Source organism: Capricornis sumatraensis, chromosome 15 (genome assembly GCF_032405125.1).
Source record: "Capricornis sumatraensis isolate serow.1 chromosome 15, serow.2, whole genome shotgun sequence".
Lineage (NCBI taxonomy): Eukaryota > Metazoa > Chordata > Mammalia > Artiodactyla > Bovidae > Capricornis > Capricornis sumatraensis.
Window position 1 is genome coordinate 75,327,472 of NC_091083.1, and position 62,073 is coordinate 75,389,544.

Here is a 62,073-nt window from a genome sequence, read left to right on the forward strand (position 1 = left end):
CAGGACCATGCAAAATGCCTTTGAAGAGACTTATTTCCCCTCCCTCTACTAGGAGGTGGGTTTCATGCCCTGGGCACACCCCTGGATGCTTTCCAACAGGTTCCAGTCAGCTTTTCTCCCCTACATCATTAGAAGGCCATCATGTGACGCAGCTTTTGCTGCCAGGATAAGAGCTGTAGTGACAAGCATGAGCACTGACAAGGCATTCAGGAATAAACTTCAGTTTAAATTTGTCCAAATAACAGCAACAGTGGAACTAATGATGGGGAAAATGTCTGCAAACTGAGCTCAGTGCCAGGCGGAAGAACAGAAACCTTCACGCAGCAGCCTCAGGGAACCTCTGCGAGGGGACCCACCTTTGCCTCTCATGGGACTCTGACAAGCTTGGAGCCCACGGCACTGGCTGAAGTCTGCTGGCTTCTGTAGTGATTCTTCTCAGATTTCCTCCCCAGCCTTGTGCTCTTCACCTGACACATGGCCAACTCGGATCTTCCTCATCAGCACTTCTGTCTCCCGGTTGTCCCAGGAATTGGAGCGCTGATTCTGTGTCCACCTGCCGAGAAGCCCTGGATTTCCATCCTGCCACCTTGGCTGCTTCCATTCGCAAGCACCGATTGCCCCAGTGGGCTGTTCCAGGAGCTTCTCGATGCCAGTTTGGTTCCATGCAGAAGGAGAGGCAGTGCTGAGTGAGGAATCAGACAGCAGCCACCATCTGTGCCAATAGGGGCCACAGCTCTTAACTGGCCCAGAGAACACTGTGGCTGCAGCAGCAATAGGAAGGTCCGGACAAACCCGGAGGGTGAGCTTGAATCTGAGGGCAATGCCTGAAGAGGGTCACAAATGACTCTCAACACACGAACATTCAGCAGCCAAGGTGACAAACGGACTTGAAAGTAGCCCCAGGAAAGTTTTGGGGGAAACTGTAGACAGCCAAAAGAGAGGATGTGAACAGGAAGAGGGTCTGCGTGCTGCCCCCAAATATCTGAAAGACCTACGCATGGGAAACAGATGTGTTTACTGAACAGCCTCAGGGGCACACTCAGGACCAGAAGGTAGACAATTCAAGAGAGCTTTTTTTTTCACTATCTGTAAAGATTTAATCACAGTGTGAGATGCCCTAGAATGGACTTAGCTGCCTGGTTAGGCAGTGAACTCTCCATCAGGAGAGGTGTTCAAGTCAGGGCCAGAAAACCTCTGGGTAAGTAAGGGCTTGACAATTAGAAGGTTTGGATTCAGAGACTTTTAAAGATCTATCACTGAGCTTCATGAGGCACGGATGAAGCAGCAGGTGGAATTTATCTAATACTGTAATAGCAAATAGCCACTAGGTGGCGACAGAGCCACATTGTCCCAGCCAAGGAGCACTTCAGTAACTTACAGAAACAATTGGAGAAGGAAACGGCAACCCACTCCAGTATTCTTGCCTAGAGAATCCCATGGACGGAAAGGCTTGGTGGGCTACAGTCCACAGGTCGCAAACAGTTGGATACGACTGAGCGACTTCACTTTCACTTTCACTTTCAAGGAGCGCTTCAGTAACTTATAGAAACTTAATTGGAAGCAAACAGACTGATTCAAATTGACATTTATGGGCAAAATCTATGAATCAAATCCACAGTAGATCTGTGGTCCCCAGTAGGACCTGGGGGCTCTAGGTCAAGGAAGTTAGTTATAATCTTTTTTGAAAGAGGTAATCTTTCTTTTTTTAAATTTTCCACTGTAGTACGACACACAGACAGCAAGGTACACAAATCATAAGCATACAGAGCAATGAATTTTCACCAATAGAGCACACCCTTATGACTAGCACCTAAATCAAGGAAAAAATATGGCCAGAGCCCCAGAAGCCTGTCTAGTCACTCCTACAGACCCCATACCTGATTTCTAACACCATAAGCTAGTTTTGTTTCTCGGTCTCACATACATTAAATCATATAGTGTGGATTCCAGTGGAATCTTAGAGGGTTACATCATTGTGAGAGCCACTGATTTTGCTGTGTGTGGTTGTGATTCCTTTCTCATTGCTGTGTGGTATGAATATAGTAGTATGCTCTGTAGCGCGAATAAACCACAATTGATTTGTTCATTCTCCAGTTGATGGTATCTGAGTGATTTATTTGCGGGCTACTACATGTTATGCTGCTAAGAATTTCTAGCACATTCCCTAAGGAGAGCATATAAGGTTCTGTTGAGTATATAATTGTTAAGGTCATGGGGTAAACACTAGCAGCTTTCACCTTTAGTAGACACTATCAACCAGTTTTTCCAAAGCAACAGTATTAATTTGCATTCCTACCAACAATATATGAGAATTTTGGTAGCTCCATAGCCACCCCAGCCTTCTTTCTCTGTCTAGATAAGTTTGGGTGGAGGAAGTGTAGGATACTTATAGCTATAAAAAACCGAGACAACATATTAAAAAGCACAGACATTACTTGGCTATAGTTTTTCTAGTAGTCATGTGAGAGTTGGACCATAAGGCTGAGCACCGAAGAATTGATGCTTTCAAATTGTGGTGCTGCAGAAGACTCTTGTGAGTCCCTTGGAAAGCAAGGGGATCAAATCAGTCAATCCTAAAGGAAGTCAACCCTAAATAATCACTGTAAGGACTGTTGCTGAAGCTCCAATAATTTGGCCACCTGAGGCAAACAGCCGACTTATTGCCCCTTCATTGCCAGCTCAAAGCCCCTGATGCTGGGAAAGACTGAAGGCAAAAGAAGTGGGTGGCAGAGGATGAGATGGTTAGATAGCATTATCGACTCAATGGGCATGAATTTCAGCAAACTCTGAGAGACAGTAGAGGACAGAGGAGCCTGGTGTGCTGTAGTCCATGGGGCTGCAGAGTTCAGACATGATTTAGTGACCAAACAAGAAGGACAACACACCTCTTACCCTCAGATGCTAGTGAGTGTCTGGGCAGCATGAATGGGTGAGCATGAGCCAGGAGGAGGAAGATTCCATCCCACCAGCATGTCCTGATGAGCCCTTCGGAGCATAGGTGTCTGCTGAATGAAGAGCCTCCCTTCACAGGCTCTGAACAATTACCAGACTAAGCACTTACTGTGGGCCTGGCACCTTCCTTGATGCTGGGGATACAGCAGTGAAGAGACAGACAACATCCCCACTCTAATGACACATATGCTCTCGTGGGGGTGGGGAGAGTATAAATAAACACATATCACATGGTGAAAGTTTAATATTGTTGTTGAGTCGCTAAGTCATGTCCAGTTCTTTTCGACTCCATAGACTGTAGCCCACCAGGCTCCTCTGTCCATGGGATTTCCCAGGCAAGAAAACTAGAGGGGGTTGCCATTTCCCTCTCCAGGGGATCTTCCCAAACCAGGGATCGAACTCGAGTCTCCTTCACTGCAGGCAGATTCTTTACCACTGAGTTTAATAAAGAAAAATAAAAGAAGGTAAGAAAATAGAGTGTACAGGAAGGGATGCTGTTTTGTATATATATTTATTTATTTATCCATCTATTTGGCTCTGTTGGATCTTAGTTGTGGCACCGGGATCTTCACTGTGTCATGCAGGATCTTTTGTTTAGCAGTTCATGGACTCTCTGAACTTCTCCGGTGCCTCAGATGGTAAAACGTCTGCCTACAATCTGGGAGACCAGGGTTCAGTCCCTGGGTTGGGAAGATCTCCTGGAGAAGGAAATGGCAACCCACTCCAGTGTTCTTGTCTGGAAAATCCCATGGACGGAGGAACCTGGTAGGCTACAATCCATGGGGTAGCAAAGAGTCAGTCATGACTGAGCGACTTCACTTTCTTTTTCTTACATGGACTCTCTAGTTGTGGCCCTCGGGCTTAGTTGCTTGGTGGCATGTGGAATCAGTTGCTTCCCAGCAGAGCGGATATCAGTTCCCCTCACCAGGACTCCAATCCATGTCCCCTGCATTGCGGGGGTGATTCTTAACCACTGAACAAGCAGGGAAGTCCCAGGATGCTGTTTTAAAGTGGGTGATCACAGCATCACCTCACATCTGTTAAAACTTGTTCGGTCACTAAGCCGTGTCTCACTTTGTGACCCCATGGACTGCAGCACACCACACCTGTTAAAATGGCTATGATCAAAATGTGAAGATGTGGGGAGAAGGGAACCCTCGGGCACTGTTGGCAGGAGTGTAAATTGGTGCAGCCACTATGGAAAACAATGTAGAGGTTCTCCAAAATATTAAAAATATTGCTATTGTATAATAGAGCAATTCCACTTCAAGGTACACAGTGTATCCGAAAGAAAAGAGGAAGCTATCTCAAAGGATATCTGTACTCACGTGTTCATTGCAGCATTATTCACAGTAGCTGACACTTGGAAACAACTTAAATGTATGTCAACAAAGGAATGGATAAAAAACATGTGGGGGATATGATATATATACACACACAGTGGAATGTTATTCAGCCATAAAAAAGAAAACCCTGCCTTTGCTACACCAGTGGACCTTGAGGGCACTATACTAAGTGAAATGTGAGATAGAGAAAGACAAATGTTCTTACTTACACACAGAATCCAAGAAAGTTGAACTCATGAAAACAGAACGGAAGAGCGGTTGCCTGGGGCTGGGGAGTAGGAGAAATTGGAAGATGTAGGTCAAAAAGTACAAACTCCCAGCTGTAAGATGAATAAGCTCCGGGGAATCTCATATACAACATGGTGACTATATTAATAATACTGTATTAACAACTTGAAAGTTGTCAGGGGAGTAGATCTTAAAAATCATCACCACACACACATTCCAAAAATGGTTATTATGTGAGGGGAATGGAGGTGAGGGGTGTTAACTAACCTTATTGTGGTAATTATTTTGCAATATATACATGTATCAAATCATCACACTGTACATTTTAAATTTACATGTTACGTGTCAATACTGTCTCAATAAAACCGGGAAAAAATAAAATGAGTGGTTAGAGAAGTGACACAGTGATTTTGAGCAGACACAGAAAGTGAGGGAACCGTCAGAAAAGAGAGCCCCCACAACTGGGAGATGGTCAATGCAAAGGCCCACGTGGTGGGTGGGTACTTGGCACATTCAAGGCACAGGAAGAAGCAAGTGGGAGGAAGAGTAAGGAATGGTAGGAAAGCATTAGGAGGGAAATGATTGGGTAGGACCCACCTCCGAGAATGACCAAAGACAACTACAAACCCAACCCTTACAGACATGTATGTTCATATATAGGATCGACGCATCTTTACAAATACCTAATTGGGGTCAGAGGTAGGCAGACTTTCCATGAAGAACCAGCAAGTAGGCTTTCTGGGAAGTCTCGGCTATTCAATACTGCTGTTGTGACTTCAGTTCAGTTCAGTCACTCAGTTGTGTCCCACTCTTTGCGACCCCATGAATCGCAGCACACCAGGCCTCCCTGTCCATCACCAACTCCCAGAGTTCACTTAGACTCACGTCCATCGAGTCAGTGATGCCATCCAGCCATCCCATCCTCTGTCGTCCCCTTCTTCTCCTGCCCCCAATCCCTCCCAGCATCAGAGTCTTTTCCAGTGAGTCAACTCTTTGCATGAGGTGGCCAAAGTACTGGAGTTTCAGCTTCAGCATCATTCCCTCTGAAGAAATCCCAGGGCTGATCTTCTAAGAGCAGACAATAGGTAAGTGGGTGTTGCTGTGCTTCAAAAGAACTTTATTTACAAAACTCAAAGGCAGGCCTGCTTGGGCCTGGGGCCATAGTTTTCCACAGACACTCATTCCATCTCACCCTCTTGAGTTGTCAAAATCCATTCGAAAGTACAGCCTCCGGTATATAAAATTTTCAAACAAAAGATAGCAAAACCTGTCAGAAACCAGCTTATATCACTTTGAATCACATGGATGCTTGGGAAATACTTTTGGTTTCCAGCTAAGTATGTTAAGAATTCCCACTGGATTTAAAAGAACGACAACTATGCCGTACTCCAGATTGTACTTTACAATTTCCATAATCACTGTGGATGGTGACTGCAGCCATGAAATTAGAAGACCGTTGGTTGTTGGCAGGAAAGCTATGACAAACCTAGACAGTGTGTTAAAAAGCAAAGATATCACTTTGCCAGCAAAGGTCCATATAGTCAATTCTATGGTATTTCCATCCAACTTCCCTTGTAGCTCAGTCGGTAAAGAGTCTGCCTGCAATGCAGGAGATCTGGGTTCAATTCCTGGGTCAGGAGTAGGAAATGGCAACCCACGCCAGTATGCTTGCCAGGACAATTCAATGGACAGAGGAGCCTGGCAGCCTACAGTCCACGGGGTGGCAAGAGTCAGACACAACTTAGCGACTAAAGCGCCATGGTCTTTCCAGTAGTCATGTACAGATGAGAGAGTTGGACCGTAAAGAAGGCAGAGCACCAAAGAATTGATGCTTTCAAACCGTGGTGCTGGAGAGGACTCTTGAGAGTCCCTTGGACAGCAAGGAGATCAAAGCAGTCAATCCTAAATGAAATCAACCCTGAATACACTTTGGAAGGACTGATGCTGAAGTTGAAGCTCCAATACTTTGGCCACCTGATGTGAACAGCTGACTCATTGGAAAGACCCTGATCCTAGGAAAGATTGAAGGCAGGAGAAGAGAGTGACAGAGGATGAGATGATTGGATGGCATTACCAATTCAAATGGACATGAACTTGGGCAAATTCCTGGAGCCGGTGATGGACAGGGAAGCCTGGCGTGCTGCAGTCCACGGGGTCACGAAGAGTGGGATACGACTTGGTGACTGAAAACAACAATCATGGATTTGAAGTTATTAACTCTCTTCCGGATCAGACTGTGGCTCCTCCCTCCCTCTCTTGCTGACAGATTCCCTCTCTTGCTGAGAGGCACTCCACAACTTTTAAATGAGCAGTGATCTTTATCTGCCACCCTGATTACAGACACTTCAGACATTGTCAAATGCTGTACATCCATCATTTCTCCTTTGAGCTGTTCTTTCCAAACATCAACTGAAGGCAGTCAGATTATCAGCAAGACTCCACAGAATGCTGCTGGCCCAACACTCCCTTCAGTGATATTTGGGACCATTTCCTCTTAGGCAATTTAAATTTTTCGTTAAGAGTAACCACTGGGGAGGAATTCCCTGGTAGTCCAGTGGTTAGGACTCTGTGCTTCCATTGCAAGGGGCAATCAATCCCTGTTATGTAGGAGACAGATGGGCTCCATATTATAGGCCTTTACAGCTGGCCTCCTATTTACTTTTCATAGGGCAGGAAGACATGGGCTTCAGGTAGGATACTGCAACAGCCTTTCCTGAGGCAAGAGCTCACATTCCCTATTAGTGGGTGAACAATTCAACACTTGGTGAATTCGGCTTCATAATGATAGGAAGAGCTGACATTGAAGGATCAAAACACAACGTCGTCACTGTGAACACTTGGCTGCCACAAGCCAGTTATCCCTGTGGTAACTTTTCTGACACTTCCTGCTTAAAACCCCAAAGATCAGAAGGATTGTGAGGCCCCCCCTTTCACAGTCTGTGTTAATACTGAAAATCAAGATCAAGCGAGCTTTAGCCTTTCTGCCCCACAGGAGGTTTCTGTCCTCCCTAAGCTCGCCTCAGGACACCTGTGTTACCGTTTGACAGGTGTACCGCCCCAGTCAAACTCCCCACCTGGCATTGTCCCTTGATGCCAGAAGTGAGAACCCCTTTGGGCTCACCGCCCACCCCACCCCAACTCACCGAGTCAGTGAAAACAACGATCAGACAAGAGCTAGGTGGGCTCCAGTTAAGGCATTTACAATCAGTCTCCTGTTTGCCCTCCGAAATGGAAGTAACAACAGAAACAGGGCAAATAGACAGTGTTTGTCTCTTGCCAACACCTTACGGTAATAGTCATGGCAGGGACAAAAAGGGGCAAAACCCTCTTTGAGTACAGAATAACGATCGGGCTTCCCTGGTGGCTGGTGGTAAAGAATCCACTTAATGCGGGAGACAGGGGTTTGATCCCTGATCTGGGAAGATCCCACATGCTGGGGGGCAACTGAGCCCATGAGTCAAGAGAAGCCACTGCAATGAGAAGCCTGCGTACTGAAAATAGAGTAGCCTTCGATCGCCACAGCTATAGAAAAGCCTGCTCAGCAACAAAGATCCACGGCACAGCCAAAAATTGAAAAATAAATAATTTTTTTTTAAAGGATTAACTGGTCTCCCGTCTCCCCTTCTTTGGGGACAAGGGAGACACTGCACAGCACAGAAAGGCTCCTTGTGGGTCAAAAGTCAGGAGATAATGTCAGACCAACCTCCCAGAAGCCTTTACTTCCGAGATTCATGTTGGCTGGCGGGTATGCGTGCACCCAAGGGAGGGTCCCAGGGTAGGTCAGGTGTGGAAAAAGAAACAGGTAATTGGGCCTGAAGGAAAGCAAAGGCCCGGAAGAACTGCCCTATATAAATGCCTTAACTGCCTCTTTACTGCACTCCTCCTCACTAGGGAGGACACCCACACCCTTTCTCTCCAGGTGTGCATCTCTGCCTTGCTTCTGTCTTAACTAAACAAACCATTTTCTAGGTCCTCTCCTACTCATTGCGCTATGTCTCTAATAATAAACTCTGTACCCGCATTTAGTTTCTGCCTCTGGGTGATAAACGCTTTTCACACTTGGGGCAAAGATCCAGGGGGGAAATAGCTTCTAGCCCCTAGCCCTCACTGTTCTGGTGGCTAGGATTTCTGGTTTTCATCCCTGCTGCTGCTGCTGCTAAATCGCTTCAGTTGTGCCCAACTCTGTGTGACCCCATAGATGGCAGCCCACCAGGCTCCCCCATCCCTGGGATTCTCCAGGCAAGAACACTGGAGTGGGTTGCCATTTCCTTCTCCAATGCACGAAAGTGAAAAGTGAAATGAGGTTGCAGCTACCCAGGTTCAATTCCTGGGCAGGGAATTAAGATCTCATTTCATGCTATAGCTCACTGCTGCCTCACCAAGAGCATCACCTGGTTAGGTAACTAAGATCCTGCAGGTCCTGGTGTGGCCAAAAAAAAAAAAAAGAGTAGCCCCCGGGCTCTGGAGAAAAACAGGTGAGGGAGAGGAGGACATGTCAGCTGCATCTTTCTCTGCACAAATGAACTGCAAGGAGACAGGAGGTGACACCCTACTTCCCATATGCATCTTAGCTCAGAGTGGAGTGTTGCCTCTTGCCAATAATGAACTTTTAGACGGCTTATGGGACATTAGTTCCCGGACCAGGGATTGAACCTGGGCCCTAAGGCAGTGAAAGTGTGGAGTCCTAACCACTCGACTTCCAGGGGATTCCCAGCCAACAATGAATTTCAACAAACTTCAAAATGCTGACAATTCAGTGAGTGAAAAAAGTTATCCCATTAATTCTTTTTCCCAATTATTATATTCCACAAACACACACAAAATTTTTACGATCCACCTATATATTTTATTTATCGAACTTTAAGCACAATGTAGCCTCTACCATCAGATGCCAGTTATTAACACTCCCCCTCCCCCAGGTCGTGACAACCGACAGACTCTCAGACTTTGCCAAATGCCCCCGTGGGGGGAGGGGGAGGGAAAAATCATTGCCTTTAAACCAGAAACTGCAGATCAAGGTTGCCCCGGTGGAATACACGAAAATACCTTAACAGCCAGTATTAACCCCATGATGCCCTTTTCCCTCAGCTTGTGTTACACCTTGCCCTCCGACCCTTCGTCCCATTTTACTAGTCACTTCTTACCGGCATCTTTTCCTGCACTTGTTTCAGAGAACTCCAGGGTCTTCTGATCTCCACTTAAACTTACTCCTCTGGGGTTTAAATAGTATTTCTAGTGGTAAACTCCAAAATGTGCGTTTCTGCTACATAGATAAGATAGCGTTCAAACCAACGGGTGGGGGCGGGGAGGGATCACGTTGGGACAACGGACGCTCCACTGAGGGAAGGAAATGAGCGTACCTCTGTGGGAGGGCTGTCAGGTCTTGCTCAACTTTGTTGGGCCAGAGGTCTTGGCTCTGCTTCCTTTGTCAGCACTACAGCAAGTGGGCTTCCCAGGTGGTGCTAGTGGTAGAGAACCCGCCTGCCAATGCATTCCTGGGTCGGGAAGATCCCCTGGAGGGCATGGCAAACCATTCCAGTATTGCTGCCTGGAGAATCCCATGGACCGAGGAGCCTGGCAGGCTACCTACAGTCCATAGGGTTGCAAAGAGTCGGACACGACTGAAGCAACTTAGGACGCACAGCGATCGTGGGTTTGCCATGTATATTTCAATCTACAGGCGACTGCAGGAGTCAGTGCTCTAAAAGACTCCTGGAAGGACAGTTGGATATACTGGGAGGCAGTGAAGTGAGACCGCAATGGCGTCTGTGGGGCCACGAAGGACAGAAGCCAGCAGGGCTGTGAACCCCGGTCCGGGTCCACACGATCTCGGAGCAGAAACTTCGGACGCTGCGGAAAGGGCACCTTACCCACTGACTAGGCAGGCGCCTTACACACCAGCGTAGCGTGAGCCCGACGATCCGCGAAGAAAATTCGAGCCTCGTTTTGACAGGCCAATCAGAGATCGTGGAGGCCTAGTATGACAACCTCCAGAACCAATGAAAACAGGGGATTCTCCGGGACGGCCTCCCGGGCGCCCGTCCTGAAGAGCTAGCATGAAGCAAGTTTTTTTTTTAATGCACAAATTAGAAAACAAGTCCTTGGCTGGAGACAGAATATGATGTTGACAAAAATGTGCGGAAAAAAATTCGGTGAGCGGGTAAAGCCTCACTTCCCCGAAACTTGGCAGGCTGAGGAACATCAACTCACCCTCAAGCGCCGCGCTCCGCGATCCAGAGCGGGAGAGTACGTGCAGCGCGCTGACGTCACACGCCGGGCACCGCCCCCTACCGCCCGCCCTTATAGCGTAGCCCAGGCGCGCGCGCACCATTGTGTGGCTGGACTCGGCCGCCGCTGTGGTGTGAGGTGCGTGTCCGGGCTCTCGCCGTCACCGCACCCGCACCGCGGCTACTGCCGTGCGGTCCGCCGTTCGACCGCCAGCCCTCGGGCCCCTTGCCCGCTGCGGACATGCCGCGCGTCTACATAGGACGCCTGAGCTACAACGTCCGGGAGAAGGACATCCAGCGCTTTTTCAGTGGCTATGGCCGCCTTCTCGAAATAGACCTTAAAAATGGGTGAGTCGGACCCCGGGAGCCCGCGTCCGCCCGCAGCGCCCCGGGCCTGCGGCGGCAGGGCTCATCTGAGGGAGAAGACGGTCAAGGCCGAGGCGCCGCGTGGCAGGGCCGCCAAGATGGCGGCGGCGCGGAGCCGCGGGAGCGCGCGGGGACCGGGAGGGCGCGCGCCCGTGCGCGCCCTCGGCCTAACGACGCCCGTCGGCCTCCGGCCCTCGCACCGCCCCCCAGGTACGGCTTCGTGGAGTTCGAGGACTCCCGCGACGCCGACGACGCCGTTTACGAGCTGAACGGCAAGGAGCTGTGCGGCGAGCGCGTGATCGTGGAGCACGCCCGCGGCCCGCGCCGGGATCGCGACGGCTACAGCTACGGAAGCCGCAGTGAGTTCCACCCCCGCGCGCTCCGCGTCCTTGGGACCCCGGGGGGTGGGCGCAGGCTTAGGCGGGGCGGGGTGGAGCCTCCCAGCCGGGCAGGCGAGGTGGCCGCGGCTGTTTGACTCGGGTGCTCCCGGGGCTCGCTGCCTTCACACCTGCCCGGGGAAGACACGGGACGCCGGAGCGCGGGGACTGGGTGGTGGGTTTTGCCTAGGCAGGGTTTGGGTGTTTGGGGGCGGGGATTGCCAAGTCGGGAGGGAGTGATTTGTTGGGCCCCTGTCAGCACTGTCGTGGGCTGTACCTACGGAGGAAGTGAGGGGTGGCTGTATTTGTTGTATCCCCTCAACTTGGCCTGTCAGTGCGTTAGCTAGAAATGTGAATGACTTAGCGTAGAAGTTTGGGACTGGTTGGGGTGGAGGTGGGGGCGGGGCGGGGAGGTGGGGTTTTAAGCGTAGGTTTTAGCTTTACGAAAATTGACGGGGGCCAAATAAAATATATAAGTAATGTGGTTTTACACCACAGGAGATCTAAATGAGCTTTATGCTGTATATGCACTAGTTGGGGCATGTTATTGGGAGGAGGTGGGAGGGGGTTGGTTTTGTTAAATGTTTGATGTTGAAATTGTTGCATGTTGAATTCAAACTTTTTAACAAGTCCTTGATGTTTCAATTTGAAAGTGACCAATGGGGCTGAGGCTGTGTCCACTGAGGCTAAGATGACTGCCTTTCCTGATTGGCCTTGGCTTTTCCATACATTGTGTGACCCTTGCCCTATGACCCTTTGGCTGACCTTACCGGAAGCCATGACGACAGCAGCCTTTTGCCATTAGACGCAGGGTGATGGTGAGGATTCCAAGGGTTAGACAAAACTGGTTAATCTGAACTAGGTGACTGTTACCTTGCGTGTTTTGTGGCCAAACCACCACCAAAAACCTCACACTGTGATGTAAGTACTTAGTGTAACTAGTAAACATTTTTGTAAAATGTAGAAATGCATGTAATCAGTTAAGTTTTATATTTTACAATGTTCTGTAAAATAAAACTTAGCGAGGTAAATTGAATAAAGGAGCAGTCACTCTCTAACAGAATGTAGGAGAAGTTTAGTTGGTTTTAGTCTGTTTTGACTTGCCCTTAATTTAATTTATGGCAAATCATAACTGTATCAAAGGTTTAGCAGTATAATAGCAAAGTCCTACTCCAGTAAATAAAAGTTGTTATGTTTGTACTAACTTTCAAACATTATGCATGCCTATCATTGCAAAGCGTCTAATTGTTCTCTTCACATGATAAAGGTGGTGGAGGTGGATACAGCAGTCGGAGAACCTCTGGCAGAGACAAATATGGACCACCTGTACGCACAGAATTCAGACTAATTGTAGAAAATCTTTCTAGTCGTTGCAGTTGGCAAGATTTAAAGGTAAGTGCTATATAATTTGGGATAAAAAGGATTTGACTTAATGTTTAAAAGATGTTCTTATATCTGAGAATCAAATACAGCAAATCTTTTTTCTTTAGATTTCTGGGAATGACCAGTCATATTGCTCTTTTAGGATTTCATGAGACAAGCAGGTGAAGTAACCTATGCAGATGCTCACAAAGAACGCACAAATGAAGGTGTCATTGAGTTTCGCTCCTACTCTGACATGAAGCGTGCTTTGGATAAACTGGATGGTACAGAAATCAATGGGAGAAATATTAGACTCATTGAAGATAAGCCACGAACAAGCCATAGGCGGTCTTATTCTGGAAGCAGATCTAGGTAATTTATTGAAGGGTATGGGGGCAGACAACATTTGCTACAAACAAAATAAAATTCAAACAGCAGGATTTCAGTTACTGCTGAATTGAAATTAGGTCAGTTTTTAGTTTCTTTTGTTATTGGCATTGTTGGGTTCTTTTAAAATATTTTGATACTAGATTTAATTTGTAGTGAGCAATTAAGGAGTTTTATTGTTGGCTTGTTTGTATAAATTATTCATTTGTGTTGAGGTGTCTTGAGATGAAAATTTATTACCACATTTCTTGTTACAGGTCACGATCTAGAAGAAGGTCACGAAGTAGAAGTCGTAGGAGCAGCCGCAGTAGATCTCGAAGTATCTCAAAAAGTCGCTCCCGGTAAGTGGGTTCTTGAGTGTTTTTCTGAATAACTTAGTCTATAGAGTGCTTGTGTGTTCTGGCAAGGTACTGAAAAAAATATCTGGCTTTTCTTGTCTAGATCCAGGTCTCGGAGCAAAGGTCGGTCACGGTCTCGTTCCAAAGGCAGGAAATCTAGATCAAAAAGCAAATCTAAACCCAAGTCTGATCGGGGCTCCCGTTCGCGTTCTCGGAGCAGATCGAAGGATGAGTATGAGAAATCTCGAAGCAGGTCTCGTTCTCGATCTCGTTCCCCCAAAGAAAATGGAAAAGGTGATATAAAGTCCAAATCTAGATCAAGGAGCCAGTCCCGTTCCAATTCACCCCTCCCTGCTCCACCCTCAAAGGCCCGTTCTGTGTCCCCTCCACCAAAAAGAGCTTCAAGATCCCGTTCTAGATCTCGTTCAAAGTCAAGGTCACGATCCAGATCAAGTTCCAGAGATTAACCCAGAACTCTCCATTCTTTGCACACTATTATGGAACACTTTCCTACTTGCTTAGTCAGTTACTCTTTCATGTTTCTACTTGGCCTCTTCTGCAAGAAGAAACCTCCCAAAATGGGCACACAGAAATTGGATTTGTAGCCAAATTTGATGAAAAAGATGAGGTTCTAAAGAAATGGCATGAAGTCAAAGATCCTCTCCCTTCTTTGTAGAATTAAGATAACTTTGATTTTATAGCTTTTGAGCTAAAATAACTTTTGTAAAGATTAAGCTCATTTAGATTTTTTTTTTTTTTAAGTATTTCAGCAGGATCTGCTGGAGGGGTTTTGTTATTGTTATATTTGTTTGCTTAATTTTAAATTAACCTTTTCAGGCTTTGAATACTTAAGGCTTTAGAGGGAGAACCCAATTTTCAATTATGTTGGCTTTTTATAAAGCTTGAGTTATGTAAGATTTCAATAAAAGTTTGCTACCAAGATGATTGCCTTACTTGAATAGGTCACTCATAAATTCCTTGAGATACTGATAATCTATCTGTGGAAACGATGTAAATTCTACTTACGTGTAAAACAAGGCAAGTCTCAGATGCAATAAGTTTGGATACGTTACTTTGTGCTGTTAATCAAATTTGCCAAAATCACTTTGGCCCCTTAAACAGGTGTAAGTTAAAAATAAAAAGATTTTGTAGTGGACCTGTTAAAACAGTTTTGCCTAAGTTAATAGCTTTTTTAAATGTTCTTTAAACTTAAATTGGTAACTCAAAAAAGTAGTTCTAATACTTGGGATCTCATCTAGCCTGGTAATCCCACTTTCTGAAAGTGATCGTTGTAATTAGTGTTTTGTAAGAGTAAGGTTCCGTGATCTTTACTGTTTGTTATGTAAAAATAGAAGTAACCTTTCTTTGATCAGAAATTTAGTATGTTATTCAAAATGGAAAAGCAAATACTGTGTTTTCTACTGGAAAACCCTTAATATTAATAGGCACTTAACAGATCATTTGGTAAATCAATTACCATTTAAAGCAAAATTCTACCTAACAGTCATCCTTTTGTAGTTAGTGGGGTTCTGTGATAATTGGTTAGGTCATCCTTACGAACTTTATGTGGTTGGCTTGGAAAAAACTTAAATGGGATAAACCCTAGTACTTCATCATAAAGTGTAATAAATTCTGTGGAAACCAAATTATAATGGGCAAATTTGTAGGAGTTACTGGGTTACAATTAGTCCTTATGTCCATAAGCCTAGTTAGCTGAATTTGCTGTTTGAGAAATGAATTACCTTATATCTCTGTTTGGTTCGTTAAGGTAATTTCATTTTAAAAACCATTCATTAGTCTTAGTCTGAAAATGGGCTGTAGGTTGTTTGGCTCAGCTTTAACATCTTTCTGGGAGCTGTCAGTGTATAAGATGTCAATGGCTGGGTAGTGTTAGGGTAGGGTGTGATGGATACTGTCATTTTGAGAAATTTCTGGGCTTCCTGTTATGAAATCTTAAAGAGTCTAATCTTAGAAACATAGTGCCCCAAAAGGTTGATGCTTTGACGACCTTATTTTCTTCAATGCTTTTGATATTTTTAAAGATATTCATAAGAAATACGGTTTGTTTGTTTTCCCATATAGACCTTGGATTTTGAAAGAAAAAACTGGTATCTGTAATTATATATAGTTCATTGTTTTACCTGTTTGAAGAAAAAAGTTGTGACTGTTGCATAAAGAGGCAAGTCTGCGCTGCCTGTCAAAATGTGTTTAAGGACAAGTTACTTTTAAGAATTGGCTTTGACCAAAGTTCTCTTGTTTTCAGGGAAAGAACAAAAGCTTTTAAAACCACAGCCTTTTAAAGTGAAGGAGGGGGGAATACTACAATATACAATTTGACTTCTAAAAGTATGCAGCATCCTTCAACTGGGCTTTCTTATGTTATGACATCACATGGTAATAGGCAGGTTTGTCTACCCTCTTAGCTGCCACCCTCGCAGGTGGGTAATTGTATAGGTAAATGCCTACACCCATAAGAATTTAATAGCAAAGACTGGTTTATTAAAACTCTAGTTCCTCTTCCAGGCCTGTGGACCCCCATCATTGGACATACCAAACCACTTTTATATATAAACACTGGCCTACTTAGAGTTGACCAATAAAATGTTTAGTTTCTTGCTAACTTAAGTAGAATCTGAGTCTCTGCAGCTGGCCACATCTTTACCTGTGGCTAGACGGGAGTGTTAAACTGGTAGAGAGCAGAATAGAAGTGTGGTAATCTGGATCCCGCTTTCTTTTACCTGATAGTGTGTTAACATGCCATAGTGCCTTTAAGGCCAGTTCAAGTCTTTCCTGCCCTGTGACTTAATGTTCCACTCCTGTGTTGTTACCATCTTTTCTCTTGGTATCTTCTTTCTCCCACCTTGTTAACCTATTTTGTGCTTTATTGCCTCAATAAAATGTTCACTGAGGGAAAGGCTTGATTTGAGTTTATTGTGTATTCCCACTTAGTATCAAATATTTGGCAAATTTCTGATATTTGGTTTTTTTGAATCGGAGTTGCCATTATCAAGTTTGTTTCTTTCCTGACTTGAATATGAGAAAAGGACTTCCCAGCTTCTCAGAAACATGAGGTTAGGACCAACATAATATTAATAGGTGGTTTATCATGGGCTTCCCTTGTGGCTTAGCTGGTAAAGGGAATCTGCCTGCAATGCAGGAGACCTGGGTTTGATCCCTGGGTTGGGAAGATCCCCTGGAGAAGGGAAAGGCTACCCACTCCAGTATTCTGGCCTGGAGAAGTCCATGGATTGCATAGTCCATGAGGTCGCAAAGAGTTGGACACTACTGAGCGACTTTGATCATCATCGTCATATCTGGGGCAAGCCATTAACCTTCATGCTTCAGTGTCATCCACAGTGGTAGGGATAACCCCTCATGGGTTGTGAAGATGAAAGTTTAGTACATGAAAAGTACTTAGATTGCTGTTACAAAGGACTAAACACGCTAAGTCTTTTGTATTCAACTAAGTCTTTAGATTTCACACAAAATTTACCTCCTTTTATCTTGTAGCAGTTTGAACATTTTCTGTGATAATTACCCAGATAAACTAGGAAACTCAATCATCTTTTCCCAAGTCCTCAATGTAATTTCACTTTTATTTATCTTGCTTTCAGAAAATGTTTTCTGACTTCAGTTTTTGTGATTATATGCAATTTTAGTCTTGGTGAAAATGGAATGTTTTGTAAAGTATCTCTCTTTTAGTGTACATTTACTAAGGTAGCCTCCCAAGTGGCGCAAGTGGTAAAGAGCCTGCCTGTCAATGCAGGAGGCATGAGAAACAAGGGTTTGATCCCTGGGTCAGGAAGATGCCCTGGAGTAGGGCATGGCTATCCACTCCACTATTTTTCCCTGGAGAATCCCTTGAACAGAGGAGCCTGGTGGGCTACAGACTGTAGGGTCACAAAGTCAGATACAACTGAAGCAACTTAGCATGCATGCACTAAGGTAGCTGCTTCTAACACTGTATTTACCCAGGCTAATCCATTGGTAATGCCTGTGTGCTTCAATAAGCAATTCATACTATGAGTGTGTTCTGCAGCTCACTTAGAGTAGTACAGAGATCTGCCACTCTAAATGGTGCACTACCATGTAATGGATATGTAAGAATTTTTTTCAATGCCAATTTTTTTAAGGAAGTAATTTTTTGGTTTATATAACCAATAGTCCTTCAGGAAATGAAAATATGTATTTTAGAGCTCTTAAAACATGTAATTACCAGTTTACGCTACAGTTTTTCTTTTTTGGTAAAGCTGTGCAGCTTGAGGATCTCAGTTCCCCAGCCAGGGATACAACCCAAACCCTTGGCACTAAAAGTATGGAGTCCTAACCACTGAACTGCCTGGGGAGTCTCTAAATTTTGAGCTTTTTGAAGCAGCAGCCACATCTTGAACTTTGTGTCCCTAAAACCATGTATGCTTCCATTAATTGAAAGGATGAGTAGGTGCGTTTGTGTTTTGTAGTTGGTCTTATAGATCCTAAGTAACTTGCTTAAAGATTTGCCTCTTATAAAACAACTTTACACATGGGCCCCGGTGTAGTAATTAGTAGAGTGATTAGCTTAAAGTGAATAGAAAGAAATGGTTCAGAAATCAGAAAGTGAATACAAATGGGTAATAAACAGTGAATTCCATCCTTGACCCCTTGAAGGAAGTCAGGATTACTATTTTGAGATCATTACTGTAGAAATTATGGTATTTGTAAGGGAATTTGTTAACAGGCAGGATTTAAATCCTCCTTCAGTTCCTAACAGTCCTAAATTTTTTTTTTTTTTAAGCCTATTTCAGATATTTAGTTCCTCTTAGTGAAAAAGCACAGAAGAAGCCTGAATGAGCAGGCTTCTTTTACAGTTGTTTTGACAAAGTTTCGAACTTAGGGAAAATTTGCACTACAGTAAAAAGAAATTATATTCCCTTTGCTGTTTACCAATAATACTTAATTTTACTTAACACTTCCTGAGCCATCTGAAAGGTAAGTTAGAGACATCTGTTTTATTCTGGAAACTTTGTGTATTTCCAGGGATGTTCTTATATTAACTATAGTGTCTACTTATCAAAACCAGGAAATTAGCCTCAATATAATCTTGTCTTTTCCACTATGTTTTGTCAGTTGTCCAATAAGGTCCTTTATATATATTTCTACTGGCCTAGGATCCTTTGCTCCTTTTTGTTGTCATGACTTTAAACTGGAACAGGTCCTCAACCTTTCTTGACCTTGTCATTTTTGAAGAGTAAAGGATGATTATTTCATAGAAGTTTTCTCAATTTGGGGTTTGTCTGATGTCTCCTCATGATTGCATGTTTGGCAGAAATACCACAAGAATGAGATTGTCTTCAGTGTATCATATCTGGTGGCACCTTGTAATAATAACCTGAGTCACTTATATAAAGTCACTTTTTCCCTTTATAATCAGTAATTTGTGGGAGGTAACTAGAGCCTATGAAGTATCCAGTTCCTTTCAAACTCACCCACTGTTAACATTTTGTTGATTTTCTAAGTTCTGTTCATTGGCATTTCACTAAGGTGGTGCTTTCTGTGTGGGGTAGCCTTAAAGGTCAGGAGAAAAGAAGGGGTGTTTGGTTTTTAAGAGGAAATGGAATCATTTTGGAGTCTTGAGAAAGTTGCTGAAGAGAGCTTGAACTACACCAGTTTGTACTTAATAGCTGTGGAAGTAGGACAGTGGTTCTGGCCAAGGGCCAAAAGGAGCTGGAGGTAACTTACATACATGAGAGGAAGATGCGATAGAAAGCAAGCTGTGTCCTCAGCTATAAAGTGCCTTCTAATACTGTAGGTAGTAAATGCAATTTTCAGAGCATTTGGCACAATCACTTGTGAAATAGTAGCTGCTTTTATTGTAAAATATTACAGGGACTTTGCTGGGGGTCCAGTGATTGAAAATCATCTTCCAATGCGGGAGACGTGGATTTTATCCTTGGTCAGGGAACTAGGATCCCACAGGCCATGGGACCCACAAGTCAAAATTAGAAGCCCAGCTCAACCAACAGTGGTTAGGATTCCGTCCTTTCACTGCCAGTTGATGAAAAATCCTACAACCAGGAATACCCACCCAAGGGATCATTTAAATTGAAGGAGAGGGACTTCTGGTTGTCCAGTGGTAAGAACCCGCCTGCCAACGCAAGGGACATGGGTTCAGTCTCAGGTCCAGGAAGGTTCCACGTGCTGTAAGGCGGCTAAGCCAGCACACTGCAACAAGAGAAGCCACTGCGGTAAGAAGCCTGCGCACCACACTGGAGAGTAGCCCCCACTCGGTACAACCAGAGAAGTCCCACAGGCAGCTGTGACGATCTAGCACAACCAAAAATTACAACTAAACAGGAAATTTGAAGGGAAGATAAAAAAGTTTTAGGGATAAGCAAAAGATAAACGTTCAGCATCACCATTTTGGATTTCTGACTTCCAGGACGAAAGGATAATAAGTTTGTATTTTAAGCCACTTTGTGGTGGTGGTTCTGCAGCAGTTAAAAACTAATAGGCTTAATTCAGAGGTTCTTTTCCCCCATTGGGTTTTCAGCAGCAGCATGAGACATGAATTCTACCAAATGAGTGGAGAACAAAAGATATTTAGCAGGGTTGGAGTAACAGAAATAGCTGAGGCTCTGGCCCACACAGAGACCAATTTTCCTAGTGCTTGCAAATACAAGCTTCAGTTACAAAGCTAAAATGTAAATTTTGTCAGTCTTGATTCTTTGGAAAGCATACACCCATACACATTATGTCCAGGGGGAAAGTAGGACCTGAAGGAAAGAAGGACTCATATTTGGAAACTTTGACTTCCCCTGCCTTTTCCACCGTGGGACCCCCAACTGTATAGTCTGGCGGTCAGGGGTGTCCAGTCTTTATACCAGGAATTCAGTTTAAACTCCCCAGTACTGCATGGACCCAAGATCCCATCTCCGGTCAAGGTGTGTGTGATGAAACCCAAATCCCTGTCCAATAACCACCTCCAGGACGAGAGACGTCAGGCCATCCCCTGGTTCCTCTGTTTCCATCTTTGTTTCTGGCTCCTGCTGATTTCTCTTCTTGCAAATTCAGCCATAAATTTACTCTTTCCTTCTTGGCTTGCTTGGTCGTCCTGCGTGTAATATTTTATCCAGGATTTGGGTATGTTTATGCTAGGAAGTGTTCCCTATTAGCAAAATGTGCCATACCGTTGGAACCAGAAGTGTTTTCCTATTTATAAAAAGAGTGCATTTTCCTAAAATAAGTGCACTGTCCCAACGGTGAATTAAAATCTGTAGGAACAGAAAGTTGTGGGCTGCTCACTAGCAATAGTTTTCTCTCTGCTTCTGTTCACCAATATTTCAAAAAATTCGAGGTCCATCCACTCTTGACTACAGATTTCAACCCTAAATATTCACTGGAAGGACTGATGCTGGAGCTCCAATACTTTCGCCATCTGATGAAAAGAGCCAACACTGAAAAAGACACTAATGCTGGGAAAGATTGAGGGCAAGAGGGAGAAGAGGGCGACGGAGGATGAAATGGATGGCATCACCAACTCAACAGACATGAGTTTGAGCAAACTCCAGAAGATAGTTAAGGACTTGGCGTGCTGCAGTCCGTGGGGTCACAAAAAGTCATAGATGACTTAGCAACTGAACAACAGTCCACTCGAGTAGTGAGTTAACTTGGAAATAGTGAAGGCTATTAAAACTTGTAGGATATGGGGTTGTCACTTGAGGGAAGAATAGGACTTCATCACTTTCTCTTGAGGGCAGACTGGACCAGCAGAGCAAGCTATGGTTACATTAGAGGTAGAACCTTCCCCAAACATCTACTTGGAAGAACTCTCCATCCCTGAATGTGTTCAAGGAAGCAAGACCACCAAAAGTACTGTTAAGGAGCAGAAAATACATTGTCAACTCAGACCTGCATTCTTTATTTATTCCTACATCCCACTGGCTCAGATTACATTAGTCTAAAAGATACATTCCTTATTGAGAAGCTATGTGTTTGTGTGGTCCCATCACTTTCTTTTAAACTTCTGAACACCTAAAATAAACCTTTTGGAATCTAGAACAAGTACAGTATGGGTAAAGATGAAAAAAAATGAGTGGATGGGGTTGTATGTTGGTGTGTATAAAGAGACTTCCATTGTTATGGCAACCAGCATCTTCAACTGATGCAATTCTGTTCCCAATAATATGAGTTTTAATTAAAATTTGACACTGCAGTGAGGAAGAACACATGTAATGCGTTGGTGTAGCAACCGGAATAAAGTCTGCATAAATTTAAACCTGAGGATCACAACAATTTGTGGAATTTGCCTACAATTAATTAGGAACCCTTTTCTAGTCTGCACTGGAGGTTGAACCTGGTAGCCTGACGTTTGGCTGTGACCTTAGGCCAGATGGACCTCAATATCCTGTTCTGTAAAGTAAGAGATTAAGTCACTGTGATGAAGTGGATACAACTCCAGACTGAACCAGGATCCTTGTTTTCCTCGGCATGCAGTCCCATCAGTCAGTCAACAGACATTTACTGAGCACCCACTGAGTGTCCAACTCTGTACCAGGTTAGGGATACACCTAGGTTATGGCGTTTCCTTCCCTTTTAGAGCTTGCAGTCTCTTAACCTCTCAATTACACAAATGTACATGAAGTCAGAGCTGCCATATGTTTAAGAGGTGATTTGTGCTGCTGCTGCTGCTGCTGCTGCTAAGTCACTTCAGTCGTGTCCGACTCTGTGCGACCCCATAGACGGCAGCCCTCCAGTCTCCCCCGTCCCTGGGATTCTCCACGCAAGAACACTGGAGTGGGTTGCCATTTCCTTCTCCAATGCATGAAAGTGAAAGTGAAGTAGCTCCATTCGTGTCCGACTCTTCGCGACCCCATGTACTGCAGCCCACCAGGCTCCTCCATCCATGGGACTTTCCAGGCAAAAACCAATAACAGAGATTTGATTAGTTTGATGGGCTAAGGAAACTGAAGCACAAAGAAGCAACGATTTGCGCAAGACGACACCATCACAGTAACCCATTCAAAAAACAACAAACAAAAACCCTTTGCGGTGAAGTAGGTGATAGTCTTCACAAATAGAAAAATGGAGGACCAGGAGGATTAAGTGACGCGCCCCAGGTCACACCACCAGCCAATAGCAATGGGGTCAGGTCATCCAAACTCTGGCGCCGCTGATGCTTTCCTTTAGGCTATGAGGGCCAGGAACGGAACCGCACCTCGCAGGGGGCTCCTGGCGGCACGGCCCTCCCTTCACCCTCCCTGAGATGGTTTTCCGATGTTCTCTGGCTCGCCTATCTCAGGTGAGGAGCAGGCGCCGAGGGAAGGCGTTGGACAGCGAAGCGACCCAGCAGGGGTGCGCGCGGGGAGCGCAACCTCGCTTTTTGTCACTGACCACTCAGTTCAGGGGCCCACCAGCCTCTCCCGGCTCCGTGGTCCCCATTGCGTGCTGCTAGCTGTGAGGTAAGGAGTTGGGGACCGGGAGAATCTCGACCCGCCTCGCCCGCGCAGCAGTCTAGCCCCGGGGCTAAAGGACACTAGGCCCATGCAGCCGTGGCCTGGCAGGAGGGCCCCCGGCCCGCGCTCCCCAAACCTGCTCTGTGCGCGGTTTGCGCCCCGCGTCCTGCGGGAAGGCGGGCCCGCCCCCCTGTGCGCGCAGGCGCGCGCCGCGCGGAGCTCGGACCGCAGCTCGGCGCTGGGCGGCCGCACGCGGGCCTTGCAGGTAGGGACCCCAGAGTACGAGGCGCCGCGGCGCCCGGCCCCGCCCCGCAAGGCAGTGCTGGGGCCTGGGGCCCCCGGGCGTTGCTCCTCCCGAGCGCGAGGCGGGGTGCACCGGCCCGGGAGGAGGCTCGGGGAGCCGGCGTGCAAGGGGATCTGGGCGATCGCGGGGCTCGAAGGCGAGGCGAGCGAGTCCGCCGTGCTGCTGTTAGAGGCGATCCAGAGGGTGGGAAGGGAGGCGGCTTGGTTTTTAGAGAAATGCAATCAATTAAGAGTTGTTCATTAATAAAAGAGAGGACGTGGAGGGCGGGGGTTTGGTTTTCTTAGGAAATGGGTCATTTGGCAAACTTTCTCTTTCCTACCGTTAATTTCCAATTTTTATAACGGAAAATTGCATTATTATTATTTTGCCATAAAGGGAAAGAATAAAAAATAATTCCGCCATTTTGGCGTTTTAAAAAGTACCGTTCTGCGGGGCTGGCGGATCGGTGACCACCCCGCCCACCGCCATCTACACCAGTCCCGGGAGGACTCGGAAGGCGGGCGGCGGTCCCAACCGTGGACACCGCATCCATCCCCGCGTTCCAGCCGCAGCTGCAGCGGGGGGGGCGGGGCCGAGGCCCCAAGTTTGAGGCGCTCAGTTTTGCTGGGGCTCTGAGTGTGTGTCGGGGGTTATCTGTCCGGGGCGATAGCGCCCCACTCTCCACACCTAGAGTGAGAGCATTTATTGAGTGTCTGTTGTATACGAGGCCTTGATGGGCAAGAGGTAGGGGAAGTCTTGGCAGACAGACCAAGAGAAAATAAACATGGACACAGTCACTCAATATTTATTGAGCATCTGCTATGTGCCAGACACCAATTTGGGTTGGGGATCCAACAATTGTTTTAGGCCGCGTTCCCTGGAAACAAGACTCTGAGAAGGTTTGAGCGGAGATGTATTAGGGTGCCCTTGGTGTTATCACCTGTAGGAGAGGGAAGACAGCAGGGCGGTTGGGCGGAGAACGTTGAACTGCTGATGTAGTCTTAACAGAGGCCTCCACCTGTCCCAAAGGAAGTTCTGGAGGGGAGATGGCTCTGCTGAGATACCCTAGACGGAGGCAAGGGGGCAAGGCCTTTATACCTCGGGTCCAGGAGAGGGCACTTGGGCGAGGCAGCTCCCCTGGCTGAGGGCAATTCAGAGAGGAGATGACAGCTGAGGGCTGCCAGTGACAACCTTCACTGTATCCCCTCCTCTTCCAGCCTCTGAGAGACATAGAAGGAGGAAACAGTACTCTAGCCCCTAGGGCAAGAATGTCTAAGCCCTTTATGGGTTTCAGAAATCTGTGTTTCTTATGTTATTGACCACTCTTTACTCCCACCTCTTTCTCTTTCTTTTGAGAAATATTTATTTTTTCGGTTTCACCAAGTTTTAGTCATGGCACGTGGGGTCTTTAGCTGGGGCATGTGAACTCTTTAGTTGCAGCTGTGTGGGATCTAATTCCCTGACCAGTGCTCGAACCTGGGCCTCCTGCATTGGGAGCATGGAGTCTTAGCCACTGGGCCACCAGGGAAGTCCCCACATCTCTCATTCATTCATTCACTGACTATTTGTGAGTGCAGTCTCTGGATCAGGCTCTTTAATGCTTTGTTCTGTCTCATGGAAAAGAGACAAGTTAATGCATAGATAGACTGTGGTGGAGTAGAGCACAGCAGAGAGAGCTGTGTGTTAACTCTGGGCAGGGGACATGGGTTCTGGGCCTTTCAGAAAAGAGGTATCACTCAAGCTGGGTCTTGAAGGATGATCAAGAATTTTCCAGACATAAGGGATGTGGAAATGGACCAAGCAGAAGAATCAGCACCTGCAGAGGCCACAAAAGTGGTGCTCTGAAGGTGTGACCAGACTGCAGGTGGGGGAGTGGATGGATTCCTGGTATCTGGCTCAGGCCTGGGAGCCATGTTAGATTGGTGGTGCTGCTTTGTGGACCTAGTGAGACAAAACTTATGAAAATGCTGTGTGAGCTGCAGATTTGGGGGTTGGTAGTGGGAGAATCCCAGGGACGGGGGAGCCTGGTGAGCTGTCGTCTATGGGGTCGCACAGAGTCGGACACAACTGAAGCGACTTAGCAGCAGCAGCAGCAGCAATGGTAGAGGAGAAGTGCATTCAAATCAGAGAAAGTAGTTCCCAGATCTCAGAAAAAACTAACTGTCTAGCTGGGGAAAAACACAGTTGGTATTGCTAGCCAGGAACCCACAGCCACATGCAGTGGGTCTCAAACATCACAGGTGCTCTGGAGCCTCTCCCCTCCTGCGTTGGCAAGGACTTGTCTTCTAGAATTATTCTCTTTCCCCTGCTCTGTCAGTTTCTCCCTCTATAGGCTTGTTTCCATCAGTTACAAACAAGTTGTATAGCATCTTCTATTTAAAAAAGCAAAATGGGGGACTTCCCTGGTAGTCCAGTGGGTAAGACTCTGAGCTCCCAATGCAAGGGACCTGGGTTCGATTCCTGGTCAGGGAACTAGATCCCACATGCTGCAACTAAGACTGAAGAGCCTGCATGCCACAACTTAGACCTGGCACAGTTAAATAAATTAATTAATTAAAAATTTTTTTAAATAGTCTTAAAAAAGCAAAATGGAGACTTCCCTGGTGGTCCCAATGCAGGGGACCTAGGTTCCATCTCTGATCAGGGAACTAGATCCCACATGCTGCAACTAAATAAATAAGTATTAAAAAGCACAACAGGGCTTCCCTGGTGGCTCAATGGTAAAGAATCTGCCTGCCAATGCAGAAGACAAAGGTTTGGTCCCTGGTCTGGAAAGATCCCACATGCTGCAGGGCAACTAAACCTGTGCACCACAGCTACTGAGTCAGTGCTCTGGAGCCCCAAAGCCACAACTACGGAAGCTCCCAAAACTAGAGTCTGTGCTCTGCACTAAGAGAAGGGAAGTGGCAGTGCAGACCCCCAACACTGCAATGAGAAGCCTGGACTCCGCACCTAGATTAGCTCCCACTCACCATAACTAGAGAAAAGTCTGCAGCAACAAAGACCAAGCCCAGGAATAAATAGTAAATAAAATTTTAAAATAAATAAATAAGAAACAAAACCAACATCCCTTCCTTGAGAACTCATCACTCTCCAAATATTATCCCCCACATCAGTGTTCTTTGTATCACAACTCCTTGAAAGAGCTGTTAGTCTCCACTTCCTTTTCTCCCATCCCCCGACAAGGACCAGTTCTTACTGTCAGTTTCCCCACTAGCATGTAGACTCTATAACAGAGGCCTTTGTGTCTTCTGCTCACTACAAATTGCATAGAAAAGTGCCTGATACATACTAGATGCTCAATAAATACTGAACTAATTGATGATTTCTCTCTGGAACCCACTCTGATCAGGTTTTTATGTCCACAGCTCCTCTGAAATGGTGATTGTCAAGATTTCTCATGATCTCCTTACTGCTAAAATGGTCAGCTCTCAGCCCTTATCTGACTTGATCTGCTAGTGGTATTAACACCATTGAGCAGTTCCACTTTCTAGAAACTTTCCTCCAGAAGCTCAGATGCTTCTGGATATTCTTTCATCTCATTGCAGGCTCTTTCTCAGTCTCTGGCTAGATCGTCTTCCTCTTCCGAACCTATTTTGATGAGCTCCAAGGCTCCCACCTTTTTCTTTATTCCCTGCCATCTGTACAGGATGGTTTTTAAATTTACATCTCCAGCCTCCACTTTATCCCTTACTTCTAGAATGTAGGCTTCATAAGAGCACTTTCTCTTGTTTGAGACTATTCCCAAGGCACAAAAGGAGGATGCTGACTCCCAGTTGGTCCACCAGTGTCTGCTGGGAAAAGGACAGAAACTTGAACCGAAGGGAAGTTCTCTCAACCACCTCCCTTAATAGACCTTGAAACAGAATGGAATTCTTTCACGAGTAACCACATTCATTCCTAATGACTGCCAATCTTTTGAATAAAAAGATTATTTAAAAGGACTTAAAATGGTACAACTATGTCAGCTGTGCAAAGCAAAATAATTTGGGTTTAGAGAATGCTATTTTGTAATTTTTTTAAAGGGGAAGTAGTAGGGAGAACAAACCGTGTGTGTGTGTGCGTGTGTGTGACGCACTCAATGGTGTCCAACTCTTTGGGACCCCACAGACTGCAGCCCACCAGGCTCCTCTGTCCATGGGATTTCCCAGGCAAAAATACTGGAGTGGGTTGCCGTTTCCTCCTCCAGGGGATCTTCCTGACCCAGGAATTGAACCCACGTCTTCTGCCTGTTTCTCCTCCATTGGCAAGCAGATACTTTACCACTTGAGCCACTTGAGAAGGGGGAACAAACCTTGGGTTTTTGTTTTTGCCACGCTGAGCAGCTTGTGGATCTTAGTTCCCCGACCAGAGATTGAACCTGGGCCCGTGGCAGTGAAAGCACCGAGTTCTAACCGCTGGACCGCCAGGGAAGTCCCCAAACTTTGGTCTGAATGTTGCCTTAATTAATCAGGTTATATCTCTAAGCCTTTGCCTACTTGAATATTCACTCTATATATACTATATAGGGTGTCCTGTGTATTTTAGGGAGGAAAAGCTGGAAGATATATCAGTGCACAAGAACGGGAGGAGGGAGGAGTGGAGGTGGGAAAGACAGCAGCCACTACAAGCGGATTTTCCCATTTTTACTGGAGCTGCCAAGCTCCTCAAAATTTCTGTTCAGAGGGAGTGAGTTGGTTTTTGTTGAAGGCCTGCTAGTATCAAGACTTTACATATTTTTTCCATTTGATCTTCATCAGAGCCCTTTGAGATAAATACCATTATCCCCTAAATTTTACATATGAGGAAACTGAGGCTCAAGGAAAGAAAGCTACTTACTCAGAATCACAGACATTTAAGGGGGGGTGGGATCTGAGATTCAGACTGACTTAAGTCTAACTTAAGCCTGCATCTACATTCTTTCCTTTAACCTATATGCCATTGTCAAGCCCTGCTGACACCTTAAAGGAACCAAATATCACTTACTCATACACTGCTTCTTTTTTTTTGGCTATGCCTCACGGCTTGCAGAATCTTAGTTCCCCAACCAGGGGTCGAACACAAGTCCCCAGCAGTGAAAGCACAGGGAATTCCCTATACTGCTTTTTTATTAACAAGTTCAAATTAGTGAAATCCAACACAGCACCTGCTGCATGCTGGCACATTTAAGGAGTTAAGTAAATGAAAGGTATTAAGCATATTTGTTATGTCACTAGGTCTTTTTTTCCCATATATTTACATGTTTGACCCTTTATTAAATGTCTCTAACTGCCTTTGCTTTATTAAAGCAAAAGCTTGCACTGCCTGCATTCTCATACATTACTTCTTTGCTCTTCAGATGATGGGGTTTTTATCTTTTTTGTTTTTGTATGTGTGTGTTTGTTTGGTTTTTTGTTTGTTTGTTTTTTACATGTGGGATCTTAGTTCCCCAACCAAGGATCAAACCTGTGCCCCTTGCAGTGGAAACTTGGAGTCCTAACCACTGGACAACCAGAGAAGTCCCCTCAACAGATGTTTGAGTGCCCACTCTTTGCTTGGGATTGGAGGGAGTGGTGGGCAGGAGGCATAAAAGAACACCATCAGGAAAGATCATCTCCCGGGAAAATGACCTGTATGAGTGAAGGAGAATCTGGTACTTGAGGGTTCTGAATACCCAGAGGGAGAAGGGAATGATTCTACTGGGGGTGGGGGTAGAGGTTGAGAAAGAGGGGAGTTTGGACTTGGCCTGGGCTGTGCCATGCGATAGCTGACCGGACAGAAACTTGGCCCGAGACACACTCTCTGAGACTCCCTAGAGTGTGCACAGTAATTTACAAAACATCTTCACACGTGCCCGTCTTACAGAGATGGGGGGAAATGCAGGGTCTGGCGACAGCTCTCACCTGGGTGACCTGGACAGAGCCAGGAGCCAAACTTTATGCTGGGCTCCTAAAACACCTTACTCCCCTCATGGCTGAGGCTTTTCTTTGAGCGTGGGCAACTCCTCCTCATGGAGGCCCCCTACCTGCCTGATCCCCTTGGGGGCTGTGTTCCATTTGTAGGCCTACCAGGATGGAGGGGCATGCTGAAATGGAGATGCTGAGGACACTGAAGGGACCCTCCACAGGGGAGGTCAGCGTGCACCTGGTGGCCGGAGATAGCCCGGGCTCTGGCTCTCACCTGCCCACTGCTGCCTTTATCATTCCAGGTGGGCCAAGCCAGGGGTCTGGGGGAACAGGAGAATCCGCATCCATGCCCAGGCAGATGTGGGTCCTGGGGAGGAGACGATACTTTTCACCTGCCTCCGCACTTGCATGGCAGGGTTGGGGCAGGGTCGTCAGGCTCGCCTGTGTTGTGTCTGTCCATGTATCTGTTCGCAGCCAGCTCGGCCGCCCTGGGTCTGCCCAGCAGTGCCCTGGATGTGTCCTGCTTTCCGCGGGAGCCGATCCACGTGGGCACCCCGGAGCGACCGGCCGGCAGCGTACCTGTCACAGCCACGGTTCTGCCGCAGTTGAGCACGGGGCCGGCGGCCAGCGCCAGCGCCGGTACAGTGCGGCTCCTGGAGTGGACCGAGGCCGCGGCCCCGCCTTCGGGGAGTGGCCTGCGGGTCAGTAGCTGTGGGGATTGGCGGGGTCCAGCGAGCCGCCGCTGTGGGCGGGGCCTGCGGGCCCGGAGGCGGGGCCAGAGGCGGAAGGTGGGGAAGCTGGCCGAGAGGGAGGGTTCTGGGGGCGGGGCTTGAGGTGAGGGACTCTGGGGGCGGGGCTTGAAGTGCTGCGCTCCCAAGAGGAGACCTCTCCGGGGGTTTCTAGGGCCTGTCTTACGGTGAATGAGCCTTGGAGGCGTGGCTTGCAGTGAGGCGGCGGGAGGGGGGACCATGCTGACTGGGGGTGGCTCAAGGGCCAGTCCAGGAGTCGTGCCCCTCTGACCCTTCCGCGCTACAGTTCCGGATAAGCGAGTACGCGCCGCCGAACATGGTGGGAGCAGAGCAACCCCCAAGCCCAGAGCTGCGGCGAGAAGGCGTGGCCGAGTACGAAGATGGCGAGGCCCCGGCGGGGGGTGGCGGCGCGGACCCCCAACAGCCAGGTAGGAGCCCTAGGCCCGGAGCTGGGCCCCTGCGGAGGCTGGGAGAGCCGAACTCGCAGGAGAGCCGAAGCCAGAGGCGTGGCCCGAGGGGGCGTGGCCCGGGTCCCGGCGGGTGTGCCCCCACCGGCGGGTTGGTCTTGGGGCGGAGAAGGCTCTGGCGAGGAAGACAGGGCTGTCCAGTGGGGGAAGTAGGGAATGGGACCGAGATGGAGGCCCAGTGTGGGCTCCGAGGTGGGCGGAGCCTGAGTGTGGACCTGTTGGGTGGGCGGCCTGAGGTCCCTTTGATCTCCCCCAGCGGACCTCTCCCAGGACCCTCCGGAAGGTCCGCCTCAAGACCCACCAGAGGATGATGGCACCTGCCCGTGCCAGGCTTGTGGGCCTCAGCAAGGCGCTGGTCCAGATCCTAGTTCCTCCAATGATGGCTGCCCTCAGCGCTTCCAGGAGCGGTAAGCCGGAGGGAATTAAGCCCCACTTCTCTGCCTTCTCCGGTCCCGAAGCCCCTTTGGGGCTTCTGCGGCCCCAAGGCCCCTCTCCTGTTCCGATCTTTGAGGGTAGGTGGATGGTGCAGGGTGGGTGGGTCCTTCCCTCAGGCTCCCCGTCCCTCAGGCTCCCCGTCCCTCAGGTCAGTCATAGTGGAGAACTCCTCAGGCCAGAACAACTGCACCAGCGCTTCTGAGCTCCTCAAACCCGTGAAGAAGAGGAAGCACAGGGAATATCAGAGCCCATCCGAGGAGGAATCTGAGCCAGAGGCCATGGTAGGACGCGGACAGCTGGGAGGGCAGGGGGAGGCTGTACCTCAATTCTCACCAGCCCCCCCATTAATCCAGATGGTGGGGCTGGGCCACAGAAGACACATAATAACTCACTCATCATATTTTGGGATCCTGTCTGGAGTCAGATCCTGTACTTGGTTGCAGGGAAATAAATAAACCACTTTCCTGTTTTTCTAGAGCCCCCACCTCAGTCTAATGGCAGGGCTGTCACCTTGACATGAACCAGCACCAAAGTAGGTGTGCAGGCAGATGGAAGGATTCCTCACTGGGGCCCCATCTCTGGGCTAGAGGCCATGGAGCACAGGGCAGGTATTCGTGTCCTCAGTTTCCCCACCTGGGAATGAGAACTGTAATCAGGCTGTGTAAACCAGGGGGTATGAGACTGTGCCCATGTGGTAAAGGGTCCCTGCTGGTAGCCTAGAAGGATATTCACCCATTGGGAGCGGAACACCCTGTGACCAGAGAGCCAGGCCTGGGCCAGGAATAGAGATAGGGGCTTCAGGCCGACTCACAAAGACAGGAAGCTGGGATCTGTTGCCCTCTCCAGGAGAAGCAAGAAGAAGGAAAGGATCCAGAGGGACAACCTACCACTAACACCCCAGAAAGTGAGGAATGGAACAGCAGCCAGCCTGGTATGATGGCCTGTGTATATATATTCATGAGCCATGTGTATACGCCTTTGGAGGTGTGAGGCTGGGAGTGCAGGTTACCATTGTGATGGTGTATTGTACATATATAGATGCCCATAAGTTAGCATGTATGTGTGCATGTGTGACAGAGAGAGTGTGTTTTTGGTTTGTGCCATGGTATATGTATCTTCTTGAGGCTAATATCATGTGTTTGTTTATCCTCTGTTATCTAGCGACTTAGCAGCAACTTAGCAGCCAGGTATGAGTAGGCCTCATAATATCCAAAGACTTGAGCAGATGTTAATGGCACCACATGGTATTGCTTCCCTGTGGTGGTGTGGGCAAGTCCGTACTGGTCACTGGTCTGACCTTGCTGTTTGGGCCTCCATTCTAATCCTTTGGTTCTAAGAAAAATGGAACAAAGATCATTAATAGCCAGCTGTGGCCCTCAGACCTTCTGCGTTACCATCTCCACTTTCCATGACAGCAGCCAATTGGAGCCAAGTAGAGTTTATCACACAATCACCCAGAAACTGTGTAGCAATGTCTGTCTGCCTTCCTCAAAACTGAATCTCTTCTACTAGTCATTATATCCCTGGTCCTTAGCCCAGAGGCTGGTGTGGAGTATACTTTCAATAAATGTTTGTTCAGTGGATGAATAAATGAGTTGTATGTTGGTGTTTCCTCTTGGACCATGGCTTAGTTGCATGAGTCACTGTCTTTCCTGTTCCTTAGAGAGCCAGAGAGTGAGGTCAGTTTTAGGACATCTTTCTCCCTTGATGAACCCATTGCCAGTCAGAGGAGCCCGATCTGTGTCCAGGGCTTCAAACTCCATAGTATTCTATATTCTGCCTATCTTAGCCAAACCATGTTTTCATGGCTCTCTCTCTCACACAAGCTGTCACATCAGAAGCTAAAGTCTTAGCTCTCATTAGTTTTTGTCCTCTTTTAATTAATTAATTGGCTGTACCAGGTCTTCGTTGTGGCACGAAAGATCTTTGATCTTCATTGTGGCATGTGGGCTCTTTAGTTGAGGCATGCGAATTCTTAGTTAAGGCATGTGGGATCTAGTTCCCTCCTCAGGGATCAAACCTGGGCCCCCTGCTTTGGGAGCATGGAGTCTTAGCCACTGGACCAACAGGAAAGTTCTGGTTTATGTCCTCTTAAGTCTTAAATAGAGGCAGGAGTTAATATATCTAACTATATTATATATATCTAACTATAGATATATAGATATATTGGCTCCACTATTCTGTCTTTCTTAAGAAAGTACATTCTTAAACTAGCATTTTTTTCTCCTGGGTCCTGTTGACCAGGTTGAAGTTATCTTTTGATTTGTACATTTTACCATCTCAACTGTGAATATTAATGTGTGGCATTAGTTTCTGGATATTTTCTCCATTCTGCCTTTTTTCAAGGGAAGAAACCTTGTCAGTAGACAGAAGTTTGCTCTTATGGCTAAAATCTTTTTCCACTCATTTTGGGGATCTTTTAGCAGAAGAATCTGGGAGTAGGAGTGGGCACGGCAGGGCTGCTCGTGTGTCCTATGTGTGCAGAGAATCTGTGTCTAACGTATCCATTTTTTTCTACAGTTAATGCTCTATACATGTTTTTGTAAGAAATAGCTTTCTAATAGCTTTACTGAGTTACAATTCACAAAACATGCAAGCTACTCATTTGAGGTATACAATTCAGTGGGTTTTGGTCTATTCATGGAATTGTATAAACATAACCACAATCAATTTTAGAACATTTTCATCACTCCAAAAAGAAACCCTATACCTATTAACTGACATTCCGCCCAAACCACGAATTCCCCTCCAGCCTTAGTCAACCACCAGTCTACTTTCTGTATACATGGATTTGCCTGTTTTAGACATTTCATATAAATGAGATCATATAGCATGTGGTCCTTTGTGACTGGCTTCTTGCACTTAGCACAGTGTTTTCATAGTTTACGCATCTTGTACCATGTATCAGTATTTCATCCATTTTTATTGCTGAATAATATTCCAGTGTAGGAAATATCACACTTTATCACCTGATGGGTATGTGTGTTCTTTTCCACTTTGGGGCTGTTATGAACAATGCTGATATGAGCATTGGTGCACAAATTTTGTCCGGCCATAAGTGTTCATTTCTCTTGGGTATATACATAGCAGTGGAATTGCTGGGTGCTATGGTAACCATATGTTTAGCCTCTTAAGGAACTGCTATGTTTTCCAAAGTGGCCAAACCACCATATATTCCCACCAGTAGCGTATGAAAGTTCCAGTTTATCCACATTCTCACCAAGACTTGTTATAATTTGTCTTTTTATTTTTAAAAAGGATTTATTTAGTTGTCCTGACTTTTAATTGCAGCATATGGGATCTAATTCCCTGTCCAGGGATCGAACCCAGGTACCCTGCATTGGGAGCACAGAGTCTTAGCCACTGGACCACCAGAGCAGTCCCTCTGTCTTTTTTATTATAACCATCCTAGTGGGTATGAGGAGAAGGCAGTGGCACCCCACTCCAGTACTCTTGCCTAGAAAATCCCATGGACATGGACGGAGGAGCCTGGTAGGCTGCAGTCCACGAGGTCTCTAAGAGTCGGACACAACTGAGCAACTTCACTTTGACTTTTCACTTTCATGCATTGGAGAAGGAAATGGCAACCCACTCCAGTATTCTTGTCTGGAGAATCCCAGGGACGGGGGAGCCTGGTGGGCTGCCGTCTGTGGGGTCGCACAGAGTCGGACACGACTGAAGTGACTTAGCAGCAGCAGCAGTGGGTATGAAGTTATAGCTCATTGAGGTGGTTTTTTGGCTGTGCTGGGTCTGTTGGCTTTCTTTGGTTGCTGCGAGCAGGGGCTACTCTTCTTTGCACTGCCTCCGCTTGTCATTGCAGTGGTTTCTTGTTTCAGAGCACAGGCTGTGGGCACTAAGACTTCAGTAATTGCAGCTTTCTAGCTCTAGAGAGTATAGGCTTCAGTAGTTGTGGCCCACGCGCTTAGTTGCTCTAGGATGTGTGGAATCTCCCCAGATCAGGAATCTAACCTGTGTCCCCTGCATTGGCAGGTGGATTCTTAACCACTACGCCACCAGGGAAACCCTCTGTGTGGTCTCTTCTGTTCTTCCTCCTCGCATGTTTTCCTCTCTTTTTGTTCTCTTTTTCCTCTTCTTTCCCAGTGAGCTTAGGTGGCGCTGTGATTCGGTCCTCTGGCTCAGGACTTGGCACACAGCTGTGGCCCTCTGGTTGAGACTTTGTAACCTCTGTTCAGTTCAGTCGCTCAGTCGTGTCCGACTCTTTGCGACCCCATGAATCGCAGGACGCCAGGCCTCCCTGTCCATCACCAACTCCCAGAGTTCACTCAGACTCACGTCCATCGAGTCAGTGATGCCATCCAGCCATCTCATCCTCTGTTGTCCCCTTTTCCTCCTGCCCCCAATCCCACCCAGGATCAGAGTCTTTTCCAGTGAGGTGGCCAAAGTACTGGAGTTTCAGCTTTAGCATCATCCCTTCCAAAGAAATCTCAGGGCTAATCTCCTTCAGAATGGACTGGTTGGATCGCCTTGCAGTCCAAGGGACTCTCAAGAGTCTTCTCCAACACCACAGTTCGAAAGCATCAATTCTTCGGAGCTCAGCCTTCTTCACAGTCCAAGTCTCACATCCATACATGACCACTGGAAAAACCATAGCCTTGACTAGACGGACCTTTGTTGGGAAAGTAATGTCTCTGCTTTTCAATATGCTATCTAGGTTGGTCATAACTAACCTCTGTTAGTGGGCCCATAATCCAGAGTGCCTTTGCTGACAATAACCTAGGGGTGGGGGCCGGGCAGCGCAGGCAGAGTTTGGTGCAGCCTCACCTGAGGCTGAGTCTCGCCTGGGCCCTGTGTGTCTGGCACCCTCATGGCTGAGTCTCGCCTGGGCCCTGTGTGCCTGGCACCCCATGGCTGAGTGGAATCAGAGGGCAGCACGTGATCACAGACAGAAGTTTGTTTTGGAGGTTAAGGTAGAGTTGGGTTGGGGGAACTGAGGAAGGTTTTATTTAAGAAGCAGCCTAGGACTTTCCTGGTGACTCTATTGGTAAAGAATCTGCCTGCAATGCGGGGACGTGGGTTCGATCCCTGGGTCAGGAAGATCCCCTGGAAGAGGAAATGGCAACCCACTCCAGTATTCTTGCCTGGAGAATTCCAGGGACAGAGGAGCCTGGTGGGCTGCAGTCCATGAGGTTGCAACAGTCAGGATAGGACTTAGCCAACCACCACCTGAAGGGTCAGCCTGTCTGTCTCCTCCCCACAGCCTCAGAGGAGAAGAAACCAGGCTGGTCGTGGGAATCCTACCTTGAGGAGCAGAAGGCCATCGCTGCCCCCATCAGCCTCTTCCAGGACGTGAGTTGGATACTTCTGTGTTAGAAAGAGCTTGTCTCCCAGTCCAGGGACTCACCTCCAAACTCAGGCCTTCTGCTGCTTTCTGTGTCTGACATTCCTCAAAGGGCTGGCAGGATGGGAGGGGGACAGACTGATTAGGGACCTAGAGTAGAAAAGGGGTCACTATAAGGGACTTCCTGGGTGGGAAGAAATAGGAGGTGGGACCCAGGCTTACCCATCACTGGGCCTGCAGACTTTTGAATTCTGTTGCCTTTTACTTAATTCTACACACTGACTTGGGTAAGACGGAGCCCTGAAGTCCATTTTTCAAGGGACCTGGAAGCTAGTCTATCCTGCTTTGGATCCCTGCACTAAAGTTCCCCAAATAAGTTACCTCTTTGGTAGTGCTAAGCAGGGTGGGCCCCTATGGTAGTTTCTTCACCCCCAGCCCACTAGGCTAGGATAATGCCAGAGGGGAGCTGGATCCTCTCCCATCTGTGCGTTAACAGTACCAGACAGTCACTCATAACAAGAATGGCTTCAGACCGGGCATGAAGTTGGAAGGCATCGACCCTCAGCACCCGAGCATGTACTTCATCCTCACTGTGACCGAGGTGAGCTGAGGCTGGCACCCCCATTCTGATGACTCCCCTCGGGATGGACTGAAGGAGTCAGCCAAGGGCACGGAGGGCCTGGATTCAGACAGCACCCAACCTAATAGAGGGTTGAGGCAGAATATGCAGAAAACTAAAATGTAGACGAAAAGCAGGAGAAGGGTTGAGATGGTGAGGTTACTGAGGAGCAGCACTCCCAAGGGCAGGGATGGTGGCATGAGTCCAACAAGGCCCTTATCCTCTTAGGAGCTCACAGTTGTGTGGGCATCAGCCAGATAAACAGTGATACCCCTCAGGGGTGATGACAGTTGTATGCAAGGGGGCACCGAAGGGGCAGGAATGGCTTCAGAGGGGAAGACCCTCCATTGCTGAGTCTCGAGAGGTGAGTACGATGTCCCAGGCACAAGAGGCAAAGTGAGAAAAAGGCACTGGGCCATGGAACAACACGTTCAAGGGCTCCATGTTCAAGGAACTGCCATTAGCAGCCTGAGGTCTGAGCAGTGAGAGAGGGAAGCTGAAGGAAGGGTCCTTGAGGGCCCTGAGCTTTGGTCAGTGCCTTTGGGATCTGTCCAGGGCTCAAAGTGGCCAGAGGTTGTCTTAGAATCTCCTGTCTTGTGCCCAGAGCTCAGGGCTCATTAGCACATGAGCTGTGTTCCTGGTAGGATGGGAGGGTGTATGGCAGAGTTCAGGATGCAGGGAAATCTGGGAGTCAGGAGGGGTGAAGGGGGTAACCTTCCAGCAACAGACCCCTGAGACTCCCAGGCTGGACGAGGAGCAGTGAGGGAAGGGAAATGGTGTCTGCTGGCATTGAGTCCCTGTGCTTCCCCCTTACGGGGTCAGGTGTGTGGCTACCGCCTACGTCTGCACTTTGATGGGTATTCTGAGTGCCATGACTTTTGGATCAATGCCAATTCCCCTGACATTCATCCAGCTGGCTGGTTCGAGAAGACGGGGCACAAGCTGCAGCCCCCCAAAGGTAAGGCCTGGCTGGGTTGGTCCCAGTGAGGCAGTGAGCCCCCAGACCCTCCCTATCCCCTTCCCTGTGGTTTCCCCCTTCCCTGTTCCCGTCGTACAACCAGCCTTTCTGCGTCCCATCCTGCTATGGCTCGGCCTCAGAGCTTCTGCTCTGCCCTTGCCCTTTGAGAGAAGTCCACCCAGGCTGCGTCCTGCTTTGGCAGGGGGGTCCCTGGGCAGGTTCCTGAGGGTTGTGGGGTCCTCAGGCCTGCCTGATTCTGCTGCTTCCGTGTGGGGTGCCCTCGCCACAGCCCAGCCTCTGTCTGCACGGCGCTCTGTTCGTCCCCCCCGAGGGGCCTAGGTTACAAGGAGGAGGAGTTCAGCTGGAGCCAGTACCTGCGCAGCACAAGAGCCCAGGCTGCCCCCAAGCACCTGTTTGTGAGCCAGAGCCACGTGAGTGCCCCCAGGACAGTCACTGCAGCCGGCCAGGGTATCTGAGTCAGCAGACAAGAGTTCACTTATGGGTGCTCTCAGCTCAGTTCTGGTCCTCACTGAACGGGAGGGCCTCCCTGAGTAGCTCCAGGGCCAGAGAGGAAAGCAGTTTTGGGTTTCCTCCAGTTTCCCCCCCTCCTCCCTACTGCTGAAATCCTCTCCTCCACACATCCCCTCTGAGCCTGGGCACTGAGGTGTCCTTCTTTCTTGCTTGGGTTTCCCTGCAATTCTTGTTGTCAGGTCCAAACCTTTATTCTGGGAGCGGCTTTTTGCATCCTTTTGACCAACATTGAGGCTCTCCCACGTGGTCCCAACGCTTACCTCTTGTCCTTCTCTCTGTTTGAGGCAACTGGCAACTTTATCCTACAGTTAAAGTGTCTCCTAATCCCAAACCAGAGGCCTGAGGGATCTAGGGAACTCACAATAAGCATGTTATTGTTGTCACTAAGTCATGTCTGACTCTTTGCTACTGCATAGACTGTAGCCCACCAGGCTTCTATGTCCATGGGATTTCCCAGGCAAGAACACTGGGGTGGGTTGCCATTTCTTTCTCCAGAGGACCATCCTGACCCAGAGATCGAGCCCAGGTCTTCTGTGTCTCCTGCACTGGCAGGTGGATTCTTTTACCACTGAGCCACCGGGGAAGCCCGGTAAACATGTTACCATCTGGAAAGTCCTGGGTCCCCGTGGGCCAGGGACTGCCCCATATTGTTCTGGCATGGACAGTACCACCCACCCCAGTCCTGCCCCAGACACCATACTTACAGGTGACTGGTGGGCTTCTACCAGCTCTGTGTGACAGGGGATGCAGATTTTAAGTCAAACTGTTCAAGTCCCAGCTCCACCATTGACTAGCTTTGTGGTCCTGGGCAAGTCACTTAACTTATACAAATGGAGACAGTGATACCCATCTCCCTAGGGTTGTTGTAAAGACTGAGGGAGGTGATGGCTTTTGGAGTTTATGTCTGACACATGGCAGGTGCCTCCCTGCCCCCTCTCCCCACCTCCTGCCTCACGTGTCAGCTCATCTTTCCCCGCCACCCTGTGGTGCACCCAGTTCCCTCAGCTCAAGCTGAGCCAGGCTTGTCTGGGGAGGGGAGGCTTGTGCTCAGCCTGGCAGGCTCTTTGGGTGAGTGAGTGGCCTCCTGTCAGTGAGGCTTCCTCTGAGCATTCCTCGGAGGCCAGAAGTGCCTGAGGGCTCAGGGCTGGGGGGTATGATTCTGCCTTGGAGAGACCCTCTTCCTCAGCCTCTTTCTCCCACCCTCCCCGCCCGTGCCCACCCAGCAGAAACACAGCCCCCAGGGAACCTGTTCCTCTTCCTTAGCCAGTGGGTCCTGGGCCAGCACAAGCCAGCCTGGGCCTGGCCGTGGCAGCCCCTCTTCTTGCCCCCAGAGTCCCCCAGCCCTGGGCTTCCAGGTGGGCATGAAGCTGGAGGCTGTGGACCGCATGAACCCGTCCCTCGTCTGCGTGGCCAGTGTGACCGACGTGGTGGACGGCCGCTTCCTGGTGCACTTTGACGCCTGGGATGACACTTACGACTACTGGTAGTGGGAGGGCCCAGACCGGGCCCAGGGGCGGGGGAAAGGGGCGGGCGAGGGACACGGGCGTGGGGTGTGCCAGGCAGCCCGGCTCAGCCCTGGTATTCACATTGCTCAGGGGACAGTTGACTGCCCTGTGGATCTCAGCTACAGGGGCCCAGCCTTTTTGGCACCAGGGACCAGTTTCGTGGAAAACAATATTTTCAAGGACCGGGGGTGGGGGTGGTTTGGGGATGATTCAAGCACATTACGTTTATTGTGCACTTTATTTCTGTTATTATTACAGCAGCCCCACCTCAGATCACTAGGCGCTAGATCCCGGAGGTTGGGGACCCCTGATCTGCATCATTTAGTAATTATGATGCCAATTAAATGTTTCATCTAAAAGTACCAAGGTTAAAACAAGCAGACCCCTGTGACCCATGACTTTCTCTGAGATAGTAAGGTGGTATTAGAGTTTTTAGTTACTGTTGGAATTTTCTGACTCCCTCACCAGTCACCAGTCTGACTCTCCCTCAGAAGTAACGTGAGGGTGGGCCCTGTCGCCGTGATGTCACAGGACAGCGGGCTCTGGGCCTTGAAGTCTCACCTGAGACAGTGAAGAATTCTTGGGTTTCAGGTGTGATTCCAGCAGTCCCTACATCCACCCGGTGGGCTGGTGCCAGAAGCAAGGAAAGCCCCTCACCCCTCCACAAGGTGACCCTGCAACCTGAGCCACCCCTCTCTCCCCGGTCCCTTACCAGTACCTCATTAGCTGGGTCTCTAAGGGCAGGCCAAGGGCACACGCATAGCCTGGAGCCTTAGCTTCTTTGCCTGAGAGCTGTCTTTGATCTTAGGAGAGTCCTGTTAAACCCTGACTCAGTTGAGGCTGAAGGGAAATTCCTGGTCCAGGGATTAGGACTCTGCCCTTTCACTGCCAAGGACATGGGTTCAATCCCTGGCCAGGGAACTAAGATCTCACAACCAAAAAAAAAAACCAAAACGAAAGTTAGATGAGCCCTCTCAGTAAGGGAACAGGAACCTAGAGTGAGGAAAGCGTATCCTTCCCTGTCAGGGTATTATACTGGCACTAGTGGTAAGGAGCCCCCCTGCCAGTGCAGGAGACGTCAGAGACGCAAGTTTGATCCCTGAGTCAGGAAAATCTGGAGGAAGGCATAGCAACCCACTCTGGTATTCTTGCCTGGAGAATTCCATGGGCAGAGAAGCCTGATGGGCTTCGGTCCATAGTATGCAAAGAGCTGGACACGACTGAAGCGACTTAGCACTCAGAACATACATTAGGGGTTCAGATGGGACTGGGGCTGGAGCGAGGCAACAGAGCCAAGGAGAGGACTGGGAACCAGGGTTCCCAGATAACCAACTAAATGGCTTGCTTCTGCCCGGCACGCCTCCCCTTCAGGAGCCCCCTGCAAGGAGCAGGCTGTGACACGGGGATTTCTGTCCACGGGCTTCTGTCCTTTCCACGCCCCTGGCCCTGCTTGGAGGGGAGGAGGTTCTCGCTACACCTGCCTAGACATTGCCCTCATCCTCTCCTCCAGACTACCCAGACCCTGACAGCTTCTGTTGGGAGAAATATCTGGAAGAAACCAGGGCCTCCGCTGTGCCTGCCTGGGCCTTCAAGGTGGTGAGTTGGCTTTCTCTGCTGCCCCCAGAGCTGAGTTCAGGAAAGTACAGAGCCCTCGGTCAGGCAGGACAGGGCCCCGGCCTCCCACTTTGGCCACGGTTTCCCCAAGCACAGCACCTGGGCATCCCTCTTGGGGCCTCAGTTCTGCTGAGCAGGGCCTTGGCCTGAAGACCACTCTCCCCCTTTAGCGACCCCCACACAGCTTCCTGGTCAACATGAAGCTGGAGGCCGTGGACCGCAGGAACCCAGCCCTAATTCGTGTGGCCAGCGTGGAGGATGTGGAGGATCATCGGATAAAGGTGGCTCTGGGCCCCTTGGGCTGGGGGAGTGGACAGGCCGATGGGGCAGGACTTCCGTAGACGGGGCTGAGGTCAAGGGCATGGCATGAGCCAGACTGCAGGGAAGCTGCATGTTGCAGGGAAGGGAGCTCCAAACTTGAGGCCGAAGATCTTGGGTCTCAGTCAGGTCTCATCTGCGACTTAACCTTTGTGAGTCAGGACAACTCCCATCCCTTCTCTGAGCCTATCAGATGGGCCCACGAATCCTTGTCCTACCCAAGGACTGATGGGAGATGCCAGTAACTTCGGGGCTTCCCTGGTGGCTCAGCAATAAAGAATTCACTTGCAGTGCAGGAGCCACAGGAGACACGGGTTCGATTCCTGGGTCGGGAAGATCCCCTGGAGGAGGGCACAGCAACCCACTCCAGTATTCTTGCCTGAAGAATCCCCATAGACGGAGAAGCCTGATTGGTAGGCTGCAGTTCATGGAGTCCCAAAGAGTTGGACATGACTGAATCAACTTGGCATGCATGCATGCCAGTAACTTCATAGGTGGAACCTTTGGGAAGTGTGGTGGTCGAGATGGATTATTGTGAGGTTGGACCCTTTGTCCTTCCAATTCAGGATCTTGCTTCTGACAGGCCCCAGGGATGGGGAGAGCCTCCTGGAGCCTGGAGGACCTCTCAGCCGAGCTGGGCTCCACGAGGAACACCTGACCTCCCGGGCCTTTCTTTCCTCCCCAGCTCCACTTTGATGGCTGGAGTCACGCCTATGACTTCTGGATTGATGCTGACCACCCTGACATCCACCCAGCGGGCTGGTGCTCCAAGACGGGACATCCCCTGCAGCCTCCTCTCCGTGTGTACCCCTGGGGCACTCTGACCCTTTCCTCCTGATGTCTGACCCTGCCCCCGAGCTCTGGTACCACCCCGCTTCTATAGTATGCCCACAGTAAACTCTGGGGTCCCTCATCCTCCCCACCCTGGGGAGGGTCTCTGCCACACTGAGCAGTGCTTCTGGCCTCCCCATTTGCTGGGTGAGGGACCTGGAGGTGTGAAGGGCGAAGCTCACTTGGGAGCAGATGCTTCAGAGGTAGTTGTGCCCTAAGAAGTCCTCTCAGGGTCCAGCAGAGCCACGTAGAGCATGCATGGTGCTTGCTAAGGCACCACGGCTCCCTGCATCAGATCCTGCTCCCCACTGCCGGCAGGGCTTGGAGGTCGCCTGCATCTGTTTCATACTGGGCATGGATCCTTGTCAGCTGTTCTCCAAGCATAGTCAGAGACTAAAAAAATAGTTGCCAAAGTCTTGGGGTTGAAACTGAGAAACAAGAATAACATGAATCTGCCTGATGTAGCTTCTGGGTGCAGCTGTGTCCACACCAGCCCCGAGCTGATCGAGGATGCTCCTCTTTCCAGAGACAGAGAGTATGGCCTGCAGGTTTCCACAGTGTATATGAGAGCCAAGCCTCCATTCCCAGGGACTGATGTCTGTTAGCAGGAAGTGGCATCCCAGCCAGGCTCAGGGCCCCTGTACCTGGGAACTGGTTTCTACTGCTGACCTTCCCTACCTTCCATGTCCCTTCCCCCAGGCCCACCTCCACCCCCCAGACCCCATGCTGACGCTTTTCTCCCCTCCAGAACCCAGAGAGCCCAGTGCTGCCTCCCCCACGGGCTGCCCCCCTCTCAGCTATCGGAGCCTGCCACACACCAGGACCTCCAAGTACAGCTTTCACCACCGGTAAGTGAAGGCCTCCTGCTCAGGGACCCTCAGGCACTGTTCAGAGGGGGTCTGTCTTGTATCCACCATGGGTGGCCAACTGGGGTCCACCTGTCTGCTCTCCCAGTGGGGCCAGGCTTGGGAAGAGCCAAGTGGGACCAAGCAGCTCCATCTCAAACCTTCTTCTTCTCCAGGAAGTGCCCCACTCCTGGTTGTGATGGCTCTGGCCACGTCACCGGCAAGTTCACAGCTCACCACTGCCTCTCGGGTTGCCCCCTGGCCGAGAGGAACCAGAGCCGGCTGAAGGCAGAGCTGTCGGACACGGAGGCCTCGGCCCGTAAGAGGAACCTCTCGGGCTTCTCCCTAAGGAAGAAGCCTCGCCATCACGGCCGGTGCGGAGGGCAAGGGTGCGGGGCCTCAAGTCCTCCGAGGCCAGACCAGGCGCTGAGTCCCTGCCATGGGCCCGGCTCCTCTCTCTCCAGGATCGGGCGCCCTCCAAAGTACCGGAAGATCCCACAGGAAGATTTTCCGAGTGAGTCCTGGTTTATTTGTTCCCTGTGTCCTCCACCGTGTTCACCGTGGCAGCTTAGCTATTGGTGGGAGGAGTCACCTGGGGTGCACAGAGTGGGAGAGGCTGGGAGGCAGGTGTTGCGATACTTGGAGATAGAGAGCAGTGCCAAGACACAGCATGGGGCCTTGAACGGCCTATATGCTAGCCCCTTTCTACCTCAGGCCTTGCTGTGAGTCTGCCAGCAAGATGCAGAGCCTCTCTGGGCTCCTGGTCACCCCGTGAGGCGGGATGATGCCCCCAGCTCTGCTTTTCTCAGTCTTGGCTTCCCGGGAGGGAAGTCATGGCCATTACTTTCTAGCTATGTGACCTTGAGCAAGTCACAGCTCTGAGCTTCAGTTTTCTCATTTGAAAACATGAATAATACCTACCTTTCAGGTGTCAGTTACCTGAAATAATAGTGCCTACTACACTATCAAGCACCTGCTGTAGGCCAAGCACCGTTTCAGGTGGTTTATCTTTACCATCTTACTGACGCTCACAAGTGGTCTGCAACATAGATGTCGTACACCTGGTCAGCTTCCATTGTAAGGCCGTGTTCTGACTGCCAGAGGGTGGCCTGCTGTGTTCATTCCAGAATTATCCTGAGAACTTGGGAAGTCTTTCCATGGACAAGGCTGTGTTCCGGATTAGACTGGGAAGGACTCACCTGAGTCCTGAGACACTTCAGGGACAGGGCGGGGGACAGCGCCCAGGCCTTTGACCTCTGGGCAGGGCTCCCCTGTTCCATCAGCTGGCTGGCTCTCACAGAGGGGACACTGGTCCCTCTGGATTTTGTTCCGGAGACTTCTCATGCGTCCATGGGTAGGCCTCCTCAGTGTGGGTCTGCTGGAAAACAGCTCCCTAGGGAAAGCTGCCTGCCTGGAGAGCTCAGGACTTGGCTGTGCTCACGGTGCTCATGGGGCCCTCCAGGACCCGTGAGTGTCAGCTCTTGGAAAGAACGAGGAAACCACCATGATTTCCTTACACAACCGCTTCATCTCCTTTTTATTTCTTTTTAAAATTTATTTGGCTGGACCGGGTCTTAGTGGCAGCATGTGAACTCTCAGCTGTGGCCTGTGGGATCTAGTTCCCTGAGCAGGAATCGAACTCAGGCCTCCTGCACTGAGAGCTCAGAGTCTTAACCCCTGGACCACCAGAGAAGTCCCCTCAACCGGTTCGTTTTCAAGTTGGGAAACTGAGGCCCATGTTAAGTGAGGTGCCCAGCATTAAAACCACAAGCAGTAAGGAACTGATTCCAAGTCCAATTTGTGGTTTCTATTATACTGCATCCCCCCTCTTCCCTGCCCTCACCTTCCCATGGTGCCTATTCAGCACATAGTTGCTAACTTCTAATAGTAATGCTCTGGACTGAATGTTTGTAACCCCCAAAACGCGTATGTTGACACTTAATCCTCAATGTCAGGATGTTTGGAGTGGGGCCTTTGGGAGGTGATTAGGTCATGAGGATGGACCCCTCATGAATGGGATTAGTGCCCTCCTAAGAGACCCCTTACCCCTTCTGCCATGGGAGGATGCAGTGAGGAGATGGCAGCCGGGGGGTCAGGAGGTGGGCCTTCACTACATACCCAGTCTGCTGGTGCCTTGATCTGAGACTTTCAGCTTCTAGAACTATGAGAAACACATTTCTGTTGTTTTTAAGCAAAAGAAAAAAAAAAAAGAGGAGCTATAATAGATGTTTAGCAGTTAGATAAGATACCACCCTGGTGGCTCAAATGGTGAAGAATATGCCTGCAATGTTTGTAACCCCCAAAACCTGGAGACCCAGGTTCAATTCCTGGAAAAAGGAATGGCAACCCACTCCAGTATTCTTGCCTGGAAAATCCCATGGACTAGAGGTCTGGCGGGCTATAGTCCATAAGGTCTCAGAAAGTCAGATAAGACTGAGCAACTAACACACACACACACACACACACTGTTTTGCAGTTAGATAAGATACTATGGGCTGCCTACAAATGCTTCTGTCCTGTGGTCTGGGGAAGAAAGATAAGGAGCTCAGCCCCCAGACTCCTCGCCAGGATGCATGGAGCACCAGATAGCGGACTTCGAAGAGGGACACTGTGGGGACAGGAGGCCAAGTGCTGATGGCAGCAGCTGTCATGGGAGATCCAGGCTGTACCCTAAATGGGTCCTCTGCAGGGGCTGATTGGGCTGTGCAGCGGTTGCAAGCTCTGGGGTTGTCCTGAAGGCTGGGGCTCTTCAGAGTGTGGATGGGAGCCTGGGTTTGGGCCAGTGAACAGAGAGACAGCAGGTGGGCAGTTAGAGAACAATCAGTGAGGCTGGAACCAGGATCCCAGAGGCTCTGAGGATGACTTTGAGGTCCAAGGAGTCAGGGCAAAAGACTGAAGTGAAGGGGAGGGATGGAAGGAGACAGTGATGAGCCAGGTGAGCCTTGGAGAAGAGGGCAGCGGGGGGGCCACATGCTTGAGAGTCTGGAATTAGCACCAAGTGAATAGGATAGAGCCGGCTATCTTGGATTCTGGGCAGAGGCAGGGCAAGCCCCTTGGGACAGTGGCCGCATGGCCCAAAGCCAGCCAAGGCAGATTAGGTAGGCAGAAGGCAGGTTTGCCAGAGTCCCCAGAAGTAGATGAAGTACACAGCTGCCAAGCCCAGCCAAGGAGGAAGCCAGGTAGAGAAGGGTCGCTCACCAAAAGGTAGAGCCACTTGGAGGCTGGAGGTTGGGAGCCAGGGGTTCCAGGAGCAGACGAAGCAGAGGGACAGGCAGTGTGGGTGGGCGAATGGATCAGGGATCACCCTGGAGGTGCCAGAGTAGGCGGGGGGCTGGAATGTAGAGAATGAACCAGACCCAGCTGGGGACGTGGTGGGAGGAGAGGAACTGAAGGCAGTGGCCTCGGCTGGGGGGTTCGCTTCAGACAGCGTAGGCTGGTTCTCCCCCCCACCACCACCACCCTGCCACGGCGTGTGGGGAACTTAGTGCCCTGACCAGGGGTCCACCCTATGCCTCCTCTTGTGGAAGTGTGGCGTCTTAGCCACTGGACAGCCAGGGAAGTCCCCTGGGAAGGCTGACTCTGCTTCTCAAACAGAATCCCTGAGGCTGTGACAGTCAGGGCCCAGGAGGACTTCGCAAACGGAGGGCAAACAGGATGGGCATTTGATGTCCAGGCTGAGGGTATAGCAACCCACCCCAGGATACTCCCCCAGAGAATCCCATGGACAGAGGAGCCTGGCGGGCTCCAGGCCATAGGGTCACAAAGAGTCGGACACGACTGAAGCGACTGGGCACACAGCATGCTGAGATGGCTTGGCTATCAGGGGCTGTGTGGATGCAGAGTCTCCAGAGAGCGCTGTTTCTAGGATGCTGCTGCAGCTCCAGGAGAAAAGAGCGTCCGTGCAGGGCCCAGGTGCTACGGCCTCGGGGGAGGGGGGATCTCCCTACACGGTCTGTAACATGAGGGACAAGCTCTGGGTGAGGAGTTGGGGGTCTGGCTCACCCCCTGGGCTCTGCAGGGCTGTCTGAGAGGGGTCACGGTCTGGCACCCCCTGTCAGCCAGTCTCCCATGTGGCCTGGGGACGAGCGGGCTTTGGAGGAGGACAGGTTCGTCCTCGGCCCTGGCCGCCAGCCTCCGCCTCTGCCTTGCAGCGCTGACCGCCGACGTCACGCACCAGTCCCTCTTCATGTCAGCCCTGTCAGCCCACCCCGACCGGTCGCTGTCCGTGTGCTGGGAGCAGCACTGCAAGCTCCTGCCCGGCGTGGCAGGCATCTCGGCCTCAACAGTCGCCAAGTGGACCATCGATGAGGTGAGGGGCAGGGACCTGTCCCCTTCCTCTGCCCCTCCTTTGCCCTCACCACTCCCTGGCGGGAGGGATCAGGAAAGGGCCCCATCAGGTGGAGCCCCATACCACTCCTGACTCATCATCCCTCCATCTACAGCCTCTCCCAGCTGCCCACTGGGGCTGCCTGAGCACCATGTGATAGGCCCGTCCTGCGGGTTGGAGAGGGGGGGCGTGCCTCTAATCCAGCAGGAGAAACCGGCTCAGCCCAGGGCCTTGGGAGCAAGGGGCCTCACCTTGGACCCCCAGCGGCACAGAGAGTCAGGATCCTCTGGGGCTGCTAAGAAAAATTACATGTCAGAGCCCAGGAGGCACCAACGCCAGGCAGGGCCACCTCCTCTCCTGAGCCCTGTGCCCTTGGCAACACGTCTCCTTTGGTTTCCAAGGTCTTCGGCTTCGTTCAGACCCTGACAGGTTGTGAGGACCAAGCGCGGCTCTTCAAGGATGAGGTGGGTGCTCGGTGCAGGGTGGGGACCAAGCAGCGTCATTGTCCTTGAGATGGCAGGGCGTGGGCACTCTCCCCAGCACTGCCCCCAGCTGGGGAGGGCCTCTCTTGTCCCACCTGAGGTCAGAGGGGACCAGTCACAGTGACCCACGTCTTTGGGGAAAATCTGCTACGGATGACCACGGCCTGGCTTGGGAACCCAGCCCTCTGTGTTCAGACTGTCAGCAGGAAGGGAAACCATCCCGGAAACACGATTCCATTCACTCCTTTGCTCTCTGTCCAAACTTAGCTTCCCTAGTGGCAGCCTATTAAAATGTATTTTGACTGACATGACTATAGCTATTTACTGCAAGGATGCTAACACACACTTAAAATTAAGACCCAAAAGCTCACCAAAGATGAGAAGCGGTGAGTTGTAGGCGAAAGGCCACTAGCTTCGTGGGCAGGTGGGTGTGAATCCTGGTTCTGCAGGTTAGAGGTCTTTTGAGTCTGCATCTCCTCATCTGTAAACTAGAGAGAAAATGGGTGTGATTACCTTGCAGGGCCATGTGAGCACTGGAATTGATGAGTGGGTCCTGGTACCAGAATGTCTAGTGTGACTATGTCGCTAGTGTCTCTATAGCCACAGGCCCGATATAGGAAGGGCTCAGTCAGTGGTGGTTGTGGCTTTCACTGTGTAGTTGTCCTTCAATAAAGAGCTTTATCATGACTCCTAATTTGTAGAGTTTGAAATCGGAAGAGACCTTTTGAGTTTATTTAGGAATTCCTTCCAAAGACTACACGTACCCCCTTCACCTAAGAGAGTGTAGTCTCAGCTCCCCAAAGATGCCACCTCCAGGTGAGGTGCCCGAGAGAAAGAAGTCTCCTCTTTCCCAGGAAGCATCTCTTTATCCAGGCCCAGCACGGCCAGTTTCTTCATCGACCCTTGGACAGTGGCCCTCCCAAGTGCCTCTCCATCTGGGTGCTCGCCTTCTTGGTTCATGATCTTCTTATTGGACTGTGTGTGTTCCGAGCTGTGCCCCATGTTTTAGCTGCCCTCTGATCAACACAGAACACACTGGGCTACTGATCCTCTGGGTGTTCATTCCTTTTGTTTTTAAAAAGACTGTATGTTTTTAGAGCAGCTTTAGGTTCACAGCAAAATTGAGAGGAAGGTGCAGAGAGTTCCCATGTACCCCCTGCCCCATTATCAGCATTCCCCATGAGAGTGGTCCCCAAGAGAGTGGTTACACCTGATGAGCCGGCACCTCGGTTTTTTTAATGGAGGCAAAATATGCGTGGAGTGAGATGTACGCACACATATTTAATTATGCTTCTCAAAAGTATAATTCTACAGGTTTTGTGAAATGTATATACCCTGAACCCAATATGTCAGTCAAGATGTGAAACATCCATCATACCAGAAAGTTCTTTCTTGACCCCTGTTGTCAGCTCTCATAGACAACCGCTGTTCTGATTTCTAGCTCCACAGATGAGTCTTATCTGTTCTTGAACTTCATGTTAATGGAGTCATGCAGCACATACTCTTCTGCGTTTGTCTCTTTCCAGCGTAATGCTTTGGAGGTTCATCTGCACTGTGTGTTGCTAGTAGTCAGCTCCTTTTTATCCTGAGCAGTGCTCTGTTTTATGAACATCCCACAGTTCTCCTGTTAGTGGGCATTTGGGTAGTTTTCTTCTTCTCCAGATTTGAACCCTATATTTTTGTTGGCGAAAGTTCGCGCGAGCTTTATTATAGCCGCGTCATACCAGCTTGGAGTTCATGAAAGTCCCCAAGTTTCCCCTTCTGTCAGTTGTCTGCTATAGCCTAACCAAATCTTCCAGTGTGTTACTTGTACTGCTGGAGGGTTTTCTTTTTTGTATTAGCCTTAATGTAAAACTTTACATGTATCCCTGTTAAATGATCTCTTACTGGTTTCATAGTCTCATTATTCTGTCATGTCTAATATTAACAAGGCTTCCTGTCCTTGCACAGCCTGTGCTAAGCCTTCTGTCTTCCCCCAAGTCTTCTGTGCACGTGCTTAATGAGGCAGAGCGGAAGATGTGGCACCCACTAGAGGTCTTCCTTTGGGTGACGACAGGTTGTAAATCAATGCTCTTTGAGTTCAGGGGCTTAGCCAGGCACAGAATCACCCCGGGCCTTGGGCTTTCTCCCCTTTTTAGGAGGAGTGGTCTCTCCCTTGAGCATCTGCTGGGTATTTCAGTTCAGCATGATCTGTGATGCAAAAAAGCAATGCCAAAGGGGGACAGTGTGCTGGTAGCCCACCGGCATCCAGGAGAGTCCACTCAGGGTAGACGGGGACCTCTGCAAAGTCTGAGGGCTGCCTTCCCCAGGTCTGGTCTACATGATCTGTCATCCCCAAGGAGGACGCTGCTCCAAGGCTTTCTCTGGCTGAACTGATGCTTTGTGGGACATGAGGGAGGATTCATTCCAGTCGGGACAGACCAGTCATTAGAGGAATGCTTCATGAGTGAGAAATTGGATCTGCTCCAATTTCGGATCAGTGGTCTGATGGGTTGCCTGTCCAGTCTGGTGATCAGCACCAGTGGTCCTAGGGAAAGTCTGCCCAGTCCTCTCTTTGTCCCCTTCATGGTAGCTATTGCATATTTGTTCACCAAATAATTACTGATATCTGTTATGTGCCTGGCCCGGCATAAAATGATTGAGGGCTGATTCCTTAGTCTTTCTGCCTTAGTTTCCTCTTCTTAGGGGGTAATAAGGGGGTAATACTGGTACTGCTTCCGAGAAGTGTTGTGAGGATTATTGAATCAGTTAATGCACCAGAAGTGTTTAAGAAGAGTGCTGGGCTCATAAGGAACACCATAGTCATGTTGTATTTGCCGTGATGCTTAGGGAGGAACCATAGGAGGGATGGTGCCTCTTCGATAGAGGGGTCCTAGCCTCAGAGGAGGGAGTTCTTCAAGCCAGTGGTGGGACCAGGAGCCCTGTGGCCCTCCTGCCCAGAGGCTGCCCAGCCCAGCCCAGCCCACCTGCCAAGAGGCAAAGCCCTTGTGCTCACCATCCCCACTTCTTGCCCCACCTCCCTCCCTCCCGCTCTGGCTCTCTTCAAGTCCTCCCCTCCTCCTTAACAGACTTCTCCCTTCCCTGTCTCTACCTGTAACCCCATCCTGGAGAATTAACAATTACCAACCACTTTCGTATTTGCTTTGCCTGTTTTTAGGTGAAGTAGTTTAAGTAAATAGTGGACATCATGACCTTTCAGCCCTGAGCCCTTCAGCACGCATCTCTTAAAAACTAAAGTCTTTCTCTGCATAACCGCCACCTTGTCATCCCACTGAACGAATGTGCAATAGCTGCTTTATATCACTTGTATTCTGCTGAATTCAGATTTCCCTGCTCGTGACTGGAATATCTTTTGCAGTTGGTGTTTTTGAGCCAGGACCCAAGCAAGGGTCACACAGCTGATCTGGATCATCACGTCTCTTAAGTATCTTCTGTTCTAGAGTAGTTGCCCTCTGTTTGTTTCTTTTTTCACCACCCTGTAAACAGTCTTGGTGAATGTGAACTTCTAGGCTTGTCTCATTGCTTCCTCGAGGTGTCATTTAACTAATTCCACTCTCCCCTGTGTTTATTATAAACTGGACATCGGGTGCAGAGGCTTGGTTAGGTTCAAGTTAAATCTCTCTCTCTTTTCCTCTCTTCCTTCCCCACCCTGCCCTTCCTTCTCAAAAAGAGCTCACAGGTAACAAGGTAGAGCTTAGCCCACATCACATGGGATTGCCAGCCGTGTCTGCTGGTTTACTATTCACAGCACTGAAATAGACTTGTGGGTTTATATGAAGACAGCAACAACGGGTTCTTAGAAGCCCCTGTCAGTGAGGACACAGAGTGTTTTCCAAATACACTCTGAAATCCAGACCAGCCAGCCGGAAGAGAGAGAGAGACTGTGTGTGTGTGGACACGGGGAGGCCAGTGGATGTCTTTCTTTCCTTCTCTGTCCCCATCGCTGTCTTCCTTTTTTCCTCCCTCCCTTCCTTGTCCTTTCTCCTTTTTCCTTCCTCTCCCGCCTTCCGCCGCCCCTCCCCACGCCTGTCCTTCACGCCCATCTTCTTTCTCCCTCCCACCCCCCACGCATACCCCCCTCCCTCCTCCTTCCCCTCTCCGCTTTCCACCTCCCTCCCGCGACCCCTCAGATGATTGACGGCGAGGCCTTCCTTTTGCTGACACAGGCGGACATTGTGAAGATCATGAGCGTCAAGCTGGGCCCAGCCTTGAAGATCTACAATGCCATTCTCATGTTCAAAACCGCTGACGACACCTTAAAGTGACTGGCGCAGGGCTGGGCCTCCCCCTGCAGCTGATGCTTCCTTCCCAACTTGAGTTCCTACCATCCCACCTGTGGCCCCCCCTACCCACCCTCTGGCCCTTAACCGAGGTGGTCCTTCTCTCTGGGGCCACTTCCTGCAAGGTACAGGGGAGCAGAAGAGCCCTGGGGAGGATGGAGTCCTGGAGCTCATCCACCACCAGGCACACCAGTGAGGGTGTGAGCCGGCCGCTGGAGCGTCACTGGTGGCGAAAGTTGAAGGTGCCCCACCCGTGACGGCCCCACCTCTCCAGTGACCTGTTTCATCACCGAAGGGTCTTTCTCTCAGCAGTGAAAAAAGAGTCTGGTAGAACGGGAGTCCTTCAGCCTGACCCTCCCCACCCCGCCGTCTCCTTTCCTCCCTCCAGGAAGCCACCCTGCCGCAAACACATTGATTCAAAGCAGCACCTTTGTTTCTGTCTGCTGGTTTTGTTGCCCTCATACTGCTGTCTGGTTTTCCCAGACATTCCCAGAGGTGTGTCTTCATAGCATCACTGAGGGCTGTGGGTGCCTTTCTGTCTCTTGCCCAGCAGTGGGGATTCTGAGCCAGGATACCTTCTTCGGCGTGCCCAGTTCTGGACCACTCGGTATTTGAGTGTCCCCCATGCCCTGTCTGGTTTCCAGCAGAGTCGGTGGTTAGAACCTGTTTGGCTTCTGCAGCAGAGGCTGAGGTTCCCCAGATGTTCCCACACACCCGCTGTGTCAACTGTGGAGAGGAAGCAGGCTGGCCGGCTAGGTAGCCGAGGCCAACCCCTTGGGTACATCAGATAATCCTGGGCCATGGGCCTGCAGAGTGGTCAGCAGACATGGAAGCTCTCAAAGCAGAGCAGAGCATCCTTCCCTGCCGCCGTGGGCCTCAGCCAGTGTATTGCCCAGGAGGTAAGGGCCCCATGCCTGCCAGGCCTTTTGCTGTGGGAATGCCTGCCTGGTAGGTACTCTGCCTGGCATGCACCTCCCCCCCATGGTGTCACATTCAACCTGTCTCTTAGATGTCTTGGTTTTGGGAAGTCTTACAAAGTCTCATAAAAGATGGGAGTTGGGAAGAAGGTGAATTCCTCTAGCTTTGAATTCTCCATGTCCCTTAAGCTTCTCTTACCACCCTCCATCTTGCATTGCCAGCCAGGTACCTGCCATGGCTCTGGGATTTTGACCTTTCTGTCCAAGTGTGGCCTCCACTGAGTCCCTGCCAAACCTGCCTCCCAGCCTACAGGGGCAGGGGGCAAAGGCCCTGGAGGACCCGGCCACACTCATGGAGATGAGGTGCCACTGCCAGGCTCTTGTGGAGCCAGGGGCCTCCCCTGGACCCCTCATCTCTGCCACGTGATGCACATGTGCAGGTGTGTGTCGGGCACTCTCAGATGTGCTTGTCAGGGTGCAGACGTGAGGCTTGGTGTGGGAAAATGTCAAGGGCTATTATTGTGAAAATATGAAGCTTTATCTTTGGAAAACCCAAAGCTCTGTTGATTTCCTGCCCCGGTCCAAGAGAGGACCCTCTCTCACGGAAGCCTGGGTAGCTGGACCAGGGCAGCCGTTCAGCCCCCTGCTGCACTGCCGCAGGGGTGCGGACGGACCTCAGAGAAACCACCTTCCCGGGAAGGCTTGGCCTGGCCCTGCCCTGGGCAGGGGGCTGGGTTTACCAAGGTTGCATGGGCGTCCCCTTGCCCAGGAGTAAGGAGGAGCCCGTCTGAGCCTGTCTGTCCCAGTTGCTTGGGTGGCACTGAAACCACCAGCTGCATGGCCTTGCCTGCTTCTGTGAGATCGCAGAGAGAGCTCGCTGACTTTGGCACAAGAAGACAGCAAGTACACACAGCCGTGCTGTGGGGTCTCTCCACTTCTAAGTAGGAGCGCAGCTGGGACAGCTGAGCCACATGGGTCTGCCCTCCGCTGTCCTGACCCTTGTCTACGGGAAAGATAAGATGGACCAGAGGCCTTGGAGAAAAGGGCCCCCAGGCCCCCAACTTTGAGCCTCAGCACTGTCTTACACCAACATCAAACTCCGGAGAGAAACCAAATCATAAAAAAAAAGGAGTGGGGATAATAAATCTGCCTTCTGTCCACCCAGGTTCTTCATCCGCTCCCTTCCCCAAATGAAATCATTACACCATGACCTGGGCACACAGTGAGGGGTGAAGGGAAGGAGTTGGCACCCCTGTCCTGTGCCCTCCGACCTGCTCTCCAGCGGAAAAAACCACCATACTTTGGCCCTGGCAGCCTCTCCCAGCCCTTGCCCTGGCTTAGGACAGCCAGACGCTTTCTGTTTAATTTCTGAAGCAGAGAGAATGATCCTAGAGTTGGAAAATGAAGCCTGTTTGCACTTTCATTCACACGCACTTTGGTGGAGTTATGTTTTTTGTACTTGCCTCGTGAGAGTGTGCCTGTGTGTGTATGTGTGTGTGTGTGTGTTTGTGCATGCACGCACACATGCGTGTTCTTTAAGAGAATCTTCTGGTTAAAGATACAGTCACTCTTGAGAGAGAAAAATTTACAAATAAAATGTGGTGTATTTTGGCAGTGTATTGAAACAACATAAATAAACTTGAAGAACAGGATGGTTTGCTGTCAGAGTCTGTTTCTGTTTTCATGGTCAGAGATCCAGAAAGCACAAAATGAATTACTGTTCCATTAATGGAGAGAATAAAGCATTCTTTATTGTAATATAATAAAGCTGTTAGAGGTCCTAAAGCATCTGATTTTTATTCTATTTTAAAGAAACAAAGGATAAAGATAGATGGCTGTATTAGTCAACATAATGTGAAAATGGGAACCCCCTGAGAATAGTGTGAAAATGACCTGATCCTTGACAGTTTATAAATGGTCAAGAGTGGAAAATTCAATAAAGCCTCCAGGTTTTCTGGGTATTTTTTTTGTTTTTTTGCTTTTTGTTTTGCTTTTGTTGCTGCGCTGGGTCTTCGTTGCTGTGCTTGGGCTTTCTCTGGTTGCAGCGAGCAGGGGCTACTCGCTAGCTGTGGCGCATGGGGTTCTCGTTGCAGTCGCTCCTCCTGTTGCAGACCACGGGCCCTGGAGCGCACGGGCTTCTGTAGTTGTGGCTCAAAATTTAGTCGCTCCGCAGCTTGTGGAATCCTCCCAGACCAGTGATTGGTGTGTGTACCCTGCACTGGGGGCAGATTCTCATCCACTGTACCACCAGAGAAGTCCCTCCAGTTTTTTTAAATGACCTCAAATTGAGGGATGGGGAAATGTCAAGATGAACAGTTAGAATTTGTTAAAGTTCCCAGAAGTGGTGTGAGCAGACGCAGAAGTGGCAGAAATAGTCCATCACATCACGCCAACAACATCCTTAATTCCTTGTTTCCGCTACTCTTCCAGACTGCTTGGCTAGAAGAGTGCCAGCCATGGAGCTGCCTAAGAGCCCATCTTTCCCACACTTTAGCCAGGAATTTATCTTACTGAGCAGGTTGGAACTATGGTGGGCTGATGTTCTTTGGCTTCAACCCTGAGGGCTGCCCAGGAAGCAACTGGAATTTGGGGCAGGGGTGGATTAACTTTGACTTCCCTTTACCTTGCTCCTCAAACCTCCTACCCCATTACCTTTCACTTTGCCTCAGTAAATGTCCTCACCATCTATGTCACAGAGAAAACGGAGGTCATCAGAAGGAATACCCCACCTTCCTGCCACCTTATATGACAGTCCCCTCTTACCTGCATCCATCCTTCCTCCTTTCCTAACTATCACAGTGGAAGAACTGATCCTTCCCTTTGTCTGAAGTTAACCATCTACCAGCCATGACTGCTATAAAAGGAAAAGAAGTGGTATTGAAAGACAAATAAGGACTTTCAGAAATTTCAGATGTGATTGCAGAGAGAATTCAGCACAAGGATTGAAAGATTAAGTTGATATTGTCCCAAAAGTAGAATAAAAAAAGAGATGAAAATGGGGAAGAGTAAGAAAGGAGGAGAAGGGGATGACAGAGAATGAGATGGTTGAATGGCATTACCGATTCGATAGACATGAGTTTGAGCAAGCTCTGGGAGTTGGTGATGGACAGGGAAGCCTGGCGTGCTGCAGTCCATGGGGTCACAGAGAGACAGAGACTGAACTGAACTGAACTGAAGATAATTAGAGGACTAACTAGAAATCCAATATACGACTAATAGAAATGCCATTAAGAGAGAACAGATAAATTATTATAATAAAAAGGAATTTTAAAAAGGAAATTTCACAGAGAGACAAATGGAAAGATCCCACTACATGCCCAGACCAATGGATGTAAAAGGAATGACACCAAGCTATATTATTGTGAGATGTCAGAATAATGAGAACAAAGAGGAGAGCTGAAAGCTCCCAGAGGAATGAAACAGGTCACATCCAAAGGAACACGAAGTACAATAGCACTGACCTTCTCAGTAGCTATGCTGGAAGCAAGAGGAAAGAGAGGAATGTCTTCACACCTTCAAAGAAAAATTCTGTGCCCAGTCAAGCTGTCAATCAAATATGAAAGCAGAACATTTTCAAACATTCAAGTCTTCAAACTTTTACCTCCCATGCACCTTTCCTCAGAAAGCCACTGGAGAATGTGTTCCATCAGCATGAAAAGAGTAAATCAAAAAAGAAAAATCCCAGGAATTCGAAGATACGTCTTTTCAACATAAGAAAATCAATCTATATAATATTCCACATTACTGGAATGAATGGGAAAGATATGATCACCTCAATTGATATATTAACAGAAAAGGCATTTGACAAAAATCCAACACCTTTTCACAATAAAAACTGTCAGAAAACTAGAAATAGGAGGAAACTTCCTCAACATGACAAATAAAGGGCAAGACAATACTCATGGGTAGGAAGACTTAACATTGTTAAAACATCAGTACTTGCCTGCAGTGATCTATAGAGTCAGTGTAAACTCTATCAAAATTCCAGTGGACGTTTTTGCAGGAATATGTAAGCTGATTCTCATATTTGTGTGAAATTGCAAGTGGCAAAATCTTAAAGAACAAAGTAGGAGGACTCAGACTTTCTGGTTTCAAAACTTCCTACAAAGGTAATGTAATCAAAATGGATGATACTGGCACAGGGGCAGGCCTAAAGAACAACTAAATAGAACTGAGAGTCCAGAAATAAATCCATACGTTCATGGCCAATTGACTTTTTTTTCATCTTTAGCAGTACAGCTCGGCATGTGGGATCCTATTTCCCCTATACCAGCAATTGGTGGAACTGGTGCCTGCTGTATTGGAAGTATGGCACCTTAACCACTGAACCTCCAGGGACATCCCAGCAGCCAAATGATTTTCTTAAATTTTTGTTTAAAGCCAATTGATTTTTGATGAATGTCAAGCCCATTCAATGGGGAAGGAACAGGACACTGAGATTTCCACTTGTGAAAAAGTGAGGTTGGATGCCTATCTTACACTCTATAGAAAATGAACTCCAAATGGATCGATGACCCAAATAGCAGCGCTAAAACCATAAACCCCTTATAGGGAAACATAGAGGTAAATTTTTATGACCTTGGAATTGACAGTGCTTTCTAGAGGGGACACCAAAAGTGCAAGCAACAAAAGAAAAATCAGACAAGTTGTACTTCATCAAAATTAAAACCTTTTGGACACTGAATGAAAAAGTTGAAACAACAGCCTACAGAATGGGAAAGAATATGTGCAAATTGCATATCTGATGAGAGTTTAATATCTAAAATATACAAATAATTCCTAAAACTAAACAACAGAAAGACAATCCAAATAAAGAATCGCAGAGGACTTGACTGAACATTTCTCCAAAGATAGACAAATGGCTAACACACACAGAGATGTTCAACATCATTAGTATTAGAAAAATGCAAATCAAAACCACAATGGGCTACCATGTCACACCTACCAGGATCACTATAATAAAATAAAGGAAAATAATAATTGTTGGAAGGATGTGAAGAATCTACTGGTTGGAATGTAAAATGGTGCAGCCACTGTGAAAAGTTTGACACAGTTTGGCTCCTCAAAAAGCTAAATATAGAATTACCGTACTACCCAGTGGACTTTTCAGGTGGCGCTAGTGGTAAAGAACCCGCCTGCCAATGCACCAGACGAGAGACAGGGCCTTTGATCCCTGGGTCGGGAAGATCCCCTGGAGGAGGGCATGGCAGCCCACTCCAGTACTCTTGCCTGGAGAACCCCATGGACAGCTACATGCTCTCTGGCCAGCTATAGTTCATGGGGTCGCAAACAGCTGGACATGACTGAAACGAATTAGTACACACACAGCACATCAGTTCAGTTCAGTTCAGTCGCTCAGTCGTGTCTGACACTTTGCAACCCCATGAATCGCAGCATGCCAGGCCTCCCTGTCCATCACCAACTCCCGGAGTTTACTGAAACTCATGTCCATTGAGTCGGTGATGCCATCCAGCCATCTCATCCTCTGTCGTCCCCTTCTTCTCCTGCCCCTAATCCCTCCCAGCATCAGTGTCTTTTCCAATGAGTCAACTCTTCACATGAGGTGGCCAAAGTATTGGAGTTTCAGCTTTAGCATCAGTCCTTCCAATGAACACCCAGGACTGATCTCCTTTAGAATGGACTGGTTGGATCTCCTTGCAGTCCAAGGGACTCTCAAGAGTCTTCTCCAACACCACAGTTTGCAATTTTACTCCTAAGTATGTATCTAAAATGGAGAAGGAAATGGCAACCTATTCCAATACTCTTGCCTGGAAAATTCCATGGGTGGAGGAGCCTCGTAGGCTACAATCCATGGGGTCACAAAGAGTCGGACACGACTTCACTTTCACTTTTCATACATCTAAAAGATTTGGAAACAGATTATTTATATGCCAGTGTTCATTGAAGCATTATTCACCGTGTTCAAAAGGTGGAAGCAACCCAAAAGCCCATTAATAGGTAACAGGTAGACAAAATATAGATGAATAGATGACATGCGTGCATGCTAAGTCACTTTATCCATATGTGACTCTTTCCGACCCTGTGAACTCTAGCTCTCCAGGCTCCTCTGCCTGTGGGGATTCTCTAGGCAAGAATACTGGAATGGGTTGCCATGTCCTCTTCCAGGGGATCTTCCCTGCCCAGGGATTGAACCCACGTCTTTTATGTCTCCTGCATTGACTGGCACCACCTGGGAATTCTCGAATAGACAGACAAATGTGGTATATCTATCCATACAGTGGAATATTATTCAACCATTAAATGGACTAAGCAACATGGATGAATCTTGAAAATATTACACTAAGTGAAATAAGCCAGGTACAAAAAGACAAATATCGTATGATTCCACTTCCATGAAATATCTAGAATAGGCCAGTTTATAGAGACAGAGAGTAGACTGGAGGTTACCAGGGGCTGGGTGAAGAGGGAATTGGGAGTTATTGCTTAACAGCCACAGAGCTGTTCCTAGGGGTGATGAAAAAGTTTTGGAAAGAGATACTGATGATGATTGCACAACACTGTGAAAGTACTTGACACTCAATTGTCCACTTCTTAATGATTAAAATGGCAACTTGTATTTACATAGAGTTAACCACTGTTTTGAAAGAGGACACCCATAGGATCCAGGAAATAGGACATCCAACAAGGAGAGGGACAAAGAAAGGGCTTCTCTGATGGTTCAGTGGTTAAGATTCCACATTTCCCCTGCAGGGGGCATGGGTTCATCCACATGCTATTTAGGCATGTGGAAGTATTAAGATTCTGCATGCCACATGGCACACTCAAAAAAAAAATTAAAAAAAAATTTTTAAAGGAGAAAGACAGAGGGGATTTCCAGAGTAATGGAAAAAGAAGGGCCAGGGTGACAACTGAGCTGTTGTCCAGATGAAAAGAGAAGGATAAAAATCTCCAGGAAGGATGAGAAAACAAACAAACAAACCCAATGAAATTGGCTGAAAAGTTCACTCAGGGTTTTCCCTAAGATATTACAGAAAAACTCGATTGAATTTTTTAGGCTAACCCAATATTACTGTATTAGGAGGCTATTTTCAGCTCTATCAAAGAGTTTAAGAATTATTTGCATGTGTGTTTGTACAGGTGTACAATATATGCAGAGGTATACATTGACTATTTCAAACAATCAGATGAGACAATGACCAATTAATTTTAGGAAAAGCAGAGGTGAATGTTTGGATGGGCGAGATGGAAATATTGTAAGGAAACCACTTGAGAATTTCTAAAAAATGACAGACGGAGGGACTCTCAGTATAATCATGCTATTTAGACACATGGAAGTATTAATAAATAGCAAAGGAAGCTCTGTGACAACCTAGAGAGGTGAGATGGGGTGGGAGGTAGGAGGGAGGTTCAAGAGGGAGGGGACATATGTATACCTATGGCTGATTCATGTTGATGTGTGGCAGAAACCAACACAATATTGTAAAGCAATTATCCTTCAATTAAAAATAAATGCATTAAAAAAAATACCAAAGGAAGCAGCTAAAGTGCATTCCTTGTCCATGAGGAAGGAGATGGGGAACAGACCTTTCTCATTATCTGCCTTATAGTCCAGCTCCATTTTAAAAATTCTGTACATTTATCACGTTCTGAAAATCTTTTTCTTCTAAAAGAAAAGTAAGTGGGGCGGGAGCAGGGGGGCCTCATCTCTAGCCTGTGTGTGAACTCTGTTGACGCAAGGGTCTTGCACTCAGTCCACACGGATAACAGGCTTCTCAGTTCTGACCCCTGATTCCCCTCTGCCTATGGATGAATCTGCAGGTGTGAGAGAGTGTGTAGGTGGGGTTATTGGTGGGAGTAGGGATGGGGCGGGACAGATCAAGCAGGGAAAAGTGGGCCAAGGGATGCCAAGGTGGAGGGAGTATTCACAGAGGTGGATTCCCACTGGTTCAGACTCTTGTTTCCCCTTCTCATCCCTGAGAACAAATCTTTGACCATCACATCCAAGCTACAGAAGCCAGCCAGCTGAAAGAGAGGATACAGGGAGATTGGGAGGGAAAAGAAAAAGGAAAATGAAGGGGGGACAGGGGAATGCCTTACTGCCATGGCCTCCGGGCAGGAGTGGCCTTGGCCATTTTCTGCAGCATCTTTGAGAGGAAAGGGCAAGTGTAAACCCCACCGCTGATAGCATGTCAGTTGGTACAGCTTTTTAGAGTAACTTGGTAGGTATGTCAAAATGAACCCAGAACTCCCACTTTCATGAGTTTACCGGAAAGAAACACATGCCAAGGTCACATGATATTAACAGAGATATTCTCTGCAGCCTCCTTAAAGTTACTGTGATTTTGGTTAACAGTCTGACTGTCCATCAGCAAAGGAACAGAGGATGGAAAATAGTAGTGGGGAAATTAATCCCACATTTAGAAGTGTGAAACAGCGAGGCATGCAGGATCTTTAGTTCCCCGACAAACCCGTGCTCCCTGCAGGAGAAGTGTGGAGTCCCTGATACAGATGTTTTTAAAATGCTGTATGTGTTGACACGGGCTTCCCAGGTGGTGCTAGTAAAGAACCCACCTGCCAATGCAGGTAGAGAGTTCCATCCCTGGGTGGGTGAAGATTTCCTGGAGAAGGGCATGGCAACCCACTCCAGTATTCTTTCCTGGGGAATCCCATGAACAGAGAAGCCTGGCAGGCTGCAGTCCATGGGGTCGCACAGAATTGGACATGACTGAAGTGACTTAGCATGCAGCATGCACATATGTGTTGACACAGAGAGC

The 62,073-nt window shown here is 48.8% G+C and overlaps 2 protein-coding genes across 4 annotated transcripts; both read left to right on the top strand.

The window, feature by feature from the left end:
- Positions 1-10,879: 10,879 nt before the first annotated feature.
- On the top strand, positions 10,880-16,431 carry SRSF6 (serine and arginine rich splicing factor 6). The gene is made up of 6 exons (XM_068987127.1): positions 10,880-11,101; positions 11,330-11,478; positions 12,764-12,888; positions 13,022-13,230; positions 13,503-13,586; positions 13,687-16,431. Exons 1-6 carry the CDS (start codon positions 10,995-10,997, stop codon positions 14,048-14,050), a joined length of 1,038 nt encoding a protein of 345 aa, XP_068843228.1. The 5' UTR covers positions 10,880-10,994; the 3' UTR covers positions 14,051-16,431.
- Positions 16,432-29,327: 12,896 nt separating this feature from the next.
- L3MBTL1 (L3MBTL histone methyl-lysine binding protein 1) lies at positions 29,328-52,406 on the top strand. 3 transcript variants are annotated; one of them, XM_068987124.1, is made up of 20 exons: positions 29,328-29,463; positions 29,636-29,862; positions 30,197-30,338; positions 30,634-30,784; positions 30,961-31,093; positions 31,659-31,743; positions 36,031-36,119; positions 36,608-36,712; positions 37,553-37,688; positions 38,028-38,119; positions 39,551-39,702; positions 40,316-40,392; positions 41,235-41,320; positions 41,509-41,619; positions 42,342-42,456; positions 43,236-43,335; positions 43,509-43,706; positions 43,797-43,846; positions 47,484-47,641; positions 52,272-52,406. In XM_068987124.1, the coding sequence occupies exons 1-20, from the start codon at positions 29,328-29,330 to the stop codon at positions 52,404-52,406; spliced, it is 2,478 nt and encodes an 825-aa protein (XP_068843225.1). The 3 variants fall into 3 exon arrangements, with proteins under 3 accessions (XP_068843225.1, XP_068843227.1, XP_068843226.1); XM_068987126.1 differs by lacking the exons at positions 29,328-29,463; positions 29,636-29,862 and adding an exon at positions 48,061-48,123 and having other exon boundaries at positions 30,212-30,338; positions 43,494-43,706; XM_068987125.1 differs by lacking the exons at positions 29,328-29,463; positions 29,636-29,862 and adding an exon at positions 48,061-48,123 and having other exon boundaries at positions 30,212-30,338.
- The last annotated feature ends 9,667 nt before the right edge of the window (positions 52,407-62,073 follow it).

Bases quoted from the DNA above. Each gene is read 5' to 3' on its own strand.
- SRSF6 (XM_068987127.1), top strand. From the start codon at position 10,995: ATGCCGCGCGTCTACATAGGACGCCTGAGCTACAACGTCCGGGAGAAG. The intron at 11,479-12,763 runs GTGAGTTCCACC...CACATGATAAAG, and splicing joins CTACAGCTACGGAAGCCGCA to GTGGTGGAGGTGGATACAGC. The intron at 13,587-13,686 runs GTAAGTGGGTTC...TTTCTTGTCTAG, and splicing joins ATCTCAAAAAGTCGCTCCCG to ATCCAGGTCTCGGAGCAAAG.
- L3MBTL1 (XM_068987124.1), top strand. From the start codon at position 29,328: ATGGAGGGGCATGCTGAAATGGAGATGCTGAGGACACTGAAGGGACCC. The intron at 31,094-31,658 runs GTAGGACGCGGA...TGCCCTCTCCAG, and splicing joins AATCTGAGCCAGAGGCCATG to GAGAAGCAAGAAGAAGGAAA. The intron at 47,642-52,271 runs GTGAGGGGCAGG...GCGACCCCTCAG, and splicing joins CCAAGTGGACCATCGATGAG to ATGATTGACGGCGAGGCCTT.